At 36.6% G+C, this 72,089-nt stretch overlaps 1 long non-coding RNA gene across 1 annotated transcript; it reads right to left on the bottom strand.

Moving 5' to 3' along the window:
• Window positions 1-30,932: 30,932 nt before the first annotated feature.
• Window positions 30,933-48,115, bottom strand: LOC117066493. The gene is made up of 3 exons (XR_004430360.1): window positions 48,105-48,115; window positions 44,063-44,066; window positions 30,933-31,065 (listed from the first exon to the last, which is right to left on the bottom strand). It is a non-coding gene; the product is annotated as an uncharacterized LOC117066493 (long non-coding RNA).
• Between the last annotated feature and the right edge of the window lie 23,974 nt (window positions 48,116-72,089).

Here is a 72,089-nt window from a genome sequence, read left to right as displayed (position 1 = left end):
TATCCACATGAAAGCTACCAAGACATATGACTTACACTCTCTGAAGCAGTAGCATGAGCTATATATGGTTCCCTTTGAGCTACAACTGGATCTGGAGCAGCTGGGATATGGGGAGCAGTGTCCTGAGGTGTGCAGGGCAGCAGGCCCTAGGCATGGCCCATGAAACCATACTTTCCACCTAGGCCTTTAGGCCTGTGATGGGAGAGGGTGCAAGGAACTTCTCTAAAATGCCATCTGGGCCTGTTTCCCATTGTCTTTGCTATCAGTGCTTACCTTCCTTTTAGTTATGCAAATTTCTGCAGCTTGCTTGAATTCCTTCCAAGAAAATAGGCTTTTCTTTACTATCATATAGCCAGGCTGTGATTTTTTTAAATGTAAGTTCCCGTTTAAGGTCATTTCTTTGTTCACACACATGAACATTTGCTGTTAGAAGCAGTGGGGCTGAATCTTGAATGTTTTGCTGCTGAGAAATTTTCTCTACCACGTACCTAAATCATCCTTCTCAAGTTCAATGTTCCACAGACCTGACGGGCAGAGGCACAATCTAACCCAGCTCTATGCTAAAGCATAGCAAAGGTGACCAAATCAGCCATTTCTGTAACCACTTCCATTTTTCTTTCATCACTTTCCTTTTTCTGTCCATAAATAATCTTCTACTATGCAGCTTCAGGGTAGCCTCTTTGAAACTCTTCTGGTTCAGAGGCTGCCTGATTTACCAAATGTTCTTTGCTCAGCTAAACTCAGTTAAATTAGATTTGTCTAAGGCTTTTCTTTTAACAAGAATTACAGCTAGTATAGTAAAAAAAAAAACCAGCATGGGTGTTTCTTTCGTGTTGTTTAAGAGAAAAAGGAACACAATCAGGTGTTTTAACCCCTAGTACAGAGAATTCAGGTCACCAGATTAAATGCCCCTTACTGGAAACATTTTCTCATATTTCTAGAGGTTTCTGTCATTTATTTTATTTTGTTTATCCCCAGTGGCTTTTCCAGTTTTAAATGAAAAACCAAATACATAGTGAGGGAGAAGATTTTGAAGGTGCTGTGCTTTATATTTATAAGAAATGTATTGTAGAATCAGCATCTCCCACTTTCAAATCAACTGTGTTAGAATTAAGGATTTCAAGGCCCTCTGAGCTTTATCTAGATGGCTTGCACAGTTTGCTTTCAGTTCTTTAGTACTTACTGTAGCAAATTATTTAAAGTTCTACCAAATCAATTGCATTTTTATTCTAAATAGGGCTGCATATCAAATGTAAAGAACTGTTTTCTCATCTCTGACTTGTGTAGTCTCTCTCACTAATGATTTCACTATAAATAACCATCTGACGGCTTTTTAACCCAAGCTATTTTAAAGTCTTTCCATATGTCCTGTGAACTATGACTATGCTCCTTAATCTTTTCAAGGACTATTTACTTCCTGGGGTTGTCTATGCTTTAAATCTGGGGAGCTCATTCCTTAATCCTCTTGACCATTTGCTATCCAAATCTGATGGTCTCCTATAGAACTCCCGTCTCTATCAAAACCACAATGACACTTTTAAAAATACCATAATTATGCTTTCGGTACTCTAGTCTCTGTTCCTCCTCCCCAGGTGTTTCAGTTCTTATGCAACTAACTCTATGCCAGCTATTTTTCTGTGTATTTCCCCTTCCTTCTCCTATATTACTATAAGAAAACTTGGTCTATTTCAGGGATTCCTAAACTGATGCACATTAAAATCACCTGGAATGAACTTGTGAAACAAGCTTGCCTGGGACTCATCCAAGACATATTTAATCTGAGATGAGGCAAGATTAAGGAATGGTAAATTCAAAAGCTTTCCCATGTGGGAGGGGTGGAGGTGGGGGTGAGGAGGATTTGGAATGCACAGATATGATGGAGAATCACCGCTTGATAACTGCTTCCACTCTCATCTGCTTACTTTTATATTTATCACCTGAGGGCCAAGGAAATCTTAGGAAAAAAATTAAAATGTCTGATCTTTGTAAAATCTATAACAGCATGAGACATTAAAAGTGTGATTCATGATAGAATTAAGGATTTCAGTGATATTTAAGTTGAAATAGAGTAATTGTGAAATATATGTCTAATACGTAGATTCAGTTTTGTTTTATGTCACATGAATAAGTTACAGAGCACAAAATGGATATTATACAAAGGTGTCTAATTAAAAAGAGCTGCATGCAAATTTTAAAAATCTTTAAGGAAGTATAAAAATTATAATAAATTATTTTGTATATCTACAAACTAGAGCAAGGTCAGGGCTTTGGGATTAGATGCTACAAAGTTGTTGTGAACCAATTAAAGGCCAGGAAAATTCTTCTCTTTTTATTCTCCTTAGCCAAAAAGGAATCTTGAATCTGCTTTGTCAAAGAAAGCATTTCCTGGATGATCCTTCTATTTAGTATCTTTCTGGGAAGGTCTTTGCCTGCATCTGCATTTTATTAAAAGTGATTGATTGAGCAAAGATGGAAAAGAGGCACATTTTAAGGATGTTTCATATTTGGCAGAGATAAAGTTCTATGTTTCCTTAAAATTGGGAAACTAGGCTTGGAAATAGAAATCAGATTCAAATATCAAAAGACTAAGCATTATTTTTTAAGAATAAACCTGTTCTCTAATAGGAGGTATAAAATAACAGAAAATCACTAGGTACAAATTTTAGTATACAAATTATATAAAGCTTATTACTAATAAAAAGGAAACAGTATAGACATACAGGCAATTTCACGAATTGCTTCATATTTGTGGAATCTGAAACTGGCTAACAACATGGACTGTGCCAATGACAGCACCTTTTGATCACTCCCAGAAATTTTATCTTAATAAATCTGGGATGGAGAGTGGATACGGCTAACAAAAAAAAAAAAAAAACCAAAAACCTTTTCTGTGATTCTAATGTAAAACAAGAGTTGAGAGCCTTAGGGCTCAAAGAGTATAATGTAAGAAATAATATTGAATATTTGTGTTTTAAGCTGACAGGGCAAAATACCTAGTTTTATCTTACATGTGTCTTATAATTTCAGTACTGTTTTCTGGTACCTGTTTGGAGACTACTTTTACAATGTATCTCTCATGATTCTCATATAATCACGCATTGAAATAACAATTATCTAGGCCATCACCATGCCACCTTATTCTTAAAATAACCTAATTAGGATGCATTATAATGACTATTATTCAATTAAGTAACTTTCCCAAGGTCACTCAATTACCATGAGAACAGAGTCTGGTGGTTCCTAGGGTCAGCATGTAAAAGCTTTAAAACAATATTTATACTAAGAAACTATCTTTACATCAGAAATCAACCACTAAAAGCAATATTGGGTATTTGCATTTCATTGTCCCTATAAGCACTTTAAATTCAATGTATTCATATCAGAATTAATATAATATTTTCATAGCCCTACTTTTCCTACTGACGTTACTCTATTCCATAGAAATTGGTTAATGACATGTACACACATTAACACCTCAACTAGAAATCATAGAATCATCTTCAGCTTAGTATTCTTCAACACCTCTTTCCCAATATCAAATAATATGTCAGAACCTTCCAAGTGTGGTTAATAAATATGCTTTGATCATCGATGACTCTCAACTATCACTGAATTTGCCTTTGTTCCAGCCTTTAAACTCCAAGACCATGTTGTTGTTGTTTTTTTTAACTACATGACAATTCATTTTATTTCTTTGTTAAGCCTCTTAGGGTTGTGAGAACTAAATAATTAATACACATAAAGGGCTAAGAATGAGTCCATAGTGCTAAATAAATATAAGCTATTATTTCATTAAAGGGATTTCATATAAATGTAAGAAGTTGAAGGATATGTGAGGAAGTTAGAAAAGTTTTCCTTATTGCCTGGGAGAGCACACTCTACTAGGAAGCCGAATCTTTTGTGGTTTGTTTCCTCTAGTTCTGGCTACAGTTACTGAAGGTCTTATTCTGTGAAGTGCTGTGCTCGTGGAAATGTTCCCCGTCACCTCTGGCTTCTTATCATAGTTAAGTATTTAAGCCTCATCTCCCCCTGTTGGGAATGGCCCCCCCAAAATACGGCCATAAACTGGCCCCACAACTGGCCATAAACAAAATCTCTGCAGCACTGTGACATGTTCATGATGGCCATAACACCCACACTGGAAGGTTGTGGGTTTACTAGAATGAGGCAAGTAATACCTGGTCCACCCAGGACGGAAAATCACTTAAAGGCGTTCTTAAATCACAAACAATAGCATGAGCCATCTGTGCCTTAAGGACATGCTCCTGCTGCAGAAAACTAGCCCAACCCATCCCTTTATTTTGGCCCACCCCTTGGTTTCCCATAAGGGATACTTTTAGTTAATCTAATATCTATAGAAACAATGCTAATGACTGGCTTGCTGTTAATAAATACGTGGGTAAATCTTTGTTCGAGGCTCTCAGCGCTGAAGGCTGTGAGATCCCTGACTTCCCACTTCACACCTCTATATTCCAGTGTGTGTGTCTTTAGTTCTGCTAGCGCCACTGGGTTAGGGTCTCCCCGACTGAGCTGGTCTCGGCATCCCCTCACAATTCTTGGAGCTGTTTCTGCCACTCTTCATTATTTTTTCTCTCTCTGTGTATGTCAAAACATAGTTTCCCTCTTCTCTTATCTAGAAACTGCCCTTTATATCTGGGGCTAGTGTCTTATATTTGGGAATACATAATCTATTTCAGTGAGCCTTGTTCCTCCCTTATGCTTCAATTCTTACCCCAGATTATTCCCACTCTACTCTACAAAAGAAATGGCAAGGCATTTTCATGCTGATTGATTTTTACAGGTGGCTATGGAAGACATAAAGATCATAATATCATCAGCAGCATGATCAAAGTAAGTTAATATATATTAAGCATTTACTAAATGTCCAGCAATGTCCTTAGTATTTATTGAAAAACATCACACTCAAGCTTCATAAGAATATTAAAATATGGGCAGGCTTATTGGCTCATTTTATAGTTCAAGAAACTGAAGCTCAACAATGTTAATTTACCTAAACCCACACATAAAAGATGATAGAATGGATGGCTAACCAGAGCACAGAATTATCAAAAATCAGGATCCATTTGAGGTTGAAGGGCATCTCCTGGAGAGCAGTGGTTAGAGATTCAAATGAATGGACCAGATGTTTTATTTTAGCCTTAACTAGATGATAATGCACTTAAGAGCACAGATGTGACTTTTGGCTATAGTGATCAGAGATGAAGTGAGTGGTGGATAGTAGTGAGCAGTAGTGCTGAGTTCAGTGAGTTGTACAGTGAATGCACCATGTTGGTAGGGCTGCAGCAACTCAATTTTATTTCAAAAAGCGACGTCTTCTGTCTTCTAATTTTCCAAAAGAGAGCCAGAAGTTCAGATGCACTTTGAAATCTAAAAATGTTAGAAATAGGAAACTGATTTAAACATTTAAGATCAGTTAGATTAAAACTACAGAGATTCAAAGATAGGCCTGACTCACTCACTTGTCAGCACATAACTTCTGGTATAGACAGAAATAGAAAATGTAGAATGGGCCCATTTTTCATTGATGTGAATTCTTGAAAAATAAATTTTTGAGTTAGTTTTCTTTATTGGTAGGATCCTCTTGACTTGTTTGTTGATGTATTTTTGCCTTTGTTTTACTTTGTGTGAGCCTATCACTAACAGAAAAAATGAAAAATGAACACATTCAAGAGAGATTGAGAAGACGCTGTCATCAGGATTGAGGTGTTAAAAGAATGGTTGCAGTGAGGATTTAACAGTAGCTGTCATTCATTCATATGTTCATTCGACAGAGCTTTATAGAGTACCTGCTGTATTCCGTGTGATAAAAAAGGATGTTTTGATCTTAATCCTTGTCCTCAAGGAGCTTAAAGTTTAATAACTGAGTTCTCTTAATATGAATGATATGTTCACAATATGGTGCTTATAGGATGTTTTAATTAATTCCCCAGACAAAATAATCTGCGTTTAACTCCCCAAAATATGGCTATATCTAATATTTCATCAATACTCTTATTCGTGCTTAGTACACTATTAGTCACAAATGGGCATTTGATCAATTTTTGTTCAACATTTTGAATATAGATTGTTTTCATGAGCCTTGGCTTTGAAATGTGAGACTTCCCAAAGATATAAAAGGAACTGAGATAGTGCAAAAACCTGGATCTTGAATTTTGTTAGCCTGGAGCTTTGAGTTAGTCTAACTATGAATAAGGTTACTCCTCTGTAAAGTGGGTAAATTGGTGTCTACCTTGGGGCATAGTTTGCATAAATGTATGTAATTAACTGATTGATAAGTTAATATTATAAAGAAAGGTAATGTTGTCATCATCATTATCATCATTATAATCTTCATCCTTGTGTGCTCATCATCTACCATTAACAGGACACAGAGAAAACACACTCAAAATAGGATCAGAAACACATAAAACTGTATTTAAATTTAAAAATATGCATTACTCCTAATGTATAGTGCCAACATTCGGAAGAGAAGTCTGAATTACTCAAAGCTCTTTGAAAGAGAATCTGTGAACCTATTACTCACACTACTTGATATTCTAAAAGTAAATGACCCTTACGGTTGGTGTCTGCTAACTTTAAATCTATAGCTCTCATTGTTCCCCAAGGTTTCTGATGGAAGGTACCAATCACAGACAGACTTTGGCTAAAATTGAGCCAGCTTTGTGCTTCAAGGGTGGGTAGCGGTTGGCCTTGGGCATATTTATTGGGGTAATCTTGGTATTAACTTGAATCTATGGTTATGTATTAGGTACTCTATGGGTGCAGCGTGGAAAGTGACACTTCAGATACCATTTCTGACCTTTGGTGAAGAAAACTAATCAAAAACAAATGAATTTTTTTTTTTTTTAAAAAGCACTTTTGAATAAGGCCTACTACTAATAGAGAGGGTGAAACATTGTGTGCAATTGTGCAAATCAAAATGAATGAAAATGTTGTACCATTTTGAAAGGCATTTGTCAGGCATTTGGGTTTGGAAATAAAATTGATATGAGAAAGGATGGAGAAATGCAGCAGAACAGCTTTTCAAATAGCTGGCTGCAGTTCCTTATTGCTCTTACCTAAAGTCAGAGGCACCAGGCCAAGTTTTAAAATGACCCTGCATTTTTTTTTTCGTTTGAGGTGGGCAATTTGTCAAAATTTAATGTATACATGAACCAGGCTCAGCACATGATTTATATGCAAGTATTTTGCATACATTGTATGTTTTTACACTTTTAAGTTTATGCTTTTAAGAAGTTGGTTGGTAGTCAGCATGCTCTAATATAGCAGTCACCAAACTTTTTGGCACCAGGGGCTGACCAGTTTTGTGGAAGACAATTTTTTCCATAGACTGGGGGAGGTTGGGATGGTTTTGAAATGATTCAAGTGCATTACAATTATTGTACACTTTATTTCTATTATTGTTATATTGTAATATATAATGAAATAATTATGCAACTCACCATGGTGTAGAATCAGTGGGAACTCTGGGTTTGTTTTCCTGAATTAGATGGTCCTATCTGGGGTGATGGGAGACAGCGACAGCTGAAGCATGTGCTTATGACTAGTCTACTCCATAATGTCGTTTTGGTTGCTGTCACTGCAGAAAACCCTAATTTACAAAGATAGGTTGTTGGAAATGGAAGCAGGCTTTTCAGTGCTTTTCTGGCAATCTCAGGATATTGCACCTTTTCTTTAGTCCAGAATGCATGGATATTTGAAGTTGTCGCAAACATATTTTTAAAGCCACCATCATTTGTGATCTCGTGCAGGTGATCCTCTTCTAGCATGGACACAGTTGACTAACTTGCCTTATTCGCAAATGGGTCCTGGATCCATTCCTTCCCAATTGGGGATCTTTTGTGGTTGGGAAGTAATTTGAAAGCTGAGACGGGTGATCATGCACCAGCTGGAAGAAAGAAGAACCTGGCTCAGTCTCTTTCAAAATCTCTGCTAATGTTTCAAACATGTCAGAAATCCCAGTGTTCACTCGTCACCACTCATAATTTCAGTTTGGGTTTGAATGAAGCCACTTTATCTGTCAACTTGAAAACAGCTGTCATTCTTCCCTGAAGTGATAGATTGAGTTTGTTAAGCAGGTTGAATATGTCACACAGGTAAGCAAGTTTTGTGATCCATTTTGTGTCACTGGAATGTGTGGCCAGTGGTGACTGTTTTTCTGAAAGAAATCTGTGAGATGGTTCCTGTAACTCAAAAACTCTGACCAGTGATCCACCTTCAGAAAACCATCTCACTTCTGTGCATAAGAGAAGATGTGTTCTGTGTCCATCTCCTCACAGAGCTGCGTGAACGGACATAAGTTAAGGGCATGCACTTTAATGTGTTTGATAATTTTAGTTACATCCTGCAAAATGTTATTAAGTTCCAATGACATTTTTCGGCTAGCCAGCATTTCTCTGTGGATGACACAGTGGGTAGACTCACATCCAGAAGTGACCTTTTGACCTGTGTAGTGAAGCCAAAAAGCCATCCAGTCATGGCAGCTGCTCCATCCGTGCATATACCAACAAAAAGTGACCAATTCAGTTTTCCTTAGATGTAATAATGCAAAGACTTGAATAGTTCTGCAGCTGTGGTGTTGGTTGGCAACAAAAGCGGACTTAACACATACTCATGCACATTCTCCTGAAAAGCATACTGCACAAAAGCAAGCATTGTTGCCTTGTTGTAAAGAATGGTAGACTCATTGACCTGGATTGTGTACCATGGTGACTCATTAATCCTCTCTAACAATTGTGGCTCAATATCCTCTGCTATTTCATCAATTAGTTTAGTTATGGTGCTAGCCAAAAGATGTACCATCTTTTGAACTGCAGCCTCTCCTAAAAGTTCACGACAAATATCCTTAGCAGCAGGCAGGATTAACTCTTCACCGGTAGTAATGGGCGACTTAGCTTTAGCAATGCAGTTAGCCACTAAGAATCATACTCTCAGTGCAGACGTATTTGATGCAGTGGTGACCTTCAATAATTGCTTTTGTTCTTCATGTTCACATTTGTTTTCTTTTGAAAGACTCCAAAGATTTGTTTTTTAATGCAGGATACTTGGTCTCCATGTGGCAAAGCTGTTTTGAAGGTTTCATGGCTTTGGTGGATAGCCTGTTGTCACATATTATACAAGACGGACTTGGAGAATGTGTATCCCTTACTGCAATGAACCCATAATTTAAACAGAACTTTTGGTATTTTCTTTTAAATGCAGCTTTAATTTTGTTGGCTGTCTCGGAGTTTTCTGCTATCTCATCACTGTGTCTTTCCCCCTTTTCAAAGAAGCTATCCAAGGACATTTGTTTTTTTCTCATTTTGGCTAGGGTTAGCTTGTGAGCTACACCAAAACTGTGACTGAGACAAATGCACAGCATGGCAAAGAGGCACAAGTGGCAGTAGTAAATAAAATAATGGGTGAGCCATGTGTGGACTAAAATATGTGTCAGATTCCGACTTAAACCCTGCTACCAGATGCAGCTGTACAATTGAAGTACATCAACTCACTTGCCACCGTAAAGCCTATGACCAGATGCAGCTTGTCACTTGCCACTTATTGATAGGGTTTTGATATGAGTCTGCAAGCAATTGATTTATTATGGCCTGTGTGCAGTCAAACCTCTCTGCTAATGTTAATCTATAATTACAGCTGCTCCCCAGCTCACCATCCCAGCTCCTCCTCAGATCATCAGGCATTAGATTCTCATAAGGAGTGCATAACTTAGATTCTTCGCATGTGCCATTCACAGTAGGATTCTCACTCCTATGAAAATCTAATGCCATCACTGATTTGCCAAGCGGCAGAGCTCAGGCCATAATGCAAGTGATGGGCAGCAGCTATAAATATGCATGAAGCTTTGCTCACTTTTTCTGCACTCATTTGCTGCTGTGCAGCCTGGTCTCTAACAGGCCACAGACCTGTACCAGTCCACGGCCTGAGAGTTAGGGAACCCTATCTAATAAATTTTAAAAATGTATTTTTGGCCGGGCACAGTGGTTCACCCTGTAATCCCAGCATGTTGGGAGGCCAAGGTGGGCAGATCACAAGATCAGGAGTTCAAGACCAGCCCAGCCAACATGGTGAAACCCCGCCTCTACTCGAAATACAAAAATTAGCCAGGCATGGTGGCATGTGCCTGTAGCCCCAGCTACTCGGGAGGCCAAGGCAGGAGAATCACTTGAACTCAGGAGGCGGAGGTTGCAGTGAGCCAAGATCACACCATTTCACCCTAGATTGGGTGACAGAGAGAGACTATGTCTCAAAAAAAAAAAAAAAGAAAAACTTTATTGTTAAAAAGTGTTAAATATATAGTGGTTTATAAGAAGAAAAAGTAAATAAAGATATGTTTCATGTTGGCTGATAGTTTTTTAAATCCACTGATATATAGAAAATATAAAAATTAGTAACAGAAATGTGTATTAGGAGAATTGTCTGTTTATACCTGTGCTAGTTGGACAGGTTTACAAACGTAGGTAGACCTCACCTGTTTTTATTTTAAATACTTAACATTACCATTTAAGAATTTTATCAGTCAAATAGTTGCATGCAAGTTCATGTTGAATTCAGTAATTGTGCATGTACTAAGTAAAACATATAAGAAAGAAAATAGCTTTCATAATTTTTAAACCTTTTTTTTATTAGAGAGAAGGTGTCTTAGTATTTATTTACTTTTCAAGATGTACTACTGTAAGTCACAGTGATGAAAAGAAACAAGGCTCTATAAAAAGCATTAAGGGGGGATCAATTCTTTTCCAGAACATTTTGGATGCTGGACAGTTCACTATGTCAATAAAAACATAACTACATCTCAAAGGATTTTCTTTTGTTATCATGGTCCACAAATCTATGTGAAAGGCTTACACAGAGAATAGAAAACATGCCTGCTGTGTTTCTGTATTACCAATCTGTGAGCTCTATAAATGTTTTTTACTTTAATTACTATAGAACAATAGGCAGTGTTGGGCTTAAGTTTAACTTCTGCAAGTGTCATTTTCATTGTTATTTTGACCTTGAAATGTCCATTATGCCATGTGGACATAGATTTGAGAGAATAAGGACTTTACAGCTCTAGGGTGCCTAATCTTTAAATCTTCTCTCTTCATCCTTTTTATTGCTGTTGTAAATTCACATTCCATGGCTATAACTGATTTTACAGCATTTGAAAAGAGAAAAGTGCTCATTTGAGATGCTAGTTTGATTCTCCCCCAATCTGGGCTGGGGATAATAAGACTTGTTTAAATACACGTTGAGAGACTCTAAGAGGTATAAGCAACAGTAATGGAAAAAGCTGTTTTGAGTTTATACCAATAGCTAAATTTTGTTCTGTCAGACTTTTAAGAGAAACTCTGCCATTGAATACATTGACACAGACTCACAGAAAAAGGAAGGTAGCACCATGAGAGGATTAGATATGTAGTCAAGAGACTACATGAGAAACTTTGTGTGTACAGCATATCTTGAATAAATTACCATATACCAGAAACTCATTTTATTTCCCAGATGTAAAATGAGGAATGACTATTCTGACTACCCAGTTCATCTCAGGTTTGTAGAAAGCATTAACTTTTTAAAAAATTCAAACTAGATTTATTATTGCTGATCTTCAAATACTACCTGGGTTTCTGTTGTCAGAATTATGCCTCAGGGAAAATATCTTCACAAATGTTGTGGGATGATAAAATTTCCCTCTTGTTGATTAAAATATAATTATGATAGTTCTAGTATATATTAATCCTAGAAAAAATTGATAATTGAACTCAATGTTCTCTCTGTCTCTCTCTTTCCCTCTCTTCTTACCTTTCTCTCTTTCTTACTTTGTTAATAAAATTTTGCTAAGTTCTTGACTCATCAGATTTTTAGCAGGATGTTAGAAGAACATGAAATTAGAAAATTTGTATATTGACCATTTATGACACACCAGGATAATATCTAAACATTTGCAAGAAAAATCTCTTTTAATTTTGAATGGAACTTTTATGCAAGGTACTATTATTAGTTCAGTATTCATGGTGAGAAAGCTGAGGTTTAAAGAGGTTACGTAATTCGCCCAAAGTTATACAGCTTGTGTATACAGCAGATTTTTAAAATATGTAATTGGGCTAAGAGATGCAGAGTATGAGAAAACCCCTAAATTTTACTTTAGTCTATAGCGTTTTTAAGTTTATATTCATTTGAGGTAAGGTACTTGAGTAAGAGGGCAAAACAGAACAAGTCAATGCATGATGCATCATTACTTAAAAAATTAAGGGATATAATCTATATTAGATTGAAATTTCAGTTGTTGAAGACTGCAATAAACAAGTGAATATGCATAAGTTAGACAGTACAGAAATTGATAGGCAACATTTCTCAAATGCAAAGATTTGAAACTTGATTTATTACTACAAATATAAACATATTGTACAAATAGTATTATTGAAGTAAAAATGTATTTAGTTTCCTTAATTATTTTATAAGTTTATACTTCTATCAAATATAGTAATTACACAAACTGAAAAAATTAAAAATTAGAATATCAGAAAGATATGATTTAAAAAGTAAATGTTAAAAATACAAAAATAGTATGAGTGCTTAAAATGTTAAAATACAAAAATTAATAGGTAAAAAGTTATGTTCGAGGGCGGAGCAAGATGGCTGAATAGGAAAAGCTCCAGTCTCCAACTCCCAGCGCGAGCGACACAGAAGACGGGTGATTTCTGCATTTTCAACTGAGGTACTGGGGTCATCTCACTAGGGAGTGCCGGACAATCGGTGCTGGTCAGCTGCTGCAGCCCGACCAGCGAGAGCTGAAGCAGGGCGAGGCATCGCCTCACCTGAGAAGCGCAAGGGGGAAGGGAATCCCTTTTCCTAGCCAGGGGAACTGAGACACACAACACTTGGAAAATCGGGTAACTCCCACCCCAATATTGCGCTTTAAGCAAACGGGCACACCAGGAGAATATATCCCACACCTGGCTGGGAGGGTCCCACGCCCACGGAGCCTCCCTCATTGCTAACACAGCAGTCTGTGATCTAATGGGAAGCTCGAACTGGGTGGAGCTCACAGCAGCTCAAGGAAACCGGCCTGTCTCTGTAGACTCCACCTCTGGGGACAGGGCACAGCTAAAAACAACAACAACAACAACAACAACAACAAAAAGGTAGCAGAACCTCTGCAGACGCAAACGTCTCTGTCTGACAGCTTTGAAGAGAGCAGTGGATCTCCCAGCACGGAGGCTGAGATCTGAGAACGGACAGACTGCCTGCTCAAGTGGGACCCTAACCCCTGAGTAGCCTAACTGGGAGACATCCCCCACTAGGGGGATGTCACTAGTCTGACACCCCACACCTCACAGGGTGGAGTACACCCCTGAGAGGAAGCTTCCAAAGGAAGAATCAGACAGGTACACTCGCTGTTCAGCAATATTCTATCTTCTGCAACCTCTGCTGCTGATACCTAGGCAAACAGTGTCTGGAGTGGACCTCAAGCAATCTCCAACAGACCTACAGCTAAGGGTCCTGATTGTCAGAAGGAAAACTATCAAACAGGAAGGACACCTATACCAAAACCCCATCAGTACGTCACCATCATCAAAGACCAGAGACAGATAAAACCACAAAGATGGGGAAGAAGCAGGGCAGAAAAGCTGGAAATTCAAAAAATAAGAGCGCATCTCCCCCTGCAAAGGAGCGCAGCCCATCGCCAGCAACGGATCAAAGCTGGTCAGAGAATGACTTTGACGAGATGAGAGAAGAAGGCTTCAGTCCATCAAACTTCTCAGAGCTAAAGGAGGAATTACGTACCCAGCGCAAAGAAACTAAAAATCTTGAAAAAAGAGTGGAAGAATTGACAGCTAGACTAACTAATGTAGAGAAGGTCATAAACGAAATGACAGAGATGAAAACCATGACATGAGAAATATGTGACAAATGCACAAGCTTCAGTAACCGACTCGATCAACTGGAAGAAAGAGTATCAGCGATTGAGGATCAAATGAATGAAATGAAGCGAGAAGAGAAACCAAAAGAAAAAAGAAGAAAAAGAAATGAACAAAGCCTGCAAGAAGTATGGGATTATGTAAAAAGACCAAATCTACGTCTGATTGGGGTGCCTGAAAGTGAGGGGGAAAATGGAACCAAGTTGGAAAACACTCTTCAGGATATCATCCAGGAGAACTTCCCCAACCTAGTAGGGCAGGCCAACATTCAAATTCAGGAAATACAGAGAACGCCACAAAGATACTCCTCCAGAAGAGCAACTCCAAGACACATAATTGCCAGATTCACCAAAGTTGAAATGAAGGAAAAAATCTTAAGGGCAGCCAGAGAGAAAGGTCGGGTGACCCACAAAGGGAAGCCCATCAGACTAACAGCAGATCTCTCAGCAGAACCTATACAAGCCAGAAGAGAGTGGGAGCCAATATTCAACGTTCTTAAAGAAAAGAATTTTAAACCAAGAATTTCATTTCCAGCCAAACTAAGTTTCATCAGTGAAGGAGAAATAAAATCCTTTACAGATAAGCAAATGCTTAGAGATTTTGTCACCACCAGGCCTGCCTTACAAGAGACCCTGAAGGAAGCCCTAAACATGGAAAGGAACAACCGGTACCAGCCATTGCAAAAACATGCCAAAATGGAAAGACCATCGAGGCTAGAAAGAAACTGCATCAACTAACGGGTAAAACAACCAGTTAATATCATAATGGCAGGATCAAGTTCACACATAACAATATTAACCTTAAATGTAAATGGACTAAATGCTCCAATTAAAAGACACAGACTGGCAAACTGGATAAAGAGTCAAGACCCATCAGTCTGCTGTATTCAGGAGACCCATCTCACGTGCAGAGACACACATAGGCTCAAAATAAAGGGATGGAGGAAGATCGACCAAGCAAATGGAGAACAAAAAAAAGCAGGGGTTGCAATCCTAGTCTCTGATAAAATAGACTTTGAAACATCAAAGATCAAAAGAGACAAAGAAGGCCATTACATAATGGTAAAGGGATCAATTCAACAGGAAGAGCTAACTATCCTAAATATATATGCACCCAATACAGGAGCACCCAAATTCATAAAGCAAGTCCTTAGAGACTTACAAAGAGACTTAGACTCCCATACAATAATAATGGGAGACTTCAACACTCCACTGTCAACATTAGACAGATCAACGAGACAGAAAGTTAACAAGGATATCCAGGAATTGAACTCATCTCTGCACCAAACGGACCTAATAGACATCTATAGAACTCTCCACCCCAAATCAACAGAATATACATTCTTCTCAGCACCACATCGCACTTATTCCAAAATTGACCACATAATTGGAAGTAAAGCACTCCTCAGCAAATGTAAAAGAACAGAAATTATAACAAACCGTCTCTCAGAACACAGTGCAATCAAACTAGAACTCAGGACTAAGAAACTCAATCAAAACCACTCAACTACATGGAAACTGAACAACCTGCTCCTGAATGACTACTGGGTACATAACGAAATGAAAGCAGAAATAAAGATGTTCTTTGAACCCAATGAGAACAAAGATACAACATACCAGAATCTCTGGGACACATTTAAAGCAGTGTGTAGAGGGAAATTTATAGCACTAAATGCCCACAAGAGAAAGCAGGAAAGATCTAAAATTGACACTCTATCATCACAATTAAAAGAACTAGAGAGGCAAGAGCAAACACATTCAAAAGCTAGCAGAAGGCAAGAAATCACTAAGATCAGAGCAGAACTGAAGGAGATAGAGACACAAAAAACCCTCCAAAAAATCAATGAATCCAGGAGTTGGTTTTTTGAAAAGATCAACAAAATTGACAGACCGCTAGCAAGACTAATAAAGAAGAAAAGAGAGAGGAATCAAATAGATGCAATAAAAAATGATAAAGGGGATATCACCACTGACCCCACAGAAATATAAACTACCATCAGAGAATACTATAAACACCTCTAAGCAAATCAACTAGAAAATCTAGAAGAAATGGATCATTTCCTGGACACTTACACTCTCCCAAGACTAAACCAGGAAGAAGTTGAATCCCTGAATAGACCAACAGCAGGCTCTGAAATTGAGGCAATAATTAATAGCCTACTAACCAAAAAAAGTCCAGGACCAGATGGATTCACAGCTGAATTCTACCAGAGGTACAAGGAGGAGCTGGTACCATTCCTTCTGAAACTATTCCAATCAATAGAAAAAGAGGGAATCCTCCCTAACTCATCTTATGAGGCCAACATCATCCTGATACCAAAGCCTGGCAGAGACACAACAAAAAAAGAGAATTTTAGACCAATATCCCTGATGAACATCGAAGCAAAAATCCTCAATAAAATACTGGCAAACCGGATTCAGCAGCACATCAAAAAGCTTATCCACCATGATCAAGTGGGCTTCATCCCTGGGATGCAAGACTGGTTCAACATATGCAAATCAATAAACGTAATCCAGCATATAAATAGAACCAAAGACAGAAACCACATGATTATGTCAATAGATGCAGAAAAGGCCTTTGACAAAATTCAACAGCCCTTCATGCTAAAAATGCTCAATAAATCCGGTATTGATGGAACGTACCTCAAAATAATAAGAGCTATTTATGACAAACCCACAGCTAATATCATATTGAATGGGCAAAAACTGGAAAAATTCCCTTTGAAAACTGGCACAAGACAGGGATGCCCTCTCTCACCACTCCTATTCAACATAGTGTGGGAAGTTCTGGCTAGGGCAATCAGGCAAGAGAAAGAAATCAAGTGTATTCAGTTAGGAAAAGAAGAAGTCAAATTGTCCCTGTTTGCAGATGACATGATTGTATATTTAGAAAACCCCATTGTCTCAGCCCAAAATCTCCTTAAGCTGATAAGCAACTTCAGCAAAGTCTCAGGATACAAAATTAATGTGCAAAAATCACAAGCATTCTTATACACCAGTAACAGACAAACAGAGAGCCAAATCAGGAATGAACTTCCATTCACAATTGCTTCAAAGAGAATAAAATACCTAGGAATCCAACTTACAAGGGATGTCAAGGACCTCTTCAAGGAGAACTACAAACGACTGCTCAGTGAAATCAAAGAGGACACTAACAAATGGAAGAACATACCATGCTCATGGATAGGAAGAATCAATATCGTGAAAATGGCCATACTGCCCAAGGTTATTTATAGATTCAATGCCATCCCCATCAAGCTACCAATGACTTTCTTCACAGAATTGGAACAAACGGCTTTAAAGTTCATATGGAACCAAAAAAGAGCCCGCATTGCCAAGACAATCCTAAGTCAAAAGGACAAAGCTGGAGGCATCACGCTACCTGACTTCAAACTATACTACAAGGCTACAGTAACCAAAACAGCATGGTACGGTACCAAAACAGAGATATAGACCAATGGAACAGAACAGAGTCCTCAGAAATAATACCACACATCTACAGCCATCTGACCTTTGACAACCTGAGCAAAACAAGAAATGGGGAAAGGATTCCCTATTAATAAATGGTGCTGGGAAAATTGGCTAGCCGTAAGTAGAAAGCTGAAACTGGATCCTTTCCTTACTCCTTATATGAAGATTAATTCAAGGTGGATTAGAGACTTAAATGTTAGACCTAATACCATAAAAACCCTAGAAGAAAATCTAGGTAGTACCATTCAGGACATAGGCATGGGCAAGGACTTCATGTCTAAAACACCAAAAGCAACGGCAGCAAAAGCAAAAATTGACACATGGGATCTCATTAAACTAAAGAGCTTCTGCACAGCAAAAGAAACTACCACCAGTGTGAACAGGCAACCTACAGAATGGGAGAAAATTTTTGCAATCTACTCATCTGACAAAGGGCTAATATCCAGAATCTACAAAGAACTCAAACAAATATACAAGAAAAAAACAACCCCATCAAAAAGTGGGCAAAGGATATGAACAGGCATTTCTCAAAAGAAGACATTCATACAGCCAACAGACACATGAAAAAATGCTCATCATCACTCACCATCAGAGAAATGCAAGTCAAAACCACAATGAGATACCATCTCACACCAGTTAGAATGGCAATCATTCAAAAGTCAGGAAACAACAGGTGATGGAGAGGATGTGGAAAATAGGAACACTTTTACACTGTTGGTGGGATTGTAAACTAGTTCAACCATTATGGAAAACAGTATGGCAATTCCTCAAGGATCTAGAACTAGATGTACCATATGACCCAGCTATCCCACTACTGGGTATATACCCAAAGGATTATAAATTATTCTACTACAAAGACACATGCACATGTATGTTTATTGCGGCACTATTCACAATAGCAAAGACTTGGAATCAACCCAAATGTCCATCTGTGACAGACTGGATTAAGAAAATGTGGCACATATACACCATGGAATACTATGCAGCCATCAAAAAGGAGGAGTTTGCGTCCTTTGTAGGGACATGGATGCAGCTGGAAACCATCATTCTTAGCAAACTATCACAAGAACAGAAAACCAAATACCGCATGTTCTCACTCATAGGTGGGAACTGAACAATAAGATTACTTGGACTCGGGAAGGGGAACATCACACACTGGGGCCTATCATGGGGAGGGGAAGGGGGGAGGGCTTGCATTGGGAGTTATACATGATATAAATGATGAATTGATGGGTGCTGACGAGTTGATGGGTGCAGCACACCAACATGGCACAAGTATACATATGTAACAAACCTGCACGTTATGCACATGTACCCTAGAACTTAAAGTATAATTAAAAAAAAAGTTGTGTTCCTTTTCCTTCTCATCACATAACTAAAACAAAATGTTAACAATTTAATATTTATTATGCCAAAGCATCAAATATACACATTGAAATATTTTATATATAGATTATTTTTACAAACAGTGAGCTGCAGTATAACATATCTCTAATTTTAAATGAAAACAATCATATATATATTTCCTTTTCAGTGCATATGAACACAGATTATTCTTTTTCATAGTTCATAGTGTTTCAGGAAATGGTTGTGTTAAACTCAATTTAACTATTCTTGCATTGATAGCTATTTAGGTAGTTTGTAATGCTATAATGGACATCCTTGAACATGTTTTACTTTGTAATCTTTGCCAAAGAAATGGATTTGCTCATTCAAAAATAAATATATATTTAGCAGGTACATAACATAGACCTTGAAAATCTTTGTCTGATTTATATCTCTTAGTATTGTTGGAGAATATCATGTTCCCCACATATTTATTAATGCTAAATGTAAATCATTTTGTATTTTGCAGTCCTATACGCTACAAATGCTATCCCATTGTTTTAGTTTGAACTTTTCTATTCACTGTGGACTTTATGAACTTATATCCATTCTCCAGAGTCATTTGTATTCTTTTCTCAATAACTTCCTTTCTATAACTTTAATCTACTTTTCTGTTTGTTTATTTGCATTTTTCTTATTTATATGGGATATTTTAATGTGAGAAATATTGTCCTTTGTTTGTTTTTATAATTTTAACCTATTGGACCTTTAGTCTTTTTTTACTTACTTTAATTTGTGTGTACAAATTATATTGAATTTATATACATATTTTTTTTTCTGTTCATACTTGCTAATTTTTAAATGATTTTTATTCTTGTCATAATAAACAAAACCTTCCATATTTCTAGATAATAAAGACCAACTTTTCTATTTATCTTCATATATTTTTATAATTTTATATATTTATATTTTGATGTTGAATATATTTGTATTTTTGTACTTCAAACCTCTCTAAATAAATACCCAACTGACCCTGTTCCATTTATTCAAGGTTCTATTTATTAAAATATTGAAATTATTATTTTACTATATACTTTTTATTTATGTGTGTATATACACACATACACACATATGTATGGTAAGTTTATTTGACCGATATAGGTATATATGTACCTTTTTGTTATTTATTTATGTTTATTTATTTTTGAGACAGAGCCTCCCCTCTGTCAACCAAGCTGGAGTGCAGTGGCACAATCTGGGCTCACTGCAACCTTTGCCTTTGGGGTTAAAACAATTCTCCTGCCCCAGCCTCCCCAGTAGCTTGGATTACAGGCACCCACCACCAAGCCAGGCTAATTTTTGTATTTTTAGTGGAGATGAGTTTTCCCCATGTTGGCCAGGCTGTTCGCAAACTCCTGACCTCAAGTGATGTGCCTGCCTTGGCATTCCAAAGTGCTGGAATTACAAGCATGAGCCACCATGCCCAGCCTTTTCCTGTATTAAAAAAATATTTTTTATACCGTTGTATCTGCTACAAATCTCACTACAAAATTTTCCTTTTCTTTTCCCAAAATAGTTCAGCAAACTTACACCATTACTATTCTAAACGACATCGGCTTAGCAAATATAAATTCTTTTTTAAATGCTGTGTTTTTTGTTTTGTTTTTTTTTTTGTTTTTTTACTACAGGATAATTCAATTCATAAATAAATTTGGGAGAATACTGACTCTTTCCATTCAATAATATGAAACAGAGTTTCCCTATTTCTGTTCATGTTTAGCCAAAATTATTTTTCTTCATTTTTATACTGCTACACAGTATAGGCTTCTTTTGTTTAGCTTAGCATTTGCACATGGAAAAGAATTACTTTGAAATACTTATCTTGTAACTGGACATTTTTCAAATTGTTTTATTATTTGTAAAAATGTTTGTTCTCCTAGGATACCATTATATACTTTTATGCTATTTTAATAATAAATAATATTTCTCTTTTCAATATTTAAAATATTTTCTTAATTCTTATTATATTGAATAGATTCTTCAAACATTGGTGAATATTGCTATACATTATTATGTTTCTTGGTTAAATAAAATTTTCATTTATTTTTGTTTTATATTTCTTTAATTTCTAGCAAATCTTGCAGCAGTAATTTCTGAATTATGATCTCATATTTTTCTTTTACATGTATTAACACAGTAAATCAAAATAATAGATTGTCAAATTTCAAACTATCTTCCATTTTCTAAAATAAATTCTAGCTTAATACCAGCATATTTTTATATGTGTGTGTATACATATATATAAATCTGCATTTTTTGCCTATGTTATTCTTCAGATTTCGCAATGTATAATTAAACTCCATTACCTTCATAAATTTTCTAGGTCATAATTTTCTTATTGTGAAATTAGCATTATACTGCCATTGCAGAATACATTTTAAATGTTCTACCTTTATTGATGGTATAAAATATTTTAGTACAATAGAAAATATTCACCCTTGAATATTTTATATCCCCTTCTTCTTTAGTGAATTTCTATTCATTTTTCTCTCTATTTATTTATTTATTTATTTATTTACTTATTTTTATTATCCTTTAAGTTCTAGGGTACATGTGCACAACGTGCAGGTTTGTTACATAGGTGTACATGTGCCATGTCAGTTTGCTACACCCATTAACTCGTCATTTACATTAGGTGTTTCTCCTAATCCTATCCCTCCCCATGTCCCCCACCCCACGACAGGCCCCAGTGTGTGATGTTCCCCGCCCTGTGTCCAAGTATTCTCATTGTTCAATTCCCACCTATGAGTGAGAACATGTGGTGTTTGGTTTTCTGTCCTTGTGATAGTTTGCTCAGAATGATGGTTTCCAGCTTCATCCATATCCCTGCAAAAGACATGAACTCATCCTTTTCTATGGCTGCATGGTATTCCATAGTTTATATGTGCCAAATTTTCTTAATCCACTCTATCATTGATGGACATTTGGGTTGGTTCCAAGTCTTTGCTATTGTGAATAGTGCCACAATAAACATACATGTTCATGTGTCTTTATAGTAGCATGATTTATAATCCTTTGGATATATACCCAGTAATGGGATCGCTGGGTCAAATGCTATTTCTAGTTCTAGATCGTTGAGGAATTGCCACATTGTCTTCCACAACGATTGAACTAGTTTACACTCCCAACAGCAGTGTAAAAACATTCCTATTTCTCCACATCCTCTCCAGTGTCTGTTGCTTCCTGACTTTAATGATCGCCATTCTAACTGGTGCGAGACGGTATCTCACTGTGGTTTTGATTTGCATTTCTCTGATGACCAGTGACGATGAGCATTTTTTCATGTCATGTGTCTGTTGGCTACATAAATGTCTTCTTTTGAGAAGTGTCTGTTCATGTCCTTTGCCCACTTTTTGATGGGGTTGTTTGTTTTATTCTTATAAATTTAAGTTCTTTGTAGATTCTGGATATTAGCCCTTTGTCAGATGGGTAGATTGAAAAAATTTTCTCCCATTCTTTAGGTTGCCTGTTCACTCTGATTGTAGTTTCCTTTGACGTGCAGAAGCTCTTTAGTTTAACTAGATCCCATTTGTCTTTTTTGGCTTTTGTTGCTATTGAATCCTCCATAACTCGTTTTATGAGGCCAGCATCATCTTAATATCAAAGCCTGACACAGACACTACAAAAAAAGAGAATTTTACATCAATATCCATGAGGAACATTGATGTGAAAATCCTCAATAAAATACTGGCAAACCGAATCCAGCAGCACATCAAAAAGCTCATCCACCATGATCAAGTCGGCTTCATCCCTTGGACGCAAGACTGGTTCAACATATGCAAATCAATAATCATAATCCATCACATAAACAGAACTAATGACAAAAACCACATGATTATCTCAATAGATAAAGAAAAAGCCTTTGACAAAATTCAACAGCCCTTCATGCTAAAATCTCTCAATACACTAGGTATTGATGGAACGTATCTCAAAATAATAAGAGCTATTTATGACAAACCCACAGCTAATATCATACTGAATAGGCAAAAACTGGAAGCATACCCTTTGAAAACTAGCACAAGACAGGGATGCCCTCTCTCACCACTCCTATTCAACACAGTGTTGGAAGTTCTGGCCAGGGTGATCAGGCAAGAGAAAGAAATAAAGGTACTCAATTAGGAAAAGAGGAAGTCAAATTGTCCCTGTTTGCAGATGACATGATTGTATATTTAGAAAGCCTTATCGTCTCAGCCCAAAATCTCTTTAAGTTGATAAGCAACATCAGCAAAGTCTCAGAATACAAAATCAATGCACAAAAGTCACAAGCATCACTGTACACTAATAACAGACAGTGAGCCAAATCATGAGTGAACTCCCATTCACAATTGCTACACAGAGAATAAAATACCTAGGAATCCAACTTACAAGGGATGTGAAGGACCTCTTCAGGGAGAACTACAAACCACTGCTCAATGAAATAAAAGAGGACACAAACAAATGGAAGAACATTTCATGCTCATGGATAGGAAGAATCAATATCATGAAAAGGGCCATACTGCCCAAGGTAATTTATAGATTCAATGCCATCTCCATCAAGCTACCAATTACTTTCTTCACAGAATTGAAAAAAACTGCTTTAAAGTTCATATGGAACCAAAAAAGGGCCCACATTGCCAAGACAATCCTAAGCAAAAAAGAACAAAGCTGGAGGCATCATGCTGCCTGACTTCAAACTATACTACAAGGCTACAGTAAAAAAAACAAACAAACAAACAAACAAACAAAAAAACCCCAGCATGGTACTGGGACTAAGACAGAGACAGAGACCAATGGAACAGAACAGAAGCCTCAGAAATAACATCACACCTCTACAACTGTCTGATCTTTGACAAACCTGACAAAAGCAAGAAATGGGGAAAGGATTCCCTATTTAATAAATGGTGCCGGGAAAACTGGTTAGCCATATGTAGAAAGCTGAAACTGAATCCCTTCCTTACACCTTATACAAAAATTAATTCAAGATAGATTAAAGACTAAATGTTAGACCTAAAACAATAAAAACCCTAGAAAAAACCTAGTCAATACCATCCAGGACATAGGCATGGGCCAGGATTTCTCTCTATTTTTTAAAGTTCCTTTATGGTTTCTTGGGCTGATTTCTGGGGTCTGTTCTACTCTTCTCATCTATTTTTTAAAAGATGATTTTACCTCGGCTGTATTGCTTAAATTTTTATAACCCTGTTCATAAGATGTGCTTTGCTTTAAATTATGGAAAATCCAATTCAAAATGGCTTAAAGAATAAGAGATTTATTGTTTTGATGAAATGATTAGGGACTGGCCCAATTTCTCACCTTAATGCTACACTGTTCTTTGCGTTAACTTCATTAGAGACTCCCTTCCCTTTCAGCAGCCTGAGAGCTCTGTACGCCCAGGCCTTCTGCCACAAAACTAAATACCAGAATATACTAATACCAATACTACAACAGAATACTGGTTGACTTGAGGTCACAAAACTAAATACCAGAATATACTAATACCAATACTACAACAGAATACTGGTTGACTTGAGGTCAGTTTAATCAGTCAAACAATATGGATGCTTCACTTTTGGATATAGGAAGTGATGAAATGGCAAAAAATTAAATGAATCAAAGAAGTGACCAAAATATAGTATTTATCTTTAAAGTATATTTTGATAGCTGGAAGAGCATGAGGGCTCCCTTTGCTATTATATAACATTTTAATTTAAAAAGTCTCTATACTTTCTTGTGAATTTTGTTTCAACTTTTTATGAAAATTTCTTTTAAAATGGTTGGAAAATTGACATAGTAATTATAGCAATTAAGTGATAAGACCTGGACATCACAATTATAGCTCTGCTGAAATATCTCAGTTCTAGATTCCTACACATAACTACATTAACCATCTCTCACAAGAAACATTTGGGAAGTAAATAGTCATTTCTGAGGCATATGATTAACTAGTTTTGAATATTGCACCCTTTGTAGTATTTAATAAAGAAAGCAAAAATTATAAGTAATTGAGAATGGCCGATTTAGTAGTTTTTTAAATAACAAAGATCCTGTGAGGTTTTTGATACTTGTTTCATTCTGAAGCCTTAGAAAATTATAACTAGTTGTAAGAATGACAACAGAATTTCAGACACACTCAAAATTGTATATGATTTGACTATTTATTGGCTTTCCGAATAATATGCTTGTATGTGTGTTCTATACAAACTGATGATTTATTGCCTTAACAGGTACTGCAGATATAAAGAAATCTACAGATAATAGTAATACCCTTAAAGTTTGCCTTATATATGGAAGTCTATCAGTATCTCCTTAGAGCTCAGATCATAATTGCTTTTTTTTCTTTTTTTTTTTTTTTTTTTTTTTTTTTTTTTTTTTTTTGAGACGGAGTCTCGCTCTGTCGCCCAGGCTGGAGTGCAGTGGCCGGATCTCAGCTCACTGCAAGCTCCGCCTCCCGGGTTTACGCCATTCTCTCGCCTCAGCCTCCCGAGTAGCTGGGACTACAGGCGCCCGCCCTCTCGCCCGGCTACTTTTTTGTATATTTTAGTAGAGACGGGGTTTCACCGTGTTAGCCAGGATGGTCTCGATCTCCTGACCTCGTGATCCGCCCGTCTCGGCCTCCCAAAGTGCTGGGATTACAGGCTTGAGCCACCGCGCCCGGCCGCTTTTTTTTCTTTTATTTAAAAATAGGAAGTATAGGGCCAAGGATGGTGGCAGCTTATTTTTATATTTTCAAAAATATTTCACTATGGTTTCCTTACACTGATTCCATTTTTAAGGATGTAATTATGTGATCAAATTCTGTTTGGGAATGTCTTAGTCTGAAATTATAGTCAGTGACCATAAAAGTATCTCTCTGTACCATCACTCAGCCCACCCTTCCACCCAGCCAAAGAATGATTCTTAAAAGACAATGTTATATTCTAAATCTAATAAGAATATTCAGCCAATTTTTCTGCCAAATAAGTTAGAAAAAAATACTGATTTATGAATTCATTCATAAGACATTTATTGTGAGAAGGTGGTAAACAAGGGACTCTTCAATGACAGCAACAAAAAACCCTGAGGCATGCTAAGCAAAGAGCTAGCAGTCTATGGTGAAGGGCATGCATGTTGGACACTTTAATAAGTGGTGTGCAACAAGTAAAATGTGTGGTGGATCAGATTAGCTATACTTTTGCTCTTGCTAGTACTTTCAAGTGCAAAACATTTATCCTAAGAAGTTTTCAGGGAGTGGTGTTGGATGTCAGGGTTAGACAATGAATCAGATTAGATCAATCAATGTCTTCATTCACTTAGCCTCACAGACTAATTTAAGTCAGACTAATTAGAGCCCCTAGTGGGTCATTTACTCTGGCATCAGGGAACATGGTTTCTTTCTATTGTTGCTAAGCTGATGATTGAATGTAAGGCTGGATCTGCTAGAAACCATATTTTCTACATATAAAAAATTTTCCTGAAAATAAGATGACTCAATGGGAAGCAGAACTGAAAGATGAAGAGAAAAGCAGTAAATCCGGGATCCTGATGCCTTTTTAAATACTGGTTTCTGCCATTTCTGAAGGTCACTCCGTGGGTGTTTATTGTGTGTGTTAATATCTCTTTTAGTTTTAATTTGTGTTGAGTTTCTTTTCCTTGCAATCAGAGCCCAACAATTTTATTACTACTTAGAGAAGAGACTTAAAAAAGAAAGAGTAACTCTACAAGAAAGGGTCAAAGGATACTCCATGAACTATATACATTTTAATGTACTTATTTACACAACAAATATTAATTGGGCATCTCCTCTGGGCTTGCAATGTTTTAGTTGTTAAATATGGAACATGCAAGAGGTAGGATTTGCCTATATCTACTTACAGTTGTGGCAGGAAAAATTCATAAAGACACATTTTTTAAGTAACATATTCAGACATGAGTCTCGAAGGTTTGAAGCTGAGATGGAGTAGAAGCAGGGCAAAACTTTCTAGATAAGGTAATGGAGAAAGGCTTCTCCGAAAAGGTGGCATTTACACTCAACCTGAAGGATAAAAAGGGACTGTCCATGTGGAGATTATGGTAAAAAGAGAGTGTATGTGAATTCATATGGGGAAGATTTGCAAATGATTATGTCAAACAAGATGCAAGAGACGTTTATTGCAACAGGGTCAAATTTTATGGGATCGTGTTTCTGAAAAAAATGTTTACTGGAGGCCATAGTTAGTTTTCCAGAATGCTGGGCAATTTGCCTCTGCTTGGAGATTTTATGTTAGTTACATTAGAATTTTCTCAGCTTTATCTAAACTAATCTGTTGACACACTTCAATAGGTTCTCATTGTTTATGAGATTAAGATTTTTGTGGTGGATAAAGGCTGTTTCTGGTGGGGGGTACTTTGATAGTCAGAGTCTTGAGGGATTCTATTTAAGATAGACAACTTCGTAGTTGTAAATTTCAAGTGACTGTAATACTCTCCTACCTAGCTTAGCAGCTTAGAGCCATTCCAGGCAAATTTTGGTAAAATGATTTCACGTAGCCATTTCACACTTTACCTGATTTCTCTGGTTCACTAGTATTCTGTCCAATTTGTTGCTGACTGCATTGTTTGTGTTCTGCAACAATGGCTGAAGAAAATTATTGGAGAAAGAGAATGACAAAGCAAATTTGATGCATTTGAAGCACATTCTTGGGCAAACATCTACCAACATTTTGTCTCTTACCTGTTTCTGCAGAGTAAGCAAGTTAACTCCTGCCTTGAAATTGTTTTGTGAGAGGTTTACATCTTGACAGCTGCTGATTCACAGTGTTAAAATGATCTTCCCATGTTGATTGTAAGATAAATCAGGTACACTCTTTGGTAGCGGTATTGATTCTGCATTAATCATTCAATTCCCTCTACATCATAGCAACTTTTCTAAATTGTATGAGCCTGTTATTTCTTCCAGAAATATGAGATAGAGATTTTTTATGTAGATATGAATGTAACACTAGTAAATCTAAGCTATCTATAAATTACAAATGTAATGAATAACATATTGTTATTTTTGTTGGTTGGTTATTTGTTTGTTTGTTTGTTTTACTTTACTCTGATTGGTCTAGTCTTTAAAATGCTAGAAAATGTGTTTGTTGCGTTACAACACATCACACATTACTAAATACCTGCAACTCTCAGTTGATTCTCCAAGTTAATGACGTATATGGAGGTGAAAAGATTCTCTTTCAGCTGTTTTGTTTTTATACACTGTTGTTTCTTTAGAGTTTCCAACATCATTGAGAAGCATAAACCCAGGATTTTATTATAAATTTGACATTTATCAAAGTAAAAAGAGGAAAACTATAGAATACATTTGCATTCAACAAGTAAACTATCTCTTAATATAAAGAAAGTGCCATTTTTTTGAAGGACCAACATTTAATATTATATTCCTTTGTGGAAGGGTGAATGCCTTGTTATTTTTACCCTATTTGTTTACTCTAATATTATAACTAAAGCAATATAGGCTAATTTGGCATAATATTTGAAAATAAACAAAGTGCAAGAAATAACTTCTTATTAGGGTGTGCAACATCGCTAAAGAATGTTTCTTTTTCTGTAAAAACTAAAACAAGCAAAATATACTACAAAAACCATTGTTTTTCTGAGACTATCAGAAAGTTCTAGATGCAAATAAACTATGATCTAAACTCCAGAAAGCTGAGTCTTTTTTCAAGTGAGAATCTGGCTGTATCTTTGATAGGATGATCAGAGCATGAATAATTTGCCATTAGTGGGAGTAGAAACAAACAAGCTGAAATGATAAAATACTTTTAAAAGCCTCATCTTGGCTTATATGACAAATTAGAATTCCATGGAATTTCATACATAAAACAATTCTGGACTCATTCACTGATTCTTCCAGCAGTCTTCACCAGTTGCATTGGGGTAGTATTACACAGGCTGGGATGCAGAACAGGAAAGCTAAGAAAGATACCTCCAGGTTTTCATGGCCTCCCACAACTACAAAGAAACTGCCTTTCTGAAGATGTGGACAGAGCTGGATTCCTGAGATAATAAATGCAAGGCACACTGAAATAGGCACACTGAAATTAACCTGGCAAGGTCTAGAGCTAAAACTACTTTTTCCTAGTTTGGAAAGTTTGCAGGAAGCTTTGAGACCAAAGAAGATTTCTCAGAAACTAAAAACCAGCATTTTAAAGACTAGACCAATCATATCAAAGTAAAAAAAAAAATCCATTTGTCTTGGTAGAAGGCAGAAAGAGGTATTCCACAATTTGGAAAGCTTATAGCTCATCTGTAAAGCACAAAGTTGTCTCTAGAATATCACAAGTTCTCAGAGGTGAAGCTTCACAGAACAGAGATACCTGAGCTCGATCTCTAAATATATAAAATGAGTAATGAATTGACAGAAACTAAAGCCACCCTAATGATGTACGCTACAAATCCCAAGCCTACATTAATACAGATCAGATTTAATGAGCTTCCAGTTATAGCAGCCTATTACAAAATGTCATATTCTGTATTCTAAGTGTAAATATAATTTATTTTTTCCTATACTATTACACAAATGATCAACATATAATAAAATGATAAAACTCATAAAAAGGAAAGAGAAAGTGTCTGTGTGAGAAAGAGAGAACAAGGTGAGTACTAAGTCAACAGAGAATACAGTTGATAGAAGTAGATACAGAGATGCCTCAAATATTATAATTATTATAATAATAATAAAACTATAATATTATTTAAAATAACGGTGATAAAAATGCCAAGGAAAGTAGTTCAAAACATGTACCACATATATAAATATATGAAAAATTTTATCAGAGGCATGAAAATTTTAGTAATTTATAAAGAAAATAAGTTTAATTTACTCACAGCTCTGCATTGCTAGGAGGGCCTCAGGAAACTTACAATCATGATGGAAGGCAAAGGGAAAGAAGATACCTTCCTCACAGGGCAGCAGGATGGACTGAGTGCAAGCAGGGAAAATGCCAAACACTTATAAAACCATCAGAGCTCATGAAAACTCAGCCACTTTCATGAGAATAGCATGGGGAAAACTGCCCCCACGATTCAATTATCTCCCATGGGGTCCCTACCATGAAGATACATGGGGATGATGGGGATTACAATTCAAGATGACATTTGGGTGGGGACACAGCCAAACCATATCACTAAGCATATACAATAATTACAGAATTTGAATACAGAGTAATACAACCTATCAAATAGCAACTGGAAGAAAAAATATGAAAAAATACAACAGAGTCTAAGGTCTGTGGGAGATCAAATAGTCTGGCATGTAAGTAATTGAACCCTCAGAAGGAAAGTAAAATGAAAACAGAGCACAAACAATGTGGGGAAAAGAAAGGAAGATCAGATTGTTACCGTGTCTGTGTAGAAAAGGAAGACATAAGAAACCCCATTTTGATCTGTACTAAGAAAAATTGTTCTGCTTTGAGATGCTGTTAATCCGTAACTTCAGCCCCAACCTTGTGCTCACAGAAACATGTGCTGTATTGAATCAAGTTTAATGGATTTAGGATTGTGTAGGATGTGCCTTGTTAGCAATATGTTTGCAGGCAGTATGCCTGGTAAAAGTCATCGCCATTCTCCATTCTTTAATAACCAGGGAAACAATGCACTGTGAAAGCCACAGGGACCTCTGCCCAAGAAAGCCTGGGTATTGTCCAAAGTTTCCCCTCGATGGAGACAGCCTGAGATACAGCCTCGTAGGAAAGGAAAGACCTTACATCCCCCAGCCCAACACCCGTGAAGGGTCTGTGCTGAGGAGGAGTAGTGAAAAAGGGAGGCCTCTTTGCAGTTGAGATAAGAGAAAGGCTTGTCTCCTGCTCATTCCTGGGAATGGAATGTCTCAGTGTAAAGCCGACCATTCATTCTATTCTGAGAAAGGAGAAAACCGCCCTGTGGATGGGGGTGAGATATGTTGGCAGCAATACTGCCCTGTTACTCTTTGCTATACTGAGATGTTTGTGTAAAGTGAAACGTAAATCTAGCTTACGTGCACATCCGGACACAGTACCTTTCTTTGAACTTATTCATGATACAGATTCCTTTGCTCACATGTTTCCCTGCTGACTTTCTCCCCACCATCACCCTGTTGCCCTGCCACACTCCCCTCGCCAAGATAGTAAAAATAGTGATCAATAAATACTGAGGGAACTCAGAGACCAGCACCAGTGCAGTTCCTCGCATGTTGAGCACCGGTCTCCTGGACCCACTGTTCTTTCTCTATACTTTGTCTCTGTGTCTTATTTCTTTTCTCAGTCTCTCATCTCCACCTGATGAGAAATATCCACAGGTGTGGAAGGGCAGGCCCCCTTCAACACACATTCCAACAGATAATGGTCATGAACTTTCCAAGTTACTGGAATTAACACTAAGGATAAATTCCCAAGTCATTTTCTTCATATGAAAAGGATATCAATTATTGCTTCTGGAGAGAAGACTGCAGTAACTTGTTATTATGTTGTGAATTAACGGTCTTCCAATATCTACATCATTTGATGTGAAACTTTGTGTTCCCCATTCATACCCTGACTCAGATGGCCTTTCAACCTGTTTTGGCTAATAGAACATGGCAGAAATGACTGTGTACAAGTTCTGAGCCTAAGGGTCAAAAGCATTTGCCTGCTTAGCATGCTTTCTTACACCTTCAGATTCCCTTGCACTTACACTGAAGCCTGGCCATCAGAACATGCCAAGGTAGGCTGCTGGAAGGATCTAAGCGTGAGATGAAGGAATGAGAACCAAGATGATCCAGTGGATAGCCAGCCATCCCAGAAAGTGAACTGCCTATCTGACTCATAACTCATTAAAGTTTCATGAGGGAGTCAAGCCAAACCAAGAAGCACCTTAATCTGCTGAACCTAAAGAATCAAGCACTAAAACGTGGATATTGTTCGAAGATACTAAGTTATTGGATGGTTGATTATTCACAATCCCCATAGAGATAGCCTCAAATTTTTTCTCATTATATTTTACCTTTCATTTTCAGAAGCCATAGCTCACTGGCATAGCTACTTTATATCCCAATTTTAAATTACCAAGGATGCAAATCTTACTGATTTTCTTTTATCCATGAATTAGTTCACGTTGATTGAGATGTCCATCTTCTGAAATGTAAGATATGCTGGGCGTGGCACATCAGGTAATAAATACTACATGGCTGCCTTTTAAACTGTAGGAAAATTGTGTTCCACAGAAGGGCAGATAATCAAGGGAAAAATGTATCCTCATTTTTTTCAACAATATTATGTTAGAACTACCCTCTCACTGCTTTCCTACCAAGAAGTAAAGCTAACAATTTCAAAATTATTTAATAGTTCATATTATTTTAGCACAATGCAAAGGCTAAATAATAAGCAGTTGTATTATAATAATATTTAAGTTAAAAATATTTAGTTGCATAGACTATAGTGTGGAAAATGCTACTATATCATTATTTTGTTAAACACAAATTCAAACTGTAATAAGATACTTTGAAAAAGGAATAATAATAACACAGTATCTCCAAATGAATAGAATATAGATCCTTTCTCATAGGCACTTGTTAGTATTAAATATTTAGCTATTCAAGAAAATGAATTAAAAAATAAAGTAAGCATTGAATTTTAAAATATCAAAAACATAAACCCAACCTAACAGAACTGAATTTGTGGAGAAAATAATGAAGATAAAATATCAGAAGTTATTAAAATGTAAAGTGGTGAGGAGTGAGGGTTCAACAGTATACAGGAAAATATATAAATACTTCTAAAACCTGGAACATTGCAAAATAACAGATATGTTTTCAACAACTGTGATATAAAAAGGGGGAAATACAAAGATACTAAAATAGAAATAGGAAAGAAACATAAAATAGATAGATACTGATGAAGCTATTCAATGGATTATATAGACCTGCAGGTATAAGTTGGCAGAGTGAACATTCCTCTTCTCAGTTCCAAAAGCAAAAAGAAAAAGACAAAAAAAGATTGAAATTTCATCTTCAATGGTGTAATAGAAAACACTTGAAAACAAAATCTACACGAAGCATAAAGTGTAGCAAATTGTGGTAAAAGATTGGGGAAAACAAAGAAAGCAGTACAATGAAACATTTAAAGTGATGAGGGGAGCCACAAGATGGCACTTGTTCAAGGGAACAGAGATCTCCAAAGTGGGTAGTGCATAAAGAAAGGCAGGGTCCCTCAGTGCTTATGCAGGCCCAATGTGAGTTACCCAACTATGGAGGCTCCTGTTCTCTGTTTGACCCCACAATCAGCCAAGGGAGGTCATGCTGAAGGATAAATGGCCTCGGAGGAAGATCTTTACACATGGTATCTGGGCAAATGTGTCACACACGTCACGTAGAAACTTTGTGAGTGGAAAGTGGCACTGCAGATAGGGTTGCCAGAAAAAATACAGAATTTCCAGTTACATTTGAATTTCAAATTTCAGATTTATACTTGTTCCAATATAAGTACATTCAAAATATTGCATGAGACATATGCATACAAAAATGCTGTTTGTTGTTTATCTGAAATTCAAATATAACTGGGTTTTGTGTATTTTTATTTGATAAATCTGGCAACCCTACATATAGCTACTCACCTTTGTCAAAGGAAACATTGAGTAACCTGTCTAATACATATGCAGGAACCCCTGCATCAAAAAAGAGTTTGTTTGTGAGCCAGAAAGACTTTTCACTAGGGGGTATATTGTCTTGACTCTTCCTTAATACAATATATTCACAAATACCACTTATTTGGGAAAAATTCATCTTATTTAAAAATAGGCCAGGGGTAGTAGCCCATGCCTGTAATTCCTGCACTTTGGGAGGCCCAGGAGGGAATATAGCTTGAGCCCAGGAATTTGAGACCTGCCAGGGCAATGTGATGAAACCCTTTTTCTATAAAAAATAAAAGAGAAATTAGCCAGGTGTGATGTCACCTGCCTGTAGTCCCAGCTACTCTGGAGGCTGAGATATGAGAATCGCTTGAGTCAAGAGAATGTCGAGGCTGCAGTGAGCCATGGTCTCACTACTGCACTCCAGCCTGGGTGACAGAGGGAGATACTTTCTGGAAAAAGAAAGAAAGAAAAGAGAAAGGAAAAAACGTGAAATAGTAAAATACACACAGAATAGTAATATACACACACAGAAAAAACTTGGCTCTTCACAAAACTACAACTAGAAAAAGTATAAAAGGAACATAAGGACAATAGGAAATAAAGATTACATAGCAATAAGATTTCACCAGACTGTTGAAAAGCAAGGAATACTTTTCCAACTCATGTAAAGAAGCCATCTCACCAGACAGAAACATATTAAGAAAAGAAATGGAAAACTGATATGTCTTATAAATATGGGTGAAAAATGTCTAAACAAAATTTTAGTTAATCAAAACCAACAATATGCAAAATGAGTATTACATCATGACAAAATGACATTTATCTCAAAAGTGCAAAGCTAGTTTAGCATACATAAATCAATAATGTGATTCACCTTATTAAGAAGTTAAAAATTGTCATTTAAATAAACACCCACAAAAAGTATTGTCAAAATCCACCATCCATTTCTAATGATATCTTTCCAGAAAGTAGGTATAGAGGAGACTTCCTCAATCTGATTAAAGTGTATCTACGAAAAACTTACAGCTATCATCTTACTTATGGGTGATAGACTGGATGCTTTGCCCCTAAGGGTTAGAGGAATTCTGGGAATCTCTTTCTACCATTTATTCAGTGTTGCACTAAAAGATCTAGTCAGTGCAATAATGCAAGAACAGAAATAAAATCATATATTGGAAAGGAAGAAGTGAATGAGTTTTTAGTTTTAGTTTCTAATTTTATTTGCAGATTGCATAATCATCTATATACAAATTTTAAATAAATGTATAGATCTGTTAACATTTATATCATTATATCATGGCAAATTTAATACATCACTCGTATTTTAATTGATTAAAAATAAGACATTAATTCAAAAAGGTTTACTAAGCACCTACAATGCATTAGATGCTCTTCTAAACATTGTGTCTTTTGAAAAATAGATGATAAAAATTCTTGCTCTCTTGGAAGTTACACTCTTTGGGACTGGGGGAAAGAAGGATGAAAGGCAAATTACATATGTAAAAGTAAAATAGAAAAGGATAGAATAAAGTAGACAAGGGGCTTGGATTACGAGGAGTGGAGAGAGTTGTAACTTAGTAGTGTGAATAGACTTACCCTTCCTGAGCAGACAGAAAGGAGTTTAGGGAACAGATCTGCATCTACTTGATAGAAGTGTAGCTACCTCCTCTCTGCTATTCTCCTTCAGTTTAAAAGCTGCTGGGCAGGAAACAGTTGGGAGAGAAGTTGAATACTATGTATATGGAATTTCTCCTCCATTATCTTTCATTTTTTGTTTTTATTCACTGGAGATCATTGAGAAGTTGAATTATGATTAAGGTGGGAAAAATTTTGAAGCTCAATTTTCATTATGTAAGAATGTGGATATTGCGAGGAGTTTATCCAGTTCCCTCTCTGTGCTCTTTCTCATGTTTACTAAACTCAAAAACTGCTGCCAATTTAAAAAAGAAAGAAAGAAAGAAAAGCAAAGAATGCTTTTCAGGAGTAAAAAAGTAGTTTATTTTCTAAATCATAAAGACTACCAGGTAAGCATGTAGCCAAGTAAGTTGTTTTGTTTGTTTGCTTATTTCTTTTACAAGAGGTGATTGAAAAATTAATCATCTGTTCTGTCAAGCTGGGCTCCATCCACAAGCATGTCAACCTTGGAAATAACAACAAACCATGCTCTTCAGCCTCACGCCCTAAACAGATCAGCAGTGTTCTTGTTAACTGTACCATGATGTTTTTTGTGGAAGTCCAGTGGGGATGACAGAATATTCTTGCTTCCTGAATGGCTCAGGACAGACCAAAGCATCAAATTACTATTATTGTTGTTATTATTATTATTATTTTTTGACACAGAGTCTCTCTCTGTCACCCAGGCTGGAGGGCAGTGATGTGATCACAGCTCCCTGCAACCTCCACCTCTTGGGTTCAAGTGATTCTCCTGCCTCAGCCTCCCAAGTAACTGTGATTACAGGTGTGCACCACCATACCTGGCTAATTTTTGTATTTTTAGTAGAGATGAGGTTTCACCATGATGGCCAGGCTGGTCTCGAACTCCTGACCTCAGGTGATACACTCGTCTCAGCCTCCCAAAATGCTGGGATTACAGGCAGGAGCCACCGTTGCTGGCCAGCATCACATTATTTATGTGACCTGTAGTACAGGATAACCAACTCCTTCAGGGACAAAAGAGATATTTTAGGAAAGCAAAACAAAATATTTTTGATATCTGGAATGTATAATACAATATAAACTTTGCTTTATTGCTCCAGCTCCATAAATCTAAGTTATATTTGATTACCGTTCAGTTCAAGTTTAAGCTCCTTTTTGTAGTTTATAAGATTCTATAATAGGGGGTAAAAAATGATTAGAATGACCAAATTGTGAATAGTGGCGCTTTTGGAGGTTTGAAAATATGTATATTTGGTTTTATTCCTTTCCACATTACTGTGTTATGCAGACTTTCAATAGCAAGTATGTATTACTTTTGTAATGGAAATGTACTTTATTAACATATTTTACATTCACATAATACTCTCATGTTGTTCAAATTATGAATACAAATTCTATCAATCATTTCTATCCAGTCACCTTGAATCATTGATGACTGTAATTCCTGGCACTTCTGTTTTCTAATATTATTTTAACTGTTTCACAATGCCTGCTAACCATCTTCGACTCCTATTACCTTGCCCTTATTACTGAAAGTGAACACTATAGATCACTACTTAGACATCACACAGAAGTTGTGTAAGAATGCTGAATCTTGGTTCTCACACCAAAACTGCTAAATTAGTATCTGAGTTGAGCAAAATTTCCAGGTGGTTCGTGTCCACATTAATGTTTTGGTGGAGGCTGACGATCTGCCTTTCTCAGGAGCTCCCGGGTGGTACTGATGTTGCTTGTGTGTAGATAACAACATCCTCCTGTGGTGTCTCAACTAACCTCTTGCTGTAATTCTTTCCCTGTCCCAAACCATTTCCTACATTATCACCAATTGTCATATTAAAAAATGTATCTGTTAGTAAATATCAAACACGCAAAAACAATTCTGTTGGTCCCATATCCTTCATGATAAAAAAATCTTACCTTCTCTACATATAATCTAAGGCCCTTCAGAAGTGAGCCTCCAAATATCTATCCAGTTATACCTTTAACTGTTCCTCTTCCATGGCTTCTAATCACCAGAAATTTTTAGCTATTCTCGAGTATGTCTTTGAGCTCTTTCATATTACATATGATGAACATCATGTTTAAAATTTCTTTCTTCTTATCTTTTTGATGAGCTCCTATTCATGTCTTAAAACTGTACTTCTGTGAAGGCTTTTGTTATTAATTTCCACCACTGACACTAGTAACACTAGTAATTGAATACTTCCTTGTATATTCTCCCATGGTAATCTACATTTGTCTTATGTATTACACATATACACATACATACGTACATACATATATAACACACACATGGATCTTCATGTATATATACCCATGTATCTCAGCATGTATATGTGTGTGTGTATATACTGATATGTATATTTATTGAGTCTGTATCTCTGACAAAGTATGAGCTCTTACAAGATATAGACTTAGAAGCCATAGCTATTTTTATAACTGAATCTGTTATTTGAACAGAAATAACTCATACCAGAAACCTAGTCACTCTTTCTCACCACCTCCTCCTTATGACACGTATGCACACGCTTACACACACAATTTTTATTATTTTTAGTGAAAGAAAAATGAATTTAAAGTCACAAAAATTTTGGCTTCAGGCATTCACACTACTTGTGTAAATCCACCACTGCTACAAGCATTACAACTCTTTATAAAGGTTTGAGACTTGTTTTATAGTTTAAAATCTAGTCTATCTTTGTGAATGTTCTGTGTGGCCTTAAAAAGAATATGTATTTTACTATTGGATGGACAGTTCCATAATTGTCTTTTAGGTTGGTAAAATAATTTGGTTAATAGTGTTACTCACGTTTTCTATAACTTTACTGATTTGCTATTTGTTCTACCAATTACGAAGTATTGAAATTCTCAGAGATAATTGTAGAGTCTATTTTTTTCTAGGAGTTCTTTTAGCTACCATATAAATAGGTGGCTATAAATAAATACTACAGTAATAAAATGCCTCTAATTTCACTGCTCATGCTAGATTTGGTAATTCTCAATTTCAGCACTACAGAATATGAAATATTATAGGGTCTTTGAATCAGCATAATCACATCACAGCAGTGGTAATCTACCTGTGCTGCCAAGGTCGTATGTAAGACCTACATAAGGTCTGATGTGGGATGTAATGGTTAGGATTCATTCAATGAATCAGAACTATTATCATCAATATGAAATAAGAGATTTATTGTGGAGATTACCCCTTATGCAACTGTGCAAACTGGTGAAGAAATTTAGGGAAAGCTGTTGCATCTTTGTCTAATGGAGGGTCTGACGTTTCCAAAGGTCAGGAAAATCAGTCACAGGAAGAAATAGTGTACATGAGCCACAGAAGTGTGAGGACAAACTGATTGGTGTGAGAATAAACTCAAAGCCTCATTTGTCTTGACAGTCTCCCGTGCAGATACTGGTGGTGATGAACAGAAGAAGCTAGTACCCTTGGCCATAGTACACCTGAGCCTATCCTAGGTTTCTAAAAGTTAAAGGGGATATCTTGGAATGTGCGGAGCTACGGGGACAGTTGCTGCACTGTCCCTAGAAAGCAAGCCATCAGTGGAGAGCTTATTCTCTGTAAGCTGCAATAGTGTGGGGTTCCCCACTCTGACCTTCAGTGTGTAAGGGGCTCTGCTGCACTTAGCCATAAAAAGGCTCATGCTAATTTCGCATGAACCAATCATAACCTGGAATCAAATAGAGAAGGAATTTCTAGGAAACAGTTCCAGCTTAGATAAGTTCACTTAGTAGAAGACTACCACTGATGTATGGAGGATAATGGATCTTAAAACAACAAATGTGGAAACAAATTTAAAAAATAAGATTAATGACTCAAATGTATACTAGTGTCAATATTTACTTTTTATTAAAATAAAATTTTGAAAAACTTTTGGAGCTCAAAATTTAGGCATCAATCAATTCATGGAATACTATTATTCAATATGGACAATTTGAATAATTTCACATCAGGTTTTTTTTTTTAATGCAATTACTCCAAAAAGTCATTAATCTGAAATTTCTAAGTCCATTTATTCATAGACTTATCATTCATTCAACTAATCAAGGACCTACTTGAATAAATTACTCTAGCTGTATTTCCAAATATTCTTTCATTAATGCTTCTTTTACTAGAAAAAAAGCCTAGCACAATATCTGGCACCTTGTAATTACTTGGTAATGGAATCTCTTTGAAACTCAATGTAAGGTAATAAATTTAAGATGTGGAACATTAAGTAATCATATTCCTGTGGAATATTCAAAAGTAGATGCAGAAGACACAGAATTCAAAATGCAAGTTTACATGATTTGTATCTTACTTGACCTCAATTAAAATAACTATTTTGTCAAAGATAGAGGGTTAAAAAAGAAACCTAGAAGAATGTCCTTAGTCAGTGTGGAACGTTTGAGAAAGATACAGCAACGACAACAACAGTAAAAAACTATCATTTGTTAAGAGGGAGATGGACAGAGAGAGTTGGTCAATTTTAACAATCAAAAAAGCTACGAATAGAACAATTTATCTTAATTTAAGATTTTAATATTAATGGCTATTTCAGACAGAGTATTTTGGCAATTTCCCTTCGAGATTTATGAATTTATGGAATTATCCTTTGACAATTTTAGTCAGAGTTAGGTGTACGTTAGTTATTGCTTATTTTCTTCAGATTTCAACTGGGATTCAGAATCCAAATGATTGCCAGCATGCCTAGAATGCCAATATATTACTGACAGTGACAATCTCAAGTGAAGAAGTATCTCTTTGCATCTTTTCACATGTCCATTAATTTAGAGAATAAGTGTGGATTGGGGGCCTATTTTGTTCTAGACCCCACTCAGGCGTTGGATACAAAAAGCCAGGTACAGTAGGGCTCCTGTCCTTAAGGGGCTTACAATTTAGCAGAGCATGCAAATTGATCAGTAATCACCCACTGGTAAACGTTAAGGTAGACATAGTTATAGCATATGGTAGAAAAAGATGTCTCTCATCCAGATTGTGGGATCCATAATTATTTTCTAAGTGAAGTCATCATGAAACTGAGATATGAAGTGCCAGCAGGCTGAAGATGGCAACCCCAGACAGAGTATCCAGCACACAGGAAGCATAAACTGTGAAACAATAAGCAGAAGTTGTGGTGAGGTTAAAGGGGCTAAGTAAGTGGTGGTGGTGGCGGTGGTGTCTAGGGCAAGATTCTGAAAGCTCCCCTATACTAACACCCGTGGAGCATGTATTGACGTGCAATAATTGTGGATTTAATAAATGCTGTGTGAGGACATGTATACCTGACTGAGAAGTAATGTAACCAATGAATTGTACACTGTGGCTATTTCTGTTTTTCTGTCCCTATCCTTCTCCATGACAGGTACAAAAGCTTTAAAAGCATCTAAAATGATATATACGAAAATTACCTGAAGACAAGAAGACGAGATCAGAGGTAGAAGTGATGTTGATAGTGGCACTGGTTCTCTATAAGCCCCAAAGTGTTTTCTAATGAAATGTCTCCCGGAGACATTTTCCAGCAGTAAAGGACAGTGGCCCCTTATTTTTTTACCCTCTACAATCTTAGGGACATAAAACTGTGTGGCGATTAGTCTATTTTTCAAGGTAAGTTAAAGATTATGTTCATGGTAAGGAACTGAATGTAAATCACACAAGGATTACTCCGTCGACATGTCACCCTCTGCTTTTATTTCACTACCGGCACGAAGGCGTGGACTTAATGTTATTTCTTAAAGGCTTCTCAAGTGCAGTAGGGCATATATTCATTGGCCTGAGGGGTGGGTTACATTTCTCCAAGAAAATAAAGTAATGGTCATCAAATAGGGTTGCTTCAAATGGACGCGCCTTGTAAATACTTTTACATAGCTGAGTCTTTAGAGGCTGCAAGGCATTTGTAAGTTGGAAGCAAACTTCATGAAGTAGAGACTTGGAAATTCTATCATTTCAAGCTGCATTATGCATTGAAGAGGCCCCAAATAAAAATCTTGGAAAGAAGTTACTAAGAATCTATAAACTAAAAATCTGGTGAGAAATTACAGGCTTCTTGGCAATGTTAACTTTATTTTTTGCTGAGAAACACTGCATTGAGTTTAAATTTGGGGCACCTACAAAAAGCAAATAACAGCCACAAAAAAATAAAACCTACAAACTATCTCCCTCCCCTGCCTCTTGTTTATATTTTACCCCAGTGTGAATGGTACGGTTAAAAGATAAAAACCAAGACCTTAGTTTCTTTATGCGTAAAGTTAAATTAGAATAAAATAAGACAAAACAGGTGAAAACTCTAAAATGATACCCAGAATAGGAGATTGTGTCGTAGGTTAGAAGTATTTTGAGCAAACCTTCCATCCTGTTCCCTCACCTCCACAGAAGTATACTTCCCCACCTTTGACCTGGAGAGAAGTCAACAGAGTTTTAGTAGACAAGAATGGAATAGAGGATTGATAGATACTTGCATTCTTGGGCTGTGCCAAAGCCAGATAACACTGAAGGATAAGTTTGCAGAGATTTTGCAAGCCAGTTGTCAAATAAGCCATATTTAAAAATCAATAAAAATAGAAACAAAGGTAATACCTACTCAAAACATATCACTTCCCAACTATTTTACTACCACTTACTAGTCTACTCTTAAGGTTACTTACATTTATTAAATCTATATTACTGTATATTGGGCTCCTGCATATCTCTTCTTAGTTCTGCCTTTGGATGATAATAAACTTGCATTATCAAGATGAAAATCATTTTAAGTGATATGACAGACATACAAATAATTTGAAATAAGTTATACCTAAGGTAGTAGCAGAAAAGAGCAATATTAAAAGACCTGCTGATAATTGGCACTTGGCTAGTGTCTAGGAACTTGGATTCCAGGAAAGTTCTCACCATTTCTAGAAGTTGAGACTAGTGACTCACTGTGCCTGAACTGTACAATGTGGTTTATGCTGAACACCAGCTTTCCTTCTGGGAAGTTGGAATTTTGGTACGTGCTAGGCGGAAGTTATGTGCATGAATTGCCTCCAATAAAAACCTTGGCACTGAGTCTCAAATAAGCTTGCCTGGTAGACAACACTTCATATATATTATCACTATTTAATGCTGGATAAATTAAGTTCTGTACATTCTACATGTGACTCCACTGGAAAAGGACCTTGGAACCTTGTGCCTAGTTTCTCTGGATTTCTCTTCTTGCACATTTACCCTTTGCTCAATTTACTTTGTATTTTTTACTGTTTGCTGTAATAAATCTCATGCTGATTCTTGTGAGTTTTTCACAATGGCTGAACCTGGAAGTGGTCATGAGCTTCCCAAAACAGTGTTACATAAACTTAGTGAGAAAAAAAATGTACAAACGCGAAAAGGACTGTCTTCAGTAAACTCTTACCCTGAATTTCTTGATTCTGGTTCTGAAGATTAAAGACTGCTTTCTCATTTAATATGTGCAATGTTTAAACTTTATTAATTTAGTCCATAGATCCCAGATTTTAATTTACAGTGTTTGGGGGCTATATATACTGGAGATTTCAGTAAATCTTTTGATTATGTCATTGACTTTTGATTGTGAGTCACCATTGGGAGATTTTGGTTACCTCCCAATGCATGTAAATTTAACCCTCCTCAGGACTTTTTTGTTATTTTCAATCAAGGACACAATATACTTCTTTTAATATATTTACAGTGTAATGAGTTTATGAGAATCTTGCTATAAATATGCTTAAAGGCTAAACATAAAAATAGGGTGAGTATAGAAACTGACATGCATAATTCATTGGGAAAGGTATTATGCAAGTTCCAAGCTCTAGAGAATGGTTGCATAAAATTTTAATGAAGGTTTTGGCAACCCAAAACTCATCTATGCTCTTGAATAGCACAGGGGAATAACACTTTTCTCAAAGGTAGATCTAGGCAGTTAACCCATAAATTGTCAAGAAGACAAGTTCATTAAAGTTCTTATAGACCAGCCCAAAAATTGGACTAAGTTTCCATGTTCCTGTTGTTCCAACTATCTTTTTAATACCTGTGTTGCTTGAAAGAATACAAATAACATTTCCCAAAGAGGCCAATCAAATATATTATATTAATATTAGTGCCAAAATTATTATTAATAATAATACAATACAAAGTATCTGACATTGGCTGGATTTTATGTATAAACCATCTGGGTTGAAGGGAACAAATTATGAGTTTAGGGTGATTATTCTTTAAATGGTGCCTAAGAACTTGGCACATGCCGTTAGCAAGCATACGTAGGAGTTAATAGTTGATTAGCAACAAGGCTTACTGGTGAGACTTATGCTTTAACATCCACAACTGAAAAACATAGCTTTTAAATTAATAGAAGACAAAGATTGCATATGGAACTCAGTACATAGCTGCTTGAATATTATATGTATAAAATGCATATACATATTTAATACATTTTAATTTTCAAATAAGTATTTTGTTTATTTTCCTATATTTGGATGGGTTTGGAGTTTGGGTGGCAAAGATCTGAAAAGCTGTAGGAGACCATAAGATTCACACCACTGATGAGTTACTCTAGGCAGAACAGAACTGCAGCTGATGCAAACATAGGTTCAGTGAGAAACAAGGATATCAAACCAAAGGTAAAAGTAAGAGTACAGTTTCTTTTTTTGCTTTCTCCCCCTTGCTTTTATCCAAAAACTTAATTTTTAAATTGAAAAGATTTTGATCCTGATATTTTTCTTTGATGTGAATTGGATAGCTGAAGGTTGATTGATTAAGATCACAAACTATGAGATTTTCAGAGATATTGGAAAGAGAGGAAAATGCCTCCATAGGCTTAAAAATGAACTTTTCTTGCATAGTGACTGAAATTCTATTACGTACGTAAGAAACCACTGGTTATGTTAAGTGGGGAAAGTGACCAACCCGTTCTGTAAGGCATGGTCTACCGTTGTAAAACGTATACACCTGAAGGAAGAGAAGCCTTATAATTCGAAACAATGACTACCTCTGGGTGTTAAGAGTCCATAGTCTTCAGAGTTCAGCATATTTTAGCAAAGGAATATACATTATTTTATAATCTGAAACAATACATTCCTTATATACCAAAACATGTGACAGTGCCTGTGTCTACAGCAAATATGCAGATAGACACACCTCGGGCATGCTCACTCCTACCACACTGCTCTTTCTGACTTGTCTGTCTTGTGATTGAAACTAATGAGCTCCTACTGTTGACATCTCACCGCCACTTGTACAACTAACTTTAGCTTTAGACCCTACTTAACTATATGGCTCTTGTTTTTGATTTTGCTGACCTTTTATAGAAAATGTTTGTTGAACATTTTAAAACATCTCTGCATTCACCGTACCAATTGACTCTGGAATTATTTGGGGTTATTACCTGGTCTCCCACACACACTGAAACACGTCTTCATTACCCCTTCATTCTCCCGAATCACGCTTATACAAACACATTTTTTGTGTGAATATTCTTGAACTCCTTCTTTCCCAGACTTTAGAATTACTTCTTATTAGGGGCCTATTGGCCCTCTCCTCAGTCCTCAATTTAAACTGGAAAGTTGCTGTCTCCATGCATCCACCTTGATCTCTACTATCTAGTACACGGTAGGTTGTCACTAAATGTTAAAATTAGAGAATAAGTAAAAGAGTCATTTAGTACTTCAGAGAAGCCCAGCAGAAATATATCTGCCTTCTTGGGTTAGTACTTTCTTTCACTTGACTAAATGCTTCCAAAGTTTTAACACCTGGTTACTCAGAACAAGAATTTACTGTCTAATGCAGCCCAGGACCATGTCTTTGGGGAAGGCCTGCATCCATCTCAGATAACGTCTTTAGTGTGAAAGTTGTTACCACTGCTCAAGGAAAATAATGAAAGTCAGGTTTTGCGTTTAAACCTTCCAATGAAGGAGGCCCAGTCCTAGAAATTCTCATTTTTAATTTGTACTTTCCCAAACCTGTTTGTGGATTCCTCATCCCCTGCTATTATGTAAAAATCATCAATAGCAGGGTAAATCTTGAGATCAGTTTGGATTTTATCAAAGTATCACCCTTATGATTTGAGGATATAGGACCCCAACGAACTGTGATAGATTTAGTGGTGAGGATGGAAATAGTAGCTTTCTGATAATCTGAAAATTATATCGTATATGTTGGTTTCCAGGAGGCCAAAATATTTAGAGTTCAACATATCTATGAGTCCTCTAATAAGCTACAAATGTTAAATAAGTAGACAGAGAAACCAAGTTATTTCAAGTACTCTATTTTATTAACCGTTCACTGAAGAATACACTGAGCAGTCAAATACGTGTAATCAAAAAGCAAGAAACTCTCTTTTAATTTTCCTGTAGAGCCTTATAAAGAGTAAGATAATTGCTCTAAATTACAGAAGCAGGCTGTGTTTCATTTGCTTTGCTTTATTCTTCTGTTGAAATCAAACCATGTCTTTGGAACCTCGGCAATTTTCAACAAAACACTTAAATAAACGATGTTTAGCAAGTGTTTAAGTGGGATGGAGACTGCACAAAGAGCAGCTTTTCCCAAAAACTGTGGAAGACAAGGGTTTTTTTTTGTAATAAATTTCAGTTCAATTTTTGTTCCCTACAGATTGATGGAACTGTAGCATGTTCAACTGTATTGTTGTCTTTTGCTTTGAATCCGAGACTGTATTCTTGGTCTTTCTGAAATAATATTATCTGTATGTGCTCCCAAAAGGTATTGACATTTTGGCCTGCCTAGGTCAGTCATGGTCAAAGTGAACCCAGAACTCATTTGCAAATGATGTGTCAAAAAACAATATGCGTTTTTATGGAGTATTGTTTTTTAAGGGCATGCCTGCCATCAAAAGAAGCAGAAACAGTTCTTAGAATTGCACAAATGCAATATATTTTTATCCAAATATGAATGTTTTGGCACTATTCTGTAACAAATTGGGTTATAAAATATCAGTATACTACACATTATAAAATTAGTATTTAAAATATTTATGCTTAACTAAGACAATTGAAGCATAAGGAAGGTCATGCTGCAGATTTCTGGTAAGAGAAATTAAACTGACATGTCAGATTTGGTGACAGATTACTCATCATTCCAATCACATATACATTATTTTGGCAGTTTACTCTCTTGTGTACCACTGGGCATTTTTTCTTTTTAATGGTAGTTTTGGGGCAGTGCTCTTTGCACTAACAAAGTATATTGAAATGAAAACACTGACTACTACAAAGCAAACAAATGTCTAATGGCCAAGGGATCCTGACTAGGGCAAAGCTGACAGTTCAATTATCCAAACAGGTTACAAATGGCTGCATTGAAGACAAATACCTGTGGATTTTGCTCTCTGAGTACTGCTCAATAAGATTGAAAATATGTCAAAGATAAGATGTCTTCTCTCCAAATAACTATGTATTTGTGAAATGTGATAAAGACGTATGTAGTGTGTGTATGTGTAAGTCTGTGTGTGTGCATGTGTTTAAACAATTAAGAGGATCCAGAGTTTAGGACATTTTTAAAAGGCAAAGTTAGTAGGAGCAGATTACTAAAATGTTAAAATCTAAAAAAAAAAAACAAAAAGAAAGAAAAAATCAGGGCGGGGCTCAGCATCTCACGCCTGTAATCCCAGCACTTTGGGAGGCCGAGGCAGGCAGATCAAAAGGTCAGGGGTTCAAGACCAGCCTGGTCAATATGGTGAAATCCTGTCTCTACTAAAAATACAAAAATTAGCTGGGCATGGTGGCACGTGCCTGTAATCCCAGCCACTCGGGAGGCTGAGGCAAAAGAATCGCTTGAGTCCGGGAGGTGGAGGTTGCAGTGAGCCGAGGTCAAGCCACTGCACTCCAGCCTGGGTGACAGAGCAAGACTTCATCTCAAAAAAAAAAAAAAAAAAAATCAGTTTATCTTTCACCTCTACGACATTGCAACAAAAGTATTGTCACTGTGAATACCCTAAAGTATTATAACATTCAGATGAACCTTTAGAATCACCACATACAAATTATTCTCTGTCTAGTATCTAGTGTGAGTTGGGCATATAGTGATGCCATTTTTCCATAACTAGAAATCTACCAATGACTTTTAGGCTGATCACTATCCATAATATCTTATTAACAAAATACATTATTTTACTATTTGAAATGCTATTTTGCTAAAAATAAAAAGCAGAGCAAACGAAATATGTGGAGTCCTTCTCTTGTTTTTTTCTGCAATTTTGTTGTTGTTGTTTGAGTTGGAGTCGGACTCCATCTTAAAAAATCATTCTGTAAGTCAAAACAGAAGAAAACTACTGTTTCTTTCCTGTCTTGTAAGTATGTGGGATGCTTAAATTAAACACATAGAATTTATAGAGTTTCAATTAAATGAAGAAACCACCATGGCATTATAGCAACAGCACAGATTTTGGAGCAAATTTATCCTGAGATCCAAACAGTAGTGCAGTCTTGGGCAACTTATTTAATGTTGCTAAACTTAATTTTATCTGTCTTTAATGTAACACTGAAAATATCAGCATTACTCAGTCTGTAGGAATAAATTAAGAATGCTCATAAATTACTGGGCACCATGAGAAAACATCATAGGTAATTTGTTGATGTTAGCTTTTATCATAGTGAATCATTCAGAGAGACATATAGTTGCCTGCTTAGGGTCTGAGGAACATGAACTCCTTATCGTCTTTTTTTTTTTTTTTTTTTTTTTTTTTTTTTTTTTTTTTTTTTGAGGCGGAGTGTCGCTCTGTCGCCCGGACTGGAGTGCAGTGGCCAGATCTCAGCTCACTGCAAGCTCCACCTCCTGGGTTTATGCCATTCTCCTGCCTCAGCCTCCCGAGTAGCTGGGACTACAGGCGCCCGCCACCTCGCCCGGCTCGTTTTTGTATTTTTAGTAGAGACGGGGTTTCACCGTGTTAGCCAGGATGGTCTCGATCTCCTGACCTCGTGATCCGCCCGTCTCGGCCTCCCAAAGTGCTGGGATTACAGGCTTGAGCCACCGCGCCCGGCCTCGTCTTTCTTTAAATTATCAATTCCATTCATTCAACAGACACTTATAGAACAACCACCCTGTCAGATGCTGACTGATACCTGTGTTAACAATGCATAAAAAGTCAGAGTTAAAAAGGGTCACAATCTACTGAGAGATACAGGCAAACAAAAGAATATTTCAATCAAGGTAGAGGTAAAAAGCAGATGCTAAGAGAACAGTGATGACAGAGGCACAAAATCTGGATTGGAACATTCACCAAAGAAAGACCTCCCGGTGACGATGGTGGAGTACAGCCTTTGAAGTGAGTAAGGGTATTCAGGCAAAAGTGCTGGGACAATAAGTGAGATGTGAAAACATTTGCTAACTCATTTGCATTTGGGGAAGAAACCATAAAAATATGCTTCCTAGGGATACACCTGCAGACATCTAGTGTAGTAAAGGAACAATGGATTATTATAGACACTCAAAGCTGAATTGGAAAATACGTGGACAACATTTTAAAATTCTATAAATTCTTTTATGTCTATTTCTCTACGTAGGGTTCTTTATACAGTCTACTTGCCTAATCTAAGCCATATCCATTCAGAATAGCAAGATAGTATTATGGCTTGAGTATCCCCTATTCGAAATGCTTGGGACCAGAAGGATTTCATATTTCAGACTTTTTCAGATTTTGGAATGTTTGCACATAACATAATGAGATATCTTGGGGATGGGACCCAAGGCTAAACACAAAATTCATGTATGTTTTATATATACCATTGTATGTACAGCCTGATAGGAAAGCAATGTTTTTAATGATTTTGGGCAAGAAACAAAGTTTTGACTATAACCTATTTCATGAGGTCAGTTGTATAATTTTCAGCTTGTGATCTAATATTGGCACTTAAAAAGTATCAGATATGGGGGATATTTTTGATTTTCAGATGAGGGATATCAATCTGTATTGCATTTTATGGTAAACACTGTCAGGATTAAACCAACAGATTGACAACATAATACCTAAGCAAATAGAAGCCATTACACCATTCTTGTATAGACAAAGGAGATTTTTAAATGATGCTCTTGTTTATCCTAGGTTTATTGAGTTATAGTTGACAAATAAAAATTATATATATTTAAGGGGTATCAAATGAATGCTTTGATGTATGTATACATTGTAAGAAGTTCAGCACAGTCAAGCTAATTAGCATATCCATTATGTCATAAAGTTACCATTTTTGCTCTGTGTGTGATGAGAACATTTAAGATCTACTCTTAGGAAATTTCAAGTATACAATACACTATGATTAACTATGGTCATAATACTGTACATTAGAACGTATTTATCTTATAACTAAAGGTTTGTACTCTTTGACCAATATTTACTCCACCCCCCAGGCCCTGCTAACCATTCTGCTCTTTGTTACCATGAGTCTGATGTTTTTTAGATTCCAAATATAGGAGAGGTTATGCAGCATTTATCTTTCTGTGTCTGATTTAATTTTGCTTAGCGTAATGTCCTCCAGGTTCATCTGTGTTGTTGCAAATGGCAGAGTTTCCTTCTTTATTAAGGCTGAATACTATTCCATCATATATACACACACACACACACACATAGTGTGTGTATGTATATTATGTGTGTGTATATGTATAGTATATATATTACATACACACACACTACATTTTCTTTATCATCTGTTGGTGAAAACTAAGGTTGGGCTCATACTTCGGCTATTGTGAATCATGCTATAGTAAATATGAGAATTGGATAAGTCTCAACAGAAAGATACTGCTTTCAATTTGTCTGTATAAATCCACAAGTGGGATTACTGGATACCACAGGTAGTTACAGTTTTAAATTTTTGAGGAACCTCCAAACTCTTTTCTATAATGGCTATAACAATTTACCTTCCCACCAACAGTGTAAAATGGTTCCCTTTTCTTTACATCCTTGCCAAAATGTATCTATCGTCTTTTTGATAATAGTCATTTTTACAGATGTGAGGTGATATCTCATTGTGGTTTTGATGTGCATTTCCCTGATGACTAGTGATGTTGAGCATCTTTTCATATATGTGGCCATTTCTATGTCTTCTTTGAAAAATGTTCAGGTTCTTTGTTAATTTTGTAATCAAGTTTTTTTTTGTTATTTAATTGCATGCATTCTTTATATATTTTGGATATTAACCACTTACCAGATATGCTCTGCAAATATTTTTCCAGTATGTAGATTGCCTTTTTATTTTGATTGTTTCCTTTGATGTGCAGAAACATTTTAGTCTGAGGTAGTCTCACTTGCTTATTTTTGCTTTTGTTGCCTGTGCTTTTGGTGTCAACTTCAATAAATCATTGCCAAGTTCAATGTCAGGGAGTCTTTCCCCTGTGTTTTATTCCAGGAGTTTTATGATTTTAGATTTTTTTTTTGTTATAGCTAGTTGCTTTTATTTTCTTTTACTGTTTCAATCATGCAGGCATGTGGATATTAGCACTACAAAGCAGTTTTATACATATCTGTATATACTGTAACCTTAAGCCTTTTATAAAGATAATTATATATATTTATATATATAAATAATTATGTATATATATGTCTTGCCTATAAAACATGAAATAAATGCATTAGTATGTGGTATTGACTATGTATAACCTGTCAGGCAAATAACTAACCACACCGTATTTTAATTTTCAATTTTTTAACTATGGCTTATAATTTTAAGCCATATTTCAAGATGGGAAACATTAAAATGCTATCTCAATTTTAAGACTGTACACATTAAAACCCAAAGAGGATGAAATACTTGTCTAAAGTCATGCAGTTTCTTAGAGACAAGCTCAGTTTCCAATGCAGCTTTATAATTCTAAAGCTCATGTCTTTTTCGACTACTTCAAGATCTAAGAGCAACTAACTGTAAATAAAAAAAAACATATTGAAAACTATCATTAAATTTTAATTAACTTTTATGTGATTACTTTTAAATAAAAATAGACACCAAATAATACTACAGTAGTATTTAGAACTCATGGGAACATACCTCTCTTGGTTTAGTTCTTAGTTTGATAATAACTGCAGTGACTAATATGTGTATAAATTAAATTTATACCTAGACCCTCCATACTTTTCTGTGCTTTCCATATACAAATTTATTTTTTCTGTTTGTCATTCTGTGAAAGCTTTCATTTTTCCTTAAAGCCACAATATTATTATTACATTAGTCCTAACGTGGTATGATTAATAAATCTGCATCAAAACAAAATAAAATATCACCCATCATACCTGTTATAACATTTTGTAATCTATTGCAAAATAGCAGATGAAACATCTAAGAAGCTTGTTCACTGTGTCTTTGTTTTGTAATTCACAGATTTAAATAATAGTTCCATTTAGCAAGACTTGTAGTGATCTCAAAGTGACAGTTAATAGGTAGTGAAATCATGAGAAAACATTAAATTGATGTTCCTCAGATATTATCTGGTGCTATAATTACATGGGTGAGCTTCCTGTAGTCTCTCTTCACCATTTAAAAGTCATTTATAGACTTACATTATTAGCTTATAAGCACATTAAGACCTATTCCATGCTCATTTTAGTTATATAAATGTAATACTTTATTAAAAATACTAAGAATCATTTTGAAGAATGAATTCGTTTTAAGCAAAAGTTCATATTTAATTCATTAATATCACTCCTACTTCCACTCAAAATGCTTAAATAAGTCCATTACATTACTTTTTATAGTAATGAAAAACTCACATTAGAAGTATAATTTAATTTGAATGCTGTAGAGACTAAATTTGTTTGCATTTCTAAATTGCTAAAGTTTAGTTCCTGAATTTTGCAATTGTCATCCTTTCTCATATCCAATACATCCTTCTTTGCCTTCTGTGACTTGATGAGACTGGAGGACCTGTCATAATTTTAGAAGGGTTCCCAAATTTCAATAAGAAAATTATGAGTGGGAGTAGAGAAGTGTAGACGAAATGGAAGGCTGGAATTGCAAAAGTCTATAATAAGCCTGTATAAAGGAGGCTTTGTTTTTTTGCTTCTTGTTTTTTGTTTTTTTGTTTTTTGAGACGGAGTCTCGCTCTGTCGCCCAGGCTGGAGTGCAGTGGCCGGATCTCAGCTCACTGCAAGCTCCGCCTCCTGGGTTTAGGCCATTCTCCTGCCTCAGCCTCCCAAGTAGCTGGGACTACAGGCGCCCGCCACCACACCCAGCTAATTTTTTGTGTTTTTAGTAAAGATGAGGTTTCACTGTGTTAGCCAGGATGGTCTCGATCTCCTGACCTTGTGATCCGCCCATCTCGGCCTCCCAAAGTGCTGGGATTACAGGCTTGAGCCATCGCACCTGGCCAGGAGGCTTTGTTTTTAAAACAGAGTCATCCTCTATAGCTCCAGTGAAAAAATATTCCAGACTGGAACCTCCAGGTAGAAAGGAGAGATTGGATCAGAGGTCCCTGACTTTGTTTCGAAATGTTACTATCCTACCTGAGTCTCTGCATTACTTCCAATCCCTAGGTCCATAATGCTTTCTAAAATTCTGGCTCGAGTGCAAGCAAAAACGTTTTTCCTTGGTTTCTCTTATCATAGAGGCTGACATTTCCATGAAGGATTTTTGTAAAGATGAAAGTTAGAAAAATGGCAGCCAATTAAACACAATCCATTTGTTCATGGTTCAGATGCTAAACATCTCAGTATAGAAATACGAACTCACACAGAATAAATTCCCCAGACTTCTGTGGTCCTCCTGTAACTTGCGGTTTGTACTCTAAGAAATGTGAGTATGAAATCCCCTAATATCTTCCATGGTGGCAATTTATCATGAAAAGTGCACTGGATTTAGACAATTCAGTTCTGATTTTGTCTTATAAACTGGTCTTATAGTGCAACTTTGGCAAAGTCACTTAACTTCCCTGAATGCAATTCTTCTCTTAAAAATAGCAAAATTAAATGCATTCTGTGTAGGATTGCCATTACTTTCAAATGAGAGGCATTATGAAAATAAAGCTCAATAAATGTTTGTTTAAAGAGCAAAAAGCCATGACTCACGCTCAAGAAACCTTTCCTTGATTTCTTTCTTCAATTTTGTCCATACAGCAGACTCTATTAACACTGTACTAGAGAAACTGACCTTCCAGGATAAAACATTCCTCAGAACTCTCCAGAATTCTTCCAATTAGCTTCTGATCCTTACAACATTTATATTTCACAGTTTCTTTCTAGGCCTGTGCTAAAACACATTATTTAAGGCATAATTAAAATTAAAATTTTTATTGCCTTAGTTATTATCTCAGTTCTTCTCTGGAGCATTTTATGATTACATATACAAGAGAATCCTGTTTCTCTCAGTCAGCTATTTACATACACAGTATACCATCTTTCAATATTCAGGATATTATAAAAATCAATTAGATTATTCACTTATTGACTATAATTCAGATAATTATACTGTATTGGGAGACATTTTCGACTCAGTGAATTATCACTTATGTATTATAGAAACAGTGCTTTCTTAGCCCTAAATATATGTTTTTCAAATTGTCATAGAGTCCTACAGAGAAACAATATGACATTTTATATAGTTATCAACAAATATTGCCTTAAATTTCATAGGCTTTGTTAAACCTGCTATATTCCAATGATAATCTACTTCTATTTAACTATTTAACTGCCTATTTTTCAGCTATAACAGAACTTTGCATCCCTTGGACAAACATTTAGATTCACCTGATCAAGGAGATAAACTGTTTTTTTTCACAAATGCCTAACAGTCCCATGCCTGCTGACATCAACTACTAAAGTCCTATGAGGACTTTAATCTCCCTACATCCTATTGTTCAGACACCTCTATACATCATCCCCTTTGAAGTTATGTGAGCTTGCATTTATCTTCAGGCATATAGAGAAGTTCTAGAGCATTGTTGTGTAATATATAGTATTTTAGGATTAAGCAGATAATCAGTAGGGCTAGACTATACATTGTGAGGTAGGAAGTGGTAAGATTATATCAGTGATATAAGCTGAGGTCATAACATAAAAATTCCTGCTAAGAGTTTGGACATTTTTTCTCAGGGCAATGGGAAATTATCAAAGAGTTTTAACCATAGAAGAGATATAATTGTATCTGAGTTTTACTGAAGCAGCTCTGACTGCTCTATGGGAGATTTTTAGAGGGGCACCATGCATTTGGAGCACCATTTGACCTAGATCAGCAGCCCGTCTCACCCAATTCCCCCTGTGCACAGATCCTGGCACAGGGTGTTCCCCTCAGCTCCGTTCCCAGGAAGATGTCCAGGTATCTGGAGCAATCACTCTTCTAGATTAAGAGTTTAGGCTTCCCTCCATCCTATGCAGAAAGCTTGGGACTAAAAAGGTTTTTCAGTTCCATCTGTAGACACTTTGGTGCTTGGTGGATGCCCACTCAATTCTTCTTTGGCACTGGTGCTTGTGTGTGCTACTGGGGGATCTGTAGGCACACCTACCCAAACTGGCCCCGCCCATCATGGCCTCCATGCCCCTAGGACTAAGCAGGGAGCTCAGATCACTGTGCAATCCACAAATCATTCTATAGCCTGATGCAGCAGAGAGCTTCTGCCAGTAAACAGGATCAGGAATATACCCAACTGTATTGGTCACAGCCAACTCTTACCTATAAGCAGTATCTATTGACTTGTAGGTCAAATTGAACAACCCAATATAAAGTCTGCTGAAAGAAGTGCATAAGGCTTTAAAAGCAAAACCAAAGACACTACCCAGCATTCTCTACAATCACACCTCCTAGGGAGGGCATAAAGGGAAAGAGAAAAAAATAGTATTACAGGGAAGAAAAACAAAATATCCTACATGCACAAAACCAGTTAGAGAAAGTAAAAGTGCTAGCATCTCCAGAAGGGAAGGAACCAACACAAAAATGCTGTCACCATGAAAAAATTGAATGTAGTGACACCACCAAAGAATCATACTCTTAAGCAATCGTCCCTAACCAAATGGAAACTGAGAAATGACAGGCAACAAATTTAAAGCATTTTATTGAAAGGAAACTCAAAGAGATCCATGACAAGGTTGAAAATCAACACAACCCAGGAAATCAAAGAAGATATAAAAATTTAAAAAAAAATCAGATTCAGGAATTAAACTCACTTAAGGAATTTCGAAACACAATTGAAAGCTTTATCAATAGACTGGAAAAAGGAAGAGAAAGAACCTCAGAACTTGAAGACTCATTTTTTGAACTAATTCAACCTGACAAAAATAAAGAGAAAATAATTTTATAAAATGAACACTCTTTGGCTGGGCGCGGTGGCTCAAGCCTGTAATCCCAGCACTTTGGGAGGCCGAGACGGGCGGATCACGAGGTCAGGAGATCGAGACCATCCTGGCTAACATGGTGAAACCCCGTCTCTACTAAAAAATACAAAAAACTAGCCGGGCGAGGTGGCGGGTGCCTGTAGTCCCAGCTACTCGGGAGGCTGAGGCAGGAGAATGGCGTAAATCCAGGAGGCGGAGCTTGCAGTGAGCTGAGATCCGGCCACTGCACACTCCAGCCTGGGCGGCAGAGCGAGACTCTGTCTCAAAAAAAATAAAATAAAATAAAATAAAAAATAAAATGAACACTTTTTTTGAGAAATAGAGAGTTATGTAAAGATACCAAACCTATGAATTATTTGCATTCCTGAGAGAGAAGGAGAAGAAGTCAACAACCTGGAACATAGATTTAAAGAAATGATTCAAGAAAATTTAATCTTGCTAGAGATAAATAGATGATAGATAGATAGATGATAGGTAGATAGATACAAGAAATCCAGAGAACACCTGCAATATGCTATACAAGGCAAATATCCCAAAAGTATTTAGTCACCAGGCTGTGCAAGATCAATGCTAAAGAAAAAAATGTAAAGGTAGCTAGACAAACACATCAGATAACATTAAAAGGTTAACAGTGGACATATAAGCATAAACCTTACAAATCAAAAGAGATTGGGGGCCTATTTTCAGCATTCTTAAATACAAAAAATTCTAACCAAGAATTTCATATTTTGCCAAACTGAACTGCGTAAGCAAAAGGGAAATAAACCCTTTTCCAGACAAGCAAGCACTAAGGAAAATCATTACAACTAGACCAGCCTAATAAGAAATCTTTATGGGAGTTCTAAACATGAAAATAAAAGAATGATACATGTTACCACAAAACACACTTAAGTACACAGCCCACAGACACTATAAAGCAGCCACGCAATAGAAACTACAAAGAAACCAGCTAACAATTTCATGATAGGATCAAAATCTCACATATCAATATTAACTTTGAATCCAAATGGTCTAAATGCCCCCATTTAAAAGGTACAAAGGGGCCGGGCACAGTGGCTCGCACCTGTAATCCCAGTATGTTGGGAAGCTGAGGCAGGCAGATCACCTGAGGTCAGGAGTTTGAGACTAGCCTGGCCAACATGCCAAAATCCCATCTCTTCTAAAAATACAAAAATTAGCTGAGTATGGTGATGGGCTCCTGTAATCCTAGCTACTTGGGAGGCTGAGGCAGGAGAATCGCTTGAACCTGGGAGGCTAAGTTTGCAGTGACCCGAGATTGGGCCACTGCACTCCTGCCTGGGTAACAGAGTGAGATTCTGTCTCAAAAAATAAAAATTTTTTTTCTTTTTTTTTTTTTATTATATTTGAAGTTCTAGGGTACATGTGCATAACGTGCAGGTTTGTTACATATGTATATTTGTGTCATGTTGGTGTGCTGCACCCATCAACTCGTCAGCACCCATCAACTTGTCAGCACCCATCAACTCATCATTTACATCAGGTATAACTCCCAATGCAATCCCTCCTCCTCCCCCCTCCCTGTGATAGGCCCCGGTGTGTGTTGTTCCCCTTCCTGAGTCCAAGTGATCTCATTGTTCAGTTCCCACCTATGAGTGAGAACATGTGGTGTTTGGTTTTCTGTTCTTGTGATAGTTTGCTGAGAATGATGGTTTCCAGCTACATCCATGTCCCTACAAAGGACTCAAACTCATCCTTTTTTATGGCTGCCTAGTATTCCATGGTGTATGTGTGCCACATTTAAAATTAAATAAATAAATAAATGTACAAAGTGGAAAGTTGGAATAAAAAAAATACCCATCCATCTGCTGCCTTTAAAGGATGCATTTCACATATAATAACACCCATAGGCTCAAAGTAAAGGGTTTTAGAAAGATACACTATGCAAACAGAAAATGGAAAAAGAGCAGACTTTAACCTAACAACAGTTAAAAAGAACAAAGGAGAACATTACATAATGATAAACATTTCACTCAAAAGGAAGACTCAATAAAACATAAATGCACCCACAATTGGAGCATTCTGATTCATAAAACCAGTACTTCTAGTTCTACAAAAGGATTTAGACAGACACACAATAGTAATGGGAGAGTTCAATATCCCATTGACAGCATTAGACACATCATCAAAGCAGTAAACTAACAAAGAAATTATGGACTGAAACTCAACACACAACCAATTTGACCTAATAGATATCTACAGAACACTTTACAGGTAAACCACAGAATATTCATCTTAACTGCACATGAAATGTACTCCAAGATTAACCACAATCTTGGTCCCAAAGCAAGTTTAAATAAATTCAAACAAATTGAAATCTTGTAAACCACATACTCATATCACAATGGAATAAAAATATAAAGCAATACCAAGAAGGTCTCTCAAAACTACTCAATTACATGGAAATTAAACAACTTGTTTCTGAATAACTTTAGGTAAAAACAAAATTAAGGCAAAAAATTTTAAAAAGTTTGGACTAAATAAAAACAGAGACAAAACATACCCAAATCACTGAGATGCAACAAAAGCAGTGTTAAGAGAAAAGTTTACATCCTTCAATGACTACCACAAAAAGTTAGAAAGATCTCAAATTAATAATCAAATATCACACCTGGAGAAACCAGAAAAACAAGAGCAAATTAACATCAAAGCTATGAGAAAAAAGTTAAATAACTAAAGTCAGATTGGAACCAAATGAAATTGAAATGCGACCATCCATAAATGAATCAACAAAACCAAAAGATGAATTATTTGAAAGAATAAATAAGATTGATAGACTGCCACCAAGATTAGCAGAGAAAAAAATAGAAGATCCAAATAAGCAGAATCAAAAATGACAAAAGTGACATTACAACTAATCCCACAGAAATAGAAAAGATTCTCAGAGACTGTTATGAACACCTCTATGTACATAAATTAGAAAATCTAGAAGAAATGAATTAATTTTAAAAATACACAATATCTCAAGAATGAATCAGGAAGATATTGAAACCATGAACAGATCAATATCAAGTTCTGAATTTGAATCAGTAACAAAAAGCCTACCAACCAAAAAAAGCCTTGGGCCAGATGAGTTCACAGCTATATCTACCAGCTGTACAAAGAAAGGCTGGTACCAATTCTACTGAAACTATTCCAAAAAATCAAAGAGCAGGGATTCCTTCCTAACTCATTCTATGAAGCCAGCAGCACTCTGATACCAAAACCTGGCAAAGCTACAATGAAAAAAGAAAACTACAGACCAATATCCCTGATGAACATAGATTTAAAAAATCCTCAACAAAATGCCAGCAAAACAGATCCAACAGCACATCAAAAAGTTAATTCACCATGATCAAGAGTCTTCATTCCTGGAATACAAGGTTAGTTCAATGTATACAAATCAATAAATCGAATTAATCACATTAACAGTATTAAAAACAAGAATCATATGATCATCTCAATATATGCAGAAAAAGCTCTAAATAAAGTCCAACATCCTTATATGATGACAACCCTCAATAAACTAGCTGTCAAAGAACCATATATCAAATTAATAACAGCCTTCTATGACAGACTCACAGCCAACATCACACTGAATTGGCAAATGCTGGAAACATTTCCCTGAGAACTGGCACAAGACAAGAATGCCCATTCTCACCACTCTTACGCAACATAGTACTGGAAATGTTAACCACAACAATCAGACATGAAAAAGTAATAACAGTCATCCAGATAGGAAAAGAAGTAGTTGAGGCCGGGCGTGGTGGCTCAAGCCTGTAATCCCAGCACTTTGGGAGGCCGAGATGGGCGGATCACGAGGTCAGGAGATCGAGACCATCCTGGCTAACACAGTGAAACCCCGTCTCTACTAAAAATACAAAAACTAGCCGGGCGAGGTGGCCGGCGCCTGTAGTCCCAGCTACTCAGGAGGCTGAGGCAGAAGAATGGTGTAAACCCGGGAGGCGGAGCTTGCAGTGAGCTGAGATCCGGCCACTGCACTCCAGTCCGGGCGACAGAGCGAGACTCCGCCTCAAAAAAAAAAAAAAAAAGAAGTAGTTGAACTATCTCTCATCATGGACAGTATGATTCTATACCTAGAAATCCCTAAAGGCTCCTGGAACTGATGAACAACATCAGTAGAGTTTCAGGCTACAAGATCAATGTATAAAAATCAGTAGCATTTCTACACACCAGTAATGTTCAAGCTGAGAGTCAAATCAATCATACAATCCCATTTTCACCATTTATAGTAGACACATACACAAAAACACAATACTTAGGAATACACCTAACGTGGTAGATGAAAGATTTATACAATGAGAATTACAAAACCCTGCTGAAAGAAAACAGAAACATCACAAACAAATGGAAAAATATTCCATGCTCATGGATAGGAAGAAACAATATTGTTAAAATGTCCCTACTGCTGCCCAACGCAATTTACACACTCAATCTTATTGCTATCAAATTACCAAAGTCATTTGTTACAGAACTAGAGACAATTATTATAAAATTCATATGGAACCACAAAAAGCCAAAAAGCACCTGAATAGCCAAAGCAATCTTTTTTGTTGTTGTCGTTGTTTTTGAGATGAAGTTTCACTCTTGTCCTCCAGGCTGGAATACAGTGGCACGATCTTGGCTCACTGCAACATCCACCTCCTGGGTTCAAGCGATTCTCCTGCCTCAGCCTCCCGAGTAGCTGGGATTACAGGTGCGTACCACCACACCCAGCTAATTTTTTGTATTTTAAGTAGAGACGGGTTTTCACCATGTTGGCCAGGCTGGTCTCGAATTCCTGACCTCAGGTGATCCGCCTGCTTCGACCTCCCAAAGTGCTGGGATTACAGGCATGAGCCACCATGCCCAGAGAGCAAAAGCAATCTTAAGTGAAAAGAACAAAGCTGGAGACAGCACATTACCTGCTTTCAAGCTATATTATAAGGCTACAGTAACCAACACATCAATATACTGGCACAAAAACAGACACATAAATAATGGAACGGAATAGAAACCCCAGAAATAAAGCTCACAATTACAGTCATGTGATCTTCAACAAAGTCAACAAAAATAAGCAATGAAGAAAGAACTCCATATTCAATAAATGGTGCTGGGATAAAAGGACAGTCATGTGCAGAAGAGGGAAAATGAACACCTACCTTTCACCACATACAAAAATTAACTCAAGAAGGATTAAGCATTTAAATGTAAGGCCTAAAATCATAAGAATCACTGAAAAAAAAATATGAAACACTACTCTGGACATTAATCTTCAGAAATAATTTTTGACTAAATCCCCAAAAGCAATTTCAACAAAAGCAAAAATTGGTAAGTGGGATCTAATTGAAGAGTTTCTACACAGCAAAATAAACGATCAACTGAGTAAACAGACAACCTACAGAATGAGAGGAAATATTTGCAAATTATACATCTGACAAAGGTCTAATATGCAAAATCTATACAGAGTTTACACAATTGAAAAAGCAAAAATTAAATAACCCTATTAAAAATGGGCAAAAAAACATAAACAGACCGTTCTCAAGAGAAGACATATAAGTAGCCAACAAACATATAAAAAAATGTTCAACAGCACTAATTCTCAGAGAAATGCATTTGAAAACCACAGTGAGATACCATTTCACACCATTCAGAATGGCTATTACTAAAAACTGAACAAACAACTGATGCTGGTGAGACTGCGGAGAAAAGAGAACATTTATACACTGTTGGCAGGAATGTAAATTAGTTTAGCCACTGTGGAAAATAGTTGAAGATTTCTCAAAGAACTTAAAACACAACTGCTATTTGATCCAGCAGTTCCATTATCAGGTATATATATCCAAAAGAAAACAAATTATTCAATCAAAAGAGAAGTGCATTTGCATGTTCATTGTAGCAGTATTTGCAATAGCAAAGACATGGATTCAACCTAGGTGCCCATCAGTGGTGGAATAAAGAAAATGTTACATGACTGGGCACAGTGGCTCATACCTGTAATCCCAGCACTTTGGGAGGCTGAGGCAGACAGATCACAAGGTCAGGAGTTCGAGACCAGCCTGGCCAAGATAGTGAAACCTCATCTCTACTAAAAATAAAAAATTAGCCGTGTGTGGTGGCATGCACCTGTAGTACCAGCTACTCGGGAGGCTGAGGCAGGAGAATCCCTTGAACCCAGGAGGCGGAGGTTGCAGTGAGTCGAGATCACACCACTGCACTCTAGCCTGGGCAACAGATTGAGACTCCATCTCAAAAAAAAAAAAAAAAAAGAAAAAGAAAAAGAAAAGAAAATGTTACGTATATACACCATAGAATACTAACCAGTCATGAAAAAGAACAAAATCATGTCCTTTCAGTCACATCAATGTAGCTGGAGGCCATGATTCTAAGCAAACTAATGCAGGAACAGAAAACCAAATACTCCATGTTCTCACTTATAAGTGGGAGCTAAACATTGGGTACTTGTGGACATAAAGATGGTAAAATAGAAATTGGGGAGTACTAGAGGGAAGAAGGAAGGAAGGGGGCAAGGATTGAAAAGTATTGGGTACTGTGCTCCGTACCTGGGTGATGGGATTGGTTGTACCCCAAACCTCAGTATCATGTAACATAGCAAGGTAAAAAACTTTCACATTTACCCCCTGAATCTGAAATAAAAGTTTAAAAGAAGATAAAATCAAAAGGACCAGATTATTCATTGACCACTAGTATTAGAGTTAAAGAAATGGTGAATCAAAAATGGTTGCTAGGTTACCCACCTGTGCAAACTTCCTGAAGAAAACAAAACCCTGAAGTGTCCCAGTTGGAACCCTGGGAAACACTTGTTATTTCTTAGGTTCGGAATGCCTAGGTTTTTCTATGCCTTCTGTATAAACCATCCTTACTCTTCATGTTGTGATCAAGCATCACTTTTCCTAGGATGCCTCCCAAGAGTCCTTCATGCTACAGAGACCATGGGGATAACTCCACAATTGCATTAATCAAAATGCATTGTAATGGTTAGCTTAGTCATCTTTATTCAATATGAACTTGCAAGTTGCTTGGGGAAAGGGACTGAATCTCTCACCTCTGTGTCTCTGATGCATTGCATAATGCATGATATAGGGTATCCAATAAAGATTAGTTTAAAGGTGAGAGAAAGGAAGATTATTAAGTGGATAATTTTTCTGTAGTAAAAATAAACAGCAAAAACAACAAAATCGCATTGTCTTAAATCAAAAAAGTTTATTTATCACTCACTTTGTAGTCCTAGGCAGGCTGTCAAGCTATTCTGGGCAATTGTCCCGAGTATCTCTCTTTCAATTGGTGAATAAATAATAAGGCTGCTCTCATCATGTGGACCCATCACATTCTGAATTCAAGGAAATTCAATTAGCAGTTGGAAGAAGAAAGCATGGGAGAAGCAAACCAGACACCCCATGATCTGAAAGTGCAATATATCACTGCTACCCACAATTCATTGCAAGAACTAGACACTTCTTAGAGCAAAACTGCTTGGAAAATGTAAAAAAAAAAAAATCGTGAATTATGTTGAACACTAACAGTCTCTAATACAGAAGGATATAAAAAGGAAAAGAAGGAGCAAGTGAGAGAGAAACTAAGTGATTGAATACGACTAGAGTACAGAAAATAAGAGTAAGTCACAACATTCAGAGAGGAACGTTCAGTTACATAATATGTAACTGGTGAACTAATAACCATTGTGGCAAGTGTGCTAACATCCCTACAATACAGACCCAGAATCAAGATCATGCACTGTAAAGTGAGCATATATGGTGACAAAATAACTTTTTATATCACTATATGTGTAGTAGGCTAAAATGTGAATGTATTCATGGCTTTATATATTTCTGCAAATATTTCCTCTCTTAAACATGCTATTTCATGCATAATAAGTTTGAGTTATATTGCTTGAGTTTTCCTTCTCATTCAGGGAAAGGTTAAAGATTAAGAACTCAGAACAGACAATATTTTTGGTGACATAATATCAGATTATGTATTATTCAGAAATATAACGTTGGTGTATACAGAGCAGACATTAATGTACATATGCTTAAAACTCAACCTAATCTTCTTTTTGCAGTTACTTAATGCAGTATGGTACCTAGAATTTATGGTATGAATTGTATAAGGATATGAACCTCAGTTTCAGGAAGTGTCCTTACTGTGCAAAATATTCCACAAGTTATCCAGTTGTATTTATGTGTTTCAACAGATTTGTTTTGTGTATTTATTTTAAAAATAAAATTAAGTTTTCTTGCTTGATTTTTTACAGCAAAATTGGCATATTCATAACGTTGAAGGTATAATGTTCTTATTATTGAAACTGCCTCTAGAACTGCACTTTACTAAATATGTATTAACGTGTATTCATGAAACTGTAACAGGCAGTGACATCTCATAACCTGAAACCACCCAAGATATAAATGGGTGAGTATGTTAAAGGGAAAATGTAGATCTAAAATCTAAATCAAGCATTTCAAGATCATTCTGCTACTTAAGAGGTTTAGGTAATTGACATGGAGTAGCTCATTAAAACCATTTTTTAAATTTTCAATTAATTTCCTGATTCTCAATTTCATCATTTTATTTACTACACAGATTGTTTTGAGGAAAATGTAAAAATTTATAGAGGGATGCTTTAAAAAGCTATTGAATAATATTGTATAATAATTAAAACTAGTCTGTCTCTATAGCCAAACTCTTCCAAACTGTGACTACACAGGAAGCAATTCATAGCATCATGTAAAAAGTAAGTTCAAAACTAACATATCTGTTTATAATATTTCTTTCATGTAGTAGATGGGGAACAGGATTCTAGGCATTAGAGTAGAAGTAACACATTCTTATGATCCTATAACTTGCATTATTGTGACTTAACTAGATAAAATTTTGTGTGGAGTACTGACATCTCATTTGTAAGTAAAATTGGTCTATAATGTTACTTTTTAAAATTATGTATGTCTTCTTTTTATATAAAATTATGTTAATTGGATAAAGTAGTGTGTTGGATAATATTCCTTCTATTTTTATCCTTTGGAACAATTGTGTAAGATGTGGGTTATCAGATTCCTCAGGCTTTGGATAAAATTCTCTATAAAACAATTTGTGCCTGGTGCTTGTGTGTGTGTGAAGGGGCAAGTTGTGCTAAATTTTAGTTTATTTATTTAATTCCTTTAATTATTATCAGGATTTTTTGGTTTTCCTTTTCTTCTTGAGTCAAGTTTGCAAGTTAGTTATCTTTCTAAGGTATTACCCATTTTATTTAGGTGGGTCTGTATGCTATTAATTCTAATAAAACTTCTATGTGTCCTTGAATTGAATGGAATGTATGTGTAGATATAAAAAGAGACAAGCATAATATAAATATAAGCTTTAATTGTTGAATATAAGAGTCTATATATTTGCAAAATCAAATTATTATTGATTATTACAATTTATGTTAATTTCTGAGGGACGGATGTGTAAATCCCTGTCTCTGACTATAGATTTACAAAAATCTATTTGTAATTTTGTCTTTGCTTTTAGTTTTGAGTTTTAACTGTTAAAGACTAGATCTCAATTGTGATATTCTTCCGGTAAGTAGTTTATTTTATAATTATGTCCCTAATAAGAATACTTCATCCTTAATTATGTCTTTATAGATGTATTTGTATAGTACAGCAGCTAACCTTGGTTAGCATTTGCCCAGTGTATCTTTTCTTATTCATTATTTTTAAAGTTTTTGAGTCATTATATATTTTGAGTTACTATATTTACAAATATTTTAGAATTGATTAATTTATATCCCATTTGAGACTATTTGTTTTTCAATGTGTAGCCTTACTCCATGTATATTTATTGATTACTGACATACTCAGTTTTCAGAAGTATTTAATATTATGACTTCCGGTTGCTACTCTTTTCCTAGTGGTTTTGTTTTTGCTTTTACTGAACCATGCCCCATTGCCCTTTATTCTTGTTACCGGTTTAGATATTATACATTCTAATTCTTTTGTGTTTGAAGGTTATGTTTAAATTTTAATTCACATAGATAATAAAGCAGAAAATTAGTCATCTTTATCAGCGGTCCCCAAACTTTTTGGCACGAGGGTCCTGTTTTGTGGAAGACAGTTTTTCCACAGACCTGGGAGTGCAGCTGAGATGCAGGAGATGGTTTTGGGGTGAAACTGTTCCACCGCAGATCATCAGGCACTGATTAGATTCTCACAAGGAGTGCACAACGTAGAACCCTCTCATGCACAGTTCATAATAGGGTTCACTCTCCTATGAGAATCTAACGCTGCCTCTGGTCTGGCAGAAGGCAGAGCTCAGGGGGTAATGCTCACTGGCCTGCCACTTACCTCCTGCTGTGTGACTCCGTTTCTAACAGGTCACGACTGGATACTAGTCCACAACCTGGGGGTTTTGCGACCCTGATCTAGGTGATACCAAATGATAAATAGATCTTAGCTCTAATTCTGATTTCCTTGCTCCACTTTCTACATGATTTTTTATCTGTTGTTTTATATATGTCTTGACTTTATAAGTTGCTCCTATTTCGTATTATTCATGTCTAGTACATATTTTGAATTACACACGTATTTACCGATTTATTTGCGAAATATTGCGATTTAATTGTGAAATATAATTATTTTGACACTTCTCTCCAATCTTCTGAATTCAGAATATTTGTAACTTTAAAAAATCGTTTAGAAGTTCTTTCAGAAATAATCACTGACTATTAAAATCTGTCAGTCATTCTCTATATGAAAATATATTTATTTCCCTTTCAGTCTTAAGTAATAACTAAACCAATTTTCATATGTTAGCCTCACCTTTTTAATACACTGAAAATGTCATTCCGCTGTCCTGGCTCTAGAACAGACTAGTTAGGTCCAATTTGTCTGTCCTCAGTCTAGTTACACAAAACATATTTCTTTTCTGGTGGATTTTTTGAGATTAATATATGTTAACCTTATAATTAAGAAAGGATTATAAAAATATAGTAGTAACATGTTTCTAAAGAAAACATACGAAGGCCATATTTGCATTCTGATATCTGGACTTGAGTTTGCTCTGTTAGTGTGATTGGTTGGGTGAACCCTGTGAAACAGCTTCCTTTGCATCATATTTTTAAAGAGTATTTATTGATTGACTCCTTAGGTCCTGGCAGTCTGTGAGTTTCCCTGAGAGCAAAGTTTTAAGACATGAAATCTGCACTTAAGGAATCATTTACACTGACTTACAGATAATTGATAGTTATTTCTATTCCAGAGTAGGCATGCAAAACCAGGGGTTAAGTTTCCCAAGTTCTGAGGACTTCATTGTATGTAGTGAATTTCAGATTTGGCAAAGATTTCCTCCTCAGTTATGCCTCATTTGAGCCATCATTCCTCCTTTCCATCCTCAATATTATCACTTCATTGATGTATAAATTATCTATTACTACCATACTGCTGTGTAACTAACTGCCAAGAAATTTAGTGGCTGAAAGCAAACATCATTTATTATTTATTACATGTCTATGGATTGGCAGGAAGTTCCCCTAGTTTTGGCTTGGCTCCTTCACGTTTCTGTGGTCAGTTGAGTCTTGAAGGTGGCTCTGCTGATACTGGCTGAGTTTTCTCATATGCGTTTGGTTGGCTGGCTGTGGGCTGTCTTTGTTTTTCTCCATGTATCTTTCTCACATTTCTCCTGTAGGCTATTCTGTACATGTTTTCATGGAAATGGAGAGAGTACCAGAATGAAAACAGAAATATGCAAGTAATTTTCAAACTTCTTCTTGTGTTAAATTTGCTAATAACCCATTGGGTAAATAATGGAGAACAAGCTTCCAGTTAGTACAGGAGCATACTATCAAAAGGCAAGGATATGGGTAGATGGGTAAAATTAAGGTCATTTTTGGAATTCATCACCAAACTTGTTTACTGGAGTTTTTATACCTTCACAACCTATCTTTCTAAACTCAATATGGTAGTGACTAATCTCTTGCCAATCGCCTTTCAAACAGGTAGTAATGCTAAAATTTGGTTTTCAATTCAGGTCCTTCTGATTCAAACTGTCATATTCTTTTCTACGTACATTTCTTCATCTTTTGAAAATGTGGTATGCATGTTATTTGTGTTTTTGTTTCCATTTTTTAAGCTAGTAAGATTCTTGTGATTATAATGAAACTTAAATATCAGTCACAAGCATAAATCAATAATATTTCTAAGCACAAATTAAGTATAAATTCTACAGAAATATTTATTGGTTTTGCTTTAGTTTCTGTTTTTGTTTTTTGTTTTTTCTGCAAGGCAGTATACTAATAGTACTTCTCTTGTAGCACTCTGGTTCATTGTTTTGTCTGCTGTCTCACATTGGAACAGCAGGTGGTATGGGTCAAGTATTTTTCACTTTGCATCTTACTCTGCATAATGTAAGAACTTTTAGATAGCTTTTTTATCTTTATGTGTATCAAAGAAAATTTACAGAAAGAGTTCATACCTTCACATTAGAAAAAATGTATGGAAGTTAATTCTTCTTCATGTTTTTATATTTATTTACATAGTAAACATGGCTTGAAAATATAAATAAAACTTACTGCTTAGAAGGTCATGGCCAGGTGAGATCTACTATTAAAGCAGTTATTCTTCTGTACTGCTTCCAGCATAGCTTGCATTTTAGATAAAAATAACCTTCTTATTTTATTGCAAAGGGTCATTGTTGCTTGTGTTTAGTTATTCGAAGCTTATCACCTGATGCCTGAACTACTATAAGTACCCAGAAGTAACTCTCCCTCATGCCCTTGCCCGTATCCCCACCTCCCAGGTACATACAACCTTTAGTCTATATCCTCTTTACAGAAGAAATATTATTTATAAACTTCTATTTTTCTCTTATTTTATCTAGTTCATAACTCACCTAAAACACCCACAGGCTCATTTGTAAGCTGACAAATGTTCTCCATGTACATTGATTGCAACATTAAGTAAAATTCATTTTCATCCTCTACCTTAGACCACGAATTGCCTTTCTATAAACTTGGTGCCACCATTTTCCCATTTATCTAAGCCAAAGTCATATCTAATCTCTCCCTTGACCTCCCCTTCCTATCTCATCAATATTTATACCTTATACATTTTATACCTTAATCTCTTACATCACTACATCTTCATTCTAACTACTCTTCGCTATTTTAGTCCTTATTGGCTCCCTCTTGATAAATTATAATAGTCATTTGCCTAGTTTTCTGACTTTTCATCTTAATTAGCTTATATGCGTCCTTCCCAGGCTGCCAGAATTTCTTTGTAAAATGCACAACTCATCATTTGGCTTCCATTTTCAGTGGTTCTTACAAACCACTAAAATCTAACCCCTTAATATTTTAACAATGTTGATAGTCCCTCCATATCTTTGCATCTTTGTCTTTTATAACTTTCACTTTCTCCTGTATTAGCTCCAGGACTGCTGTAAGAAATACCATAACCTGTGTAACTTAAACAACAGGATTTGTTGTTGTTGTTGTTGTTGTTGTTGTTGCTGTTGTTGTTTCACAGTTCTGGAGGCTGGATATCTGAAATCAAGGTATCTGCAGGGTTTTTTCCCCTCCCTGCTGAGTCCTGTGGAGGAGAATTTTTTCCATGACTTTCTCCTAACTTCTGGTGATTTATCAACAATCTTTGTGTTCTTTGACTTGTAAAGGCAGCACGACAATCTGCCTTCATCTCCATATGGCTTTCTCTCTGTGAGCATGTCTGTGTGCAAAATTCCTTTTGAATAAGGACACCAATCATGTTGGATTAGGCTCCACCTAAATAATCTCATTTGAGGGGGCGGAGCAAGATGGCCGAATAGGAACAGCTCCAGTCTCCAACTCCCAGCGTGAGCGACACAGAAGACCGGTGATTTCTGCATTTTCAACTGAGGTACTGGGGTCATCTCACTAGGGAGTGCCGGACAATCGGTGCTGGTCAGCTGCTGCAGCCTGACCAGCGAGAGCTGAAGCAGGGCGAGGCATCGCCTCACCTGGAAGCGCAAGGGGGAAGGAAATCTGTTTTCCTAGCCAGGGGAACTGAGACACACAACACCTGGAAAATCGGGTAACTCCCACCCCAATACTGCGCTTTAAGGAAACAGGCGCACCAGGAGAATATATCCCACACCTGGCTGGGAGGGTCCCACGCCCACGGAGCCTCCCTCACTGCTAACTCAGCAGTCTGCGGCGATCTATCCGCAAGGCAGCAGCGAGGCTGGGGGAGGGGCGCCCACCATTGCTGAGGCTTAAGTAGGTAAACAAAGCCGCTGGGAAGCTCGAACTGGGTGGAGCTCACAGCAGATCAAGGAAGCCTGCCTGTCTCTGTAGACTCCACCTCTGGGGAGAGCCCACAGCTGAAGTCCAATAGGGAAAGCAGCGGGGGCTGGTGCAGACGCGAACGACTCTGTCTGACAGCTTTGGGGAGAGCCGTGGATCTCCCAACTCGGAGGTTGAGATCCGAGAAAGGACAGACTGCCTGCTCAGGTGGGTCCCTGACCCCTGAGTAGCCTAGCTGGGAGACATCCCCACTAGGGACACCCCACACCTCACAGGGTGGAGTCACCCCTGAGAGGAAACTTCCAAAGGAAGAATCAGACAGGTACACTCGCTGTTCAGCAATATTCTATCTTCGGCAACCTCTGCTGCTGATACCCAGGCAAAGAGGGTCTGGAGTGGACCTCAAGCAATCTCCAACAGACCAACAGACAGTCCTTCTGACTGTCAGACGGAAAACTAGCAAACAGGAAGGACACCTATACCAAAACCCCATCAGTACGTCACCATCATCAAAGACCAGAGACAGATAAAACCACAAAGATGGGGAAGAAGCAGGGCAGAAAAGCTGGAAATTCAAAAAATAAGAGCGCATCTCCCCCTGCAAAGGAGCGCAGCCCATCGCCAGCAACGGATCAAAGCTGGTCAGAGAATGACTTTGACGAGATGAGAGAAGAAGGCTTCAGTCCATCAAACTTCTCAGAGCTAAAGGAGGAATTACGTACCCAGCGCAAAGAAACTAAAAATCTTGAAAAAAAAGTGGAAGAATTGACAGCTAGACTAATTAATGCAGAGAAGATCATAAACGAAATGACAGAGATGAAAACCATGACACGAGAAATACGTGACAAATGCACAAGCTTCAGTAACCGACTCGATCAACTGGAAGAAAGAGTATCAGCGATGGAGGATCAAATGAATGAAATGAAGCGAGAAGAGAAACCAAAAGAAAAAAGAAGAAAAAGAAATGAACAAAGCCTGCAAGAAGTATGGGATTATGTAAAAAGACCAAATCTACGTCTGATTCGGGTGCCTGAAAGTGAGGGGGAAAATGGAACCAAGTTGGAAAACACTCTTCAGGATATCATCCAGGAGAACTTCCCCAACCTAGTAGGGGAGGCCAACATTCAAATTCAGGAAATACAGAGAATGCCACAAAGATACTCCTCCAGAAGAGCAACTCCAAGACACATAATTGCCAGATTCACCAAAGTTGAAATGAAGGAAAAAATCTTAAGGGCAGCCAGAGAGAAAGGTCGGGTTACCCACAAAGGGAAGCCCATCAGACTAACAGCAGATCTCTCAGCAGAAACTCTACAAGCCAGAAGAGAGTGGGGGCCAATATTCAACGTTCTTAAAGAAAAGAATTTTCAACCCAGAATTTCATATCCAGCCAAACTAAGTTTCATCAGTGAAGGAGAAATAAAATCCTTTACAGATAAGCAAATGCTTAGAGATTTTGTCACCACCAGGCCTGCCTTACAAGAGACCCTGAAGGAAGCCCTAAACATGGAAAGGAACAACCGGTACCAGCCATTGCAAAAACATGCCAAAATGTAAAGACCATCGAGGCTAGGAAGAAACTGCATCAACTAACGAGCAAAATAACCAGTTAATATCATAATGACAGGATCAAGTTCACACATAACAATATTAACCTTAAATGTAAATGGACTAAATGCTCCAATGAAAAGACACAGACTGGCAAACTGGATAGTCAAGACCCATCAGTCTGCTGTATTCAGGAGACCCATCTCACATGCAGAGACATACATAGGCTCAAAATAAAGGGATGGAGGAAGATCTACCTAGCAAATGGAGAACAAAAAAAAGCAGGGGTTGCAATCCTAGTCTCTGATAAAACAGACTTTAAACCATCAAAGATCAAAAGAGACAAAGAAGGCCATTACATAATGGTAAAGGGACAAATTCAACAGGAAGAGCTAACTCTCCTAAATATCTATGCACCCAATACAGGAGCACCCAGATTCATAAAGCAAGTCCTTAGAGACCTACAAAGAGACTTAGACTCCCATACAATAATAATGGGAGACTTCAACACTCCACTGTCAACATTAGACAGATCAACGAGACAGAAAGTTAACAAGGATATCCAGGAATTGAACTCATCTCTGCACCAAGCGGACCTAATAGACATCTATAGAACTCTCCACCCCAAATCAACAGAATATACATTCTTCTCAGCACCACATCGCACTTATTCCAAAATTGACCACATAATTGGAAGTAAAGCACTCCTCAGCAAATGTACAAAAACAGAAATTATAACAAACTGTCTCTCAGACCACAGTGCAATCAAACTAGAACTCAGGACTAAGAAACTCAATCAAAATCACTCAACTACATGGAAACTGAACAACCTGCTCCTGAATGACTACTGGGTACATAACGAAATGAAAGCAGAAATAAAGATGTTCTTTGAAACCAATGAGAACAAAGATACAACATACCAGAAGCTCTGGGACACATTTAAAGCAGTGTGTAGAGGGAAATTTATAGCACTAAATGCCCACAAGAGAAAGCAGGAAAGATCTAAAATTGACACTCTAAC

Source organism: Trachypithecus francoisi, unplaced genomic scaffold (assembly GCF_009764315.1).
Source record: "Trachypithecus francoisi isolate TF-2019V2 unplaced genomic scaffold, Tfra_2.0 Lachesis_group20, whole genome shotgun sequence".
NCBI classification, from domain to species: Eukaryota; Metazoa; Chordata; class Mammalia; order Primates; family Cercopithecidae; genus Trachypithecus; species Trachypithecus francoisi.
The sequence above is the reverse complement of the archived record's forward strand: the minus strand, read 5'-3'. Positions and strand labels throughout refer to the sequence as shown.